Raw genomic sequence first — 69286 nt, forward strand, 5'->3', positions numbered from 1 at the left:
CGCGGGGATTACAAGCGTGCGCCACCACGCCCGGCTGTCAACTGTTTTTTTTAAAATAACTAGTTAGTAGATTTATTTTAGTTTTCTTAGTTTTTTAAGATTAGTTTTGCTGCCTATACACTGAATGAACTTTAAGGCATTAATAGAATTATGGGGTCACATTCTTTTCTCCTCAACATTCTTTCTACACTGTTCCATTGTCTCCTGTCACTTAAAATTCCTGAATGCCTGAGGCCAGCCTTATTTTATCCCTCGGGGTAGATTGTCTGTTTCCATCTGGATGTTTGTAGTAGGGTGCTCTTTTTTTTTTAACCTCTCAAATTTAGGAACTTCATAAGAGCTCTTCTGGTCTCATTGGTCTCTTTATTCAGTTTACTTAAAAGAGTAAATTCTGTTGTTTGCCAATTTAATTTTTTGTTTCAGAAATTAATCTTCGAGCCGGACATGCTGGTGCAGGCTTGTAATCCTAGTACTTGGGAGGCTGAGACTTGAGGATCCGGGTTTGTGGCCAACCTCAGCTGCTTGGTGAGGCCATCTGAAGCTTAGTGAGACCCTGTTTCAAAATAAAGAATAAAAAATCGGTCTGGGGGTGTAGCTCAGAGGTAGAATGCCCCTGGGTTCAATTCCCAGCAGCACCACCACAACAAAAAAAGTTAATCTTCAGCTGAGTTTGGTGCCACATGCCTGTAATCCCAATCTTTGGGAGGCTGAGACAAGAGGATCTCAGGTTTGAGGATAGCCTCAGCAATGTTTTGAGTCTCTCAGCAGCATAGCAAAACTCTGTTTCAAAACAAAAAAATAAAAAGAAAAAAAGAAGCTGGAAAGCCAGGCGCGGTGGCACATGCTTGTAATCCCAGCATTTGGGAGGCTGAGGCAGGTGGATAGCGATTCTTGGACAGCCTCAGCTACCTAGGGAGGCCCTTTGCAACTCAGTGAGGCCCTGTTTCAAAATAAAAAAATAAAAAATAGGGCTGGGAGCCGGGTGGGGTGGCGCACACTTGTAATCCCCACACTTGGGAGGCTGACAGGAGGATTGCGCAGGTTGGAAGCCAGCCTCAGCTGGCTTAAGAGACTCTGTTTCCAAATAAAATAGGTCTGAGAGTGTAGCCCAGAGGTACAAGGTCCCTGGGTTCCATCCCCAGTACCATCATAAATAAATAAATAAATAAATAAATAAATAAATAAATAAAAATAGGGCTGGGGGTGTAGCTCAGAGGTAGAATGCCCCTGGGTTCCATCTTTAAACCAGAAAGGGGTGAGGGAGCTAGAGGCATATACCTCAGAGGTAGAATGCTCCTGGGTTAAATCCCCAGAACCAAAATAAAATAAAAGTGTTCTAAATAGTGACATAGTCAGGCGTGGTGGCCCACACTTGTATTCCTAGTGTTCAGGAGGCTGAGATAGGAGGATCGTGGGTCTACAGCCAGCTTCAGCTACTTAGTGAGACCCTCTGTAACTCAGTGAGACCCTGTTTCAAAATAAAGAATAAAAAATAGGGCTGGGGCCAGGCGTGGTGGCGCACGCTTGTAATCCCCGCGCTTGGGAGGCTGAGACAGAAGGATCGCACAGGTTCAAAGCCAGCCTCAGCTGCTTAGTGAGGCTTTCAGCAACTTAGTGAGACCCTGTTCCCAAATAAAATATAAAAAAGGTCTGGGAGTATAGCCCGGAGGTAGAAAGCCCCTGGGTTCCACCCCCAGTACCACAAAAAAAAAAAAAAAAAAATATATATATATATATATATATATATATATATATATATATATATGGGGGGGTGCTGGGGGTGTAGCTCAGAGGTAGAATGCCCTGGTGGGGGGGGATGTGTACCACCACACCCGGCTTAGCCCAGTATATTTTGTATCATACTTTTGTGGGATTTTAAACTAATATTTTAAGGTAAGCCATCTTTTTGTATTTGAAAAATACCTAACATGAAATGTACCATTGTAACCAATCTTTATTGGACAGGACGGTGTCCTTACAGACTTCACTGCCCGCAGCCATCACCACCACCATCTCCAGAACCTTCTCATACTTCTAATCCAAACACCGTGGCCACCAAACAGTAACTTACTATCCCCCTCCACCCAGTCTTTTTATTTATGTATTTATTTATATTTTATTTTATTTTTGCTGCACTGGGGATAGAACCCAGGGGAATTCTACCTCCAAGCTACATCCCCAGCTCTATTTTTTATTCTTTATTTTTGAAACAGGATCTCACTAAGTTGCCGAGGGCCTCACTAAGTAGCAGAGGCTGTCCAAGAACCGTGATCCTCCGGTCTCAGCCTCCTGAATGCTGGGATCACAAGCGTGCGCCACCACGCCCGGCCAGTCTTTTTATTTATGAGTCTTCAAAATTCCCTAAGCTTTAAGGTTCATAAAACATGGGTTCATCCCCAACTGACAACCGGAGTTCTCGTTACTCCTGAGCGAACTTTGAAACAACTTGCACGGCCAGAGGTGGCTTTAGTGTTAAGCCAAAGGACGGTCAGTAGAGCCGAGAAGATTGCCACCGATGTCCTCATCACCAAATGTGCAAAGGACAGTGACCACCATGACACCAATATCACAAATACACAAGAAGACAAAAGCAGGTTTCCTAAATTACTGAACAACCTATTTATATAACGTTCCTCATGTGCTGTGAGCTTTTATCATTCTAAGGTCCTAGTTTTCTTTTCTTTTTTCTTTTTCTTTCTCCCTCACCCCCATATTCCCCCCTTTTTTCCAGTACTGAGATTTTTATTTATTTTTTATTTATTTATTTATTTTATTTTTTATTTTATTTATTTTTTATTTGAACCCAGTGCCTTGTTTATGTTGGGCAAATGTTCTACCACTGAGATATACCCACAGTCTTTTTATTTATTTTATTTTATTTTATTTTATTTTATTTTGCGGGTCAGGGAATGGAACCCAGGGGCATTTGACCTCCAAGCTACGTACCCTATTTTTTTTTTATTCTTTATTTTGAAACAGGGTCTCACTAAGTTGCAGAGGGCCTCACTAAGTAGCTGAGGCTGTCCATGAATCACGATCCTCCAGTCTCAGCCTCCCAAATGCTGGGATTACAAGCGTGTGCCACCGCACCCAGTTATCTTTTTATTTTTTAATATTTATTTGCTGTGGTTACTAGGGGTTGAACCCAGGGGTATCCTACCTCTGAACTATACCCCAGTCCTATTTTGTTTTTTATTTTATATTTTGGAACAGGGTCTTATTAAGTTGCTAAGGGCCTCGTTAAGTTGATGAGGCTGGTCTTAAACCTGTGATCCTCATGTTTCAGCCTTCTACATACTGGGATTGCAGGCATATGCCACCACGCCTGGCTCAGCTTTTTTATTTTTTGATTTTGAGACCAGGTCTCACTATGTTGCTCAGACTAGCCTTTAACTTCCAACCTCCTGCCTCAACTTCCTGAGTGGCTGGGATTACAGATGTGCACCATCATGCCCAGACTAAGGTCCTGATTTTCTGTAAATTAACCCTATTTATTCCTTAGAATAGTAATATCATTTGATATAAAATTGGTCCTGAAGAGAAAAATAAGAAGTAGTAAATAGCTGTATCAATATGTCTGGCTCAGTAAGACCGAAACCCCAAATTTATTTTTCTAATACATTTAAGTCTGGAGTAGCCAGGTACAGAGGAATGCACTTGTAGTCTCAGCTACTTAGGAAGCTGAGCCCGGAGGATAATGTGAGCCCAGAAACTCAAGACCAGCCTGGGAAACACAGCAAGACTCCATCACACACATGTACACACAGATGTGCTCACGTGCACACCCCAGGTCAAGGTTGGTAGGGGAACCAGAGCTCTTTTATCTTGCTGTCCTACTGTCCTTAGCATGCTACTTCGTGTCCAATAAGGCTGAAGTTCCAGCCATCAAGTCTGATTTGGGTCAGAGGAAAAACAAAGAGTAAAAAAAAAATCATACCTTCTTCCTACAATGATTTGTCATAGAAATTATACCTAATATTTAAATTTACATTTCTTTTGCCAGAACTAGTCACATGGTCTTACCTAGCTGCAAGGGAAGCCAAACAAGGTACTCTTTATTCCAGAAGACCTTGTGCCCAACTACGTGTCAGTCATTCTATATAAAGAAACAGAGAGAATGGATACTGGCATACACAAGCATCTGTTGTATGGTTTTTAAAAAGCTTCATTGTTAGCCAGGCATGGTGGCGCAGGCTTGTAATACCAGCATTCGGGAGGCTGATACCAGAGGATCGCGGTTCAAGGACAGCCTCAGCTACTTAGTGAGGCCCTCTGCAACTCAGTGAGACCCGGATTCAAAATAAAGAATAAAAAATAGAGCTGGGGGTGTAGCTCAGAGGTAGAATGTCCCTGGGTTTCATCCTAAGTACCCCTCCCCAAAAATGATGTCCATCCCTTCTTCCTTGCCTCCATTAAACTTCCTTAAACCTCCAGTGCTGGCACAATGAAGCTGTGTGTGTGTGTGTAGGTCCTCACTAAACTGCTGAGGCTGGCCACAAACATGCAAACCTCCCAAGTACTGAGATTACAAATGTGTGCCACCATGCCTGGCTAAGGGACATCTTAAAGCACAGATTAGATAATTGCTACAAATTTTGTTTAGAGCCAAAGGCTCACTTCCTTACAGTTAGCTCTCTAGCCTGGGCGCCAAAGCTTTCTTCCACTAAAGGTTGAGGGACAGCAGAGTGGGCTTAGCAGATCTGTATGGAAGGAGCAAAGGCCATCTTCCCAATCAACTTTGGGATGTCTCAATGGACATATGTATATCCAACCCATACATCTACATCAGCAAGCTTTATTTCTGTGGTTAAGCAAAGCTTAACGGCAAAAAGCAACATATCAGCTTATTAACGAACATCGCTTTTGGACCATGTGTTTTGTTTCCAGGGAAATGTAAACCACAGGGCGTGTTCTCGGACCCCATCATTAGAAAATGTTACCATGGAGGACATTTTACCACATGATAAAAAAAATGAGGAGTGTGATGTTGGAAGCTGTGACAGGTGCTTGGATGGGGGTGTAACCTAGATGACCAGGGGAGATTGTGGGAGGCAAAACCCTCAGCCCTTTTCCTGACTTTATTATTTATTTATTTTTATTTCTTGTGGTACTAGGGATTGAACCCAGAGCATTCTGCCTCCAAGCTACATCCCCAACCCTATTTTTTATTCTTTATTTTGTTATTTATTTATTTATTTATTTATTTACGGATCTGGAGATGGAACCCAGGGGCATTTTACCTCCAAGCTACACCCCCTTCCCTATTTTTTATTCTTTATTTTTAAACCGGTCTCGAGTTGCAGAGGTCCTCACGAAGTAGCTGAGGCTGTCCGCGAACCGCCATCCTCTGGTCTCAGCCTCCCAAATGCTGGGATTACAAGCGTGCACCACCACACCCGGCTTTTTATTCTTTATTTTGAAACAAGAACTCACCAAGTTGCAAAGGGCCTCACTGAAGAGCTAAGGCTGACCACAAACCTGTGATTCTCCTGTCTCAGCCTTCCAAGTACCGGGATTACAAGTGTGCAGCACCACACCTGGCTCTTCCTGACTTTGTAATGGAATACATAAATAAATCTCCAGGCTTGTCATATGCATATATTTGTCATCAAACTGTTTTTCTAAATGTATCACATTTAAGTTTGATAGTCAAATATTATTTAACAATTTCTGAAACTCTGTCCAGATTAGAATATGACTGTTTCATGAAGTGGTTTTATTTATTTATTTATTTATTTATTTATTTATTTATTTATTTATTTATTTGTGGTACTGGGGTTCCTGGAAGCCCTTCTACCTCCGGGCTACACTCCCAGACCTATTTTTACATTTTTTAAAATTTGGAAACAGGGTCTCCTAAGCCAGCGCGTGTGACTGGCTTCGAACCTACGCGATCCTCCTGTCTCTGCCTCCCAAGCGCGGGGATTACAAGCGTGCGCCACCACGCCCGGCTCCTGAAGTGGTTTTAAATGGTTGTCAGCCTGCTTCATCCTTTGCCCTTGTTCTAACCACGCTGGGATTTGGACTCTATCCTGCTCTGACTCAGTGGTGGGGTAGGAGGACACTGACACTCTTGAGAGGGGACCTGCTTGTTGATCCAGGAGCATGGCTCATGGGGTGCTATTCCTCCCAAATCCAGCCTCCGGGTAAGAAACTAATTACTTCTCCTGTTCTTTCAGTTTGACCTCGTAAGGAAAGGAACACTGCAGCTGTAACCAGCCAGCCGTAACAGAGCACAGAGCAGGTGCCTGCAGCCCTGCAACTCCTCCTAGAAGTAGAAAAGTCTACTGCACATAAACACACAGTCCACATCATGCAAACCTCAGGAAGGACAGATTTTTTTTTTTTCAGGTCTGGGGATGGAACCCAGAGGCATTTGACCTCTGAGCTGCACCCCCTGCCCAATTTTTTATTCTTTATTTTGAAACAGGGTCTCACTGAGTTGCAGAGGGCCTCACTAAGTAGCTGAGGCTGTCTGCGAACCGTGATCCTCAGCTCTCAGCCTCCTGAATGCTGGGATTACAAGCGTGCGCCACCACGCCCGGCTTGGACAGATTTTTAGTAGAGTAGCCCTTAACATTGTTTGCAGTAGATTGCATTAAAAGTAAGGAAGTTGATATTTATATGAGCGTCATTTTTCTTAGAAATTAAAAGTATATGCAACCTGAAAAAAAAAGGTAAGGAAGGGCTGGGAGTGTGGTTCTGTGGTAGAGCACTTCAGTAGCATGTATGAGTCCCCACTACTATGAGAAAAAAAATGAATAAACAGCAAGGACAGTTGAAAGGCAGGAAGGGCTTTTTCCTCTTGGCACCAGGAGGAGCTTCCTCCTAGCCTCGCTTCCTGCCTGGCTCACTCCTTTCTCAGCAAGTTGTGGGAGAGCTCCGTTCTGGGGTCTGGAGAAGGACTGGGGAATGTCAGGGCATAGATGAGTCCCCACAGTGGTCTGGAGGGAAAGGGAGGCTCCTCTGCATTTCCCTTTCCTGCAGGTCTGGGTTGGTTTTTCATGATGTCATCCATTCATCATTGTGAGCTGATGGCCGCCCAGGGCTTGGCCGGCTTCCCAAGGCCAGAAGGGAAGAGAAAGAGCCCAGGACAAATGTGCAGTAGGCCCCTGAGCATGTATAGAAATGTTGACATCAGTTCCACCTAGAAAGACTTGGTGGAAATCGAAGAAGACAGTTAAAGTCACAAGATCTTATCCAACCTTCCCTTCCCTGAATTCCTGGGAAGAATTCAGGGGCCTCTTGCCTGTGGACGGGGAACCGAACCCTGGCGTGGGCCTGGGTGTGGAGGAGGGACTGCTCTGTCAGATGGTCCACTCGCCAGAATTCAACCTGTTTCCTGACTCAGTGGTGTTTGAAAGCAACTTTGTCCAGGTACTCTTAGGTGGCTCAGAACAGCACTCCTTGATTCTTCTAAACCTGTACCCAAGAAGTCACTGGGACAGTGGAGTGGATTGAGAACGGAGGCGAGGAGGCGCTAGCGCTAGCGGGCCTGGAGGGCAAGGCGGCTCCACTGAGCAGGGCTTTGCGGGGCACCAGGCAGGGCTGCTCCTGCAGGCGTGGACACCTGGGGAGACTGAGGCACCCTGTGCAGGACTTGGCACTTGGACCCCCAGCTTACTCCATCGTCCAGGCTGCCACCCAGTGCCAGATGAACGAGGTAGGAAGAGGAGATGAGCGCCTGCGAGGGTCCGGGACAGAGATGCTAATGGGTGAAAGAATAGGAACCGGGGCCGGAGAGACCTGGGCTCAGATGCCAGTCCTCTCTTTCCTCCTGTGGAGATGCTGTTGTGCACACAACCTGCACACGCTGAATCCATTTCCTCTAGTGCAAGAGGAGAGTTAATACAAATACAGCAAGCAAAGTGCTTGGTCTAACAGGCACTCTACACATTTCTGTTCTTGCCTGGGCTCCCCTCAGGAGGATTTCCTTTGGTTAGGAGGTAGTCACATAAATGAGAGATCAGGAGGTTGTCACATAAATGAGATAGGTTCCAGGGGACTCCTGCCTTACACATGTCTTGTGGACAGTTGTAAATAGTATGTCCTAGCCAGGCATAGTGGCACACTTGTAATCCCAGCATTTGGGAGGCTGAGACAGAAGGATTGCGGTTCGAGGCCAGCCTTAGCTACTTAGACTCTTTGCAACTCAGTGAGACCCTGTTTCAAAATAAAAGAATAAAAAATAGGATGGGGAGTATAGCTTGGAGGTAGAATGTCCCCAGGTTCCATCCCCAGTACCACACAAATACACACACACACACACACACACACACACACACACACACAATAATAGTAACAATATGTTCTTTAAACACTATTCTAATTTTTTTAACCAGTATGGGTTAAAACACTCGTTCTCCCCAAGCAGGGATTTTGTGCCCCACTGCCAGGGACAGTTAGCAATGTCTGGAGACATTTGGGGTTGTCACAATTTGAGTGGGCAGCCGGGCGTGGTGGCGCACGCTTGTAATCCCCGTGCTTGGGAGGCAGAGACAGGAGGATCACGCAGGTTCGAAGCCAGCCACGTGCGCTGGCTTAGGAGACCCTGTTTCCAAATAAAAATTTAAAAATAGGTCTGGGAGTGTAGCCCGGAGGTAGAAGGACTTCCAGGAACCCCAGTACCACCAAAAACAAAAAACAAAAAACAATTTGAGTGGGCATTTGCAATTAGCACCTAGAGGGTAGCAGCTAAACAGTCTCCAACACACCGTTCAGTCTCCCTCAGTAACAGAATTACCTTAGCAGTGCCGAGTTGAGAAACCCTGGGCTGAATCATACTGCCACTTCTGCCAAATACTCTGGGTGCTGCGTTGCAGGTCAAAAAGGGCAGAAACTGGATAAACATCTACAAAGCCCCCAACACCATGGCCCTTGGGGTGACCTCCTCCGTGCCCTGCCTGCCCCTTCCCAACATCCTCCTCATGGCCAGGGTCAAATGGCATCAAGGGCAGAGCCAGACATGGAACAGACCATCTATGTCCCCAAACATCATCCTGAAGAGGTAAGAGACACAGAATGAGAGACGAGGGGTGAGCCGGGGACCCAAGGTGGGGGCTCTTTGGTGACTAAACTCAAGGCGGGGAGAAAGCAAGAAGTCATTGGTGGTACATTTCTTTAGATAGCATTAATTCAAGACAGGTGGTGTGCCAGGGATGGTGGCGCATGCCTATAATCTCAATACTTGGGAGGATGAGACAGGAGGATCTCAGGTTCATGGCCAGCTTCAGCAACTTAGTGAGACCCTCGACAACTTAGCGAGACTCCATTTCAAATATGAAAATTTAAGCCGGGCATGGTGGCGCATGCTTGTAATCCCAGCATTCAGGAGGCTGAGACCGGAGGATTGCAGTTTGCGGACAGCCTCAGCTACTTAGTGAGGCCCTCTGCATCTTAGTGAGACCCTGTTTCAAAATAAAGAATAAAAAATTAGGGCAGGGGGTATAGCTAGGAGGTCAAATACCCCTGGGTTTCATCCCCAACCCCCCCAAAAAAAAGAAAAAAGAAGAAAAGAAATTTTGAACCGGGTATAGTGGCACATGCTTGTAATCCCAGTACTTGGGAGGTTGACACAGGAGAATCGCAGGTTCAAGGATAGCCTCAGCAAGTAGTGAGACTCTCAACAACCTAGAAAGACTCTATTTCAAAATAAAAATAAAATAGGGCTGGGGGTATAGCTCAGAGGTAGAATGCCCCTAGGTTCAATCCCCAGTACCACGAAAAATTAAGAATTGAAAAATAGAATTTTAGAAGGGTTGGTGGTATAGCTAAGAGGTAGAATGCCCCTAGGTTCAATCCCCAGTACCACAAAAAATTAAGAATTGAAAAATAAAATTTTAGAAGGGTTGGTGGTATAGCTAAGAGGTAGAATGCCACCGGCTTAAATCCCCCTTGGAAGAAAAGAAGGAAGGGAGGGAGGGATGGATGGATGGAGGGAGGGGACTGGGTCCCATTTAGAATTGTGACATATGTTCACATCATGTTTGTCTGGGATAAAACAGCCCTTCTTGGTGTTTAAACCTATTTAAGCAAACTATAGGCTGTCTCATGAATCTCTGGATGTTTCCAGGAGTCCAGGAAACCTCTTTGTTTCTCTGTAATACCTCATGACAGATATTTTGTGATGTTCTTGGTGTAGAAATAGCAAGTACAGTCCAGATCTAACTTATCCCTGGCCAGCTCCATGAACTTCAGCTCCTAAGGGAAGAGTCATGGAGGCATTAAGGTCAATGAATGGACAAACCGGACAGTGGGCCAGTCCCTTCTGGGCTGTCAGGAAGGAAATTGCACAACCCCATGACCTCAGCCATGGGTCACTGCTAGGCTGTGTCTTGCTAGTAGGTTCCAGGAAACTTCAGCATGAGAATCATGGCAGGAAGGTGAAGGTTAAAATGCAGATTACAGCCGGGCGTGATGGCGCACGCTTGTAATCCCCACGCTTGGGAGGCGGAGACAGGATAGCGTAGGTTCGAAGCCAGCCGCGCTGGCTTAAGAGACCCTGTTTCCAAATTAAAAAGTATTAAAAATAGGTCTGGGAGTGTAGCCTGGAGGTAGAAGGGTTTCCAGGAACTCCAGTACACACACACACACACACACACACACACACACACACACACACACACCACAATGCAGATTACAGGGCCATGGTCCAGATCTACCAAATCTGAACCTTTGGAGATGTCTTCAGCCATCTGCATTTTATGTAAGCTCCACTGGTCTATCTGGTCTCCCCAAAATCTGAGCACCACCATGCTAAACACCATCTCTACCCCTAAAAGCCTCCGTCCACAAGGAGGCCTCCCTTGTTTCAATGAAGACAGGGTGGTGTCAGAAGCACTGGGGTTGTCAGTGTCTTTCCTCATGCCTTCAGGATTCTCCCTCTGAAGTTCGTGGAGCTCCAGGTCTGTGACCACCTTCAGCGCATCCTGCGATTGAGGACAGTCACTGAGAAGATCTACTACTTAAAGCTTCACCCAGACCATCCTGATACTGTCTTCCACTTCTGGATCCGACTGGTTCGAATTCTGCAGACGGGCCTATCCATCACCACCAAAGACCCTAGGATTCTTGTCACTCACTGCCTGGTACCCAAGAACTGCTGCAGCCCATCTGGAGATGCTAAGGTAGGGAGCATCATTTTAGCCTCCAGAGTTCACACTGGCTGGTTGGTGAGCACCCCAGGAAGGCAATCTCAGTGGCATTCTCCACTATAAATATTCAATGGTGAATTTTAGGTTTATAAACAAAACATTTTCAAATAAAATGTACATTTTCAGTAAATGTACACAGCTATGCAACCATTAACTATCACTACAATCTAGTCTTAGAACTTTTTTTTTGTAGTGCTGGGGATTGAACCCAGGGGCATTCCCAGCCCTATTTTTTATTCTTTATTTTGAAACAGGGTCTTACTAAGTTGTGGAATGCCTCACTAAGTAGCCAAGGCTGGCCGTGAACCTGCGATCCTCCTCTCAGTCTCCCAAGTACTGGGATTACAAACGTGCGCCACCATGCCTGGCTTGTCTTAGAACATTTCTAACTTCAAAAGTCCTTCTTGCCAATCTGTAGACATTCCTGTTCCTACTCCCAGCTCCAGGCAACCGTTGATCTGTTTTCAGTCTCTATAAAATAATTTGCCTTAGACATTTCATACACGTGGAGTCCTGCACTGTACATTCTTGCGTCTGGTTTCACTTTGCACAGTGTTTTTTAGGTTAGTCTGTAGATAACACAGGACCAGCTCTGGGGCAGAGCTGCTGACTATTAGTAGTTCATTCCCTTTAATGGCTAAGTAGTATTCATTGTATAGATATACCACATTTTGTTTATCCATACATCAGCTGATGGATATTTTGTTTGTTTCATTTGGGGCTATAGTGGGTAATGCTGCTATGGACATGTATGTATAAGCTGTTGTCAGATTTTTATTGTCTTGGGTAGATTCCAAGGAATGATATCTCTGGGTTATATGGAAAGTTTATGTTTAATTTTTAAAGACACTAGAAAACTCTTTTCCAAAGTGGTCATTTTCCATTTCTGCCAACAATGCATGAAGGTTTCAGTTTCTTTACATCCTTACTAACACTACCATTATGTTTTTAAATCATAGTCATTCTAGCAGTTGTGTGGTGGTTAATGACTAATGGTGCTGAGCAGCTGTGTGTGTGTGAAGGAGGTGGTACTGGGGATCCGACCCAGGGGTGTTCTGTCTGTGAGCTACATCCCTAGCCCCATTTTATTTTGAAACAGAAACTTGCTAAGTTCAAAGCCCTGCTGGCTTTGAACCTGTAATTCTCCTGTTTTAGTCTCCCAAGTACTGGGATGACAGGCATATGTCTGGCTGACTGACGCTGAGCAAATTTTCATAGGCTTTTTAGTTACTTATATACCATCTTTGGTGAAATGTCTATTGAAATATTTAGCTCATTTTTAAACTGGGTTTTTTCTTCTTTCTGTGGCGTCTAATACTTTTTTGAATATCCTGAATGCAAGTCCTTTTTCAGGTATATGACCCACAAATATCTTTTTCCAGTTTGGCCTGGATTTTCTCTTCTCTTTCTCTCTTGCATGTAGATATGCAATTGTTCCAGCACCATTTGTTGAAAATAACCCCCCCCCACACACACACTGAATCGCCTAGGCATCTTTGTTGGAAGTCAATTGGCTATAAATTTAAAGATTTATTTTTGGATTCTCACTTCTATTCCATTGATCTGTTTGCTTACTTTTGTGCCAATACCACAAATTATTGATTGCTATGTTTTATAGTAAGTTTTGAAATCAAGTGATGTATATCTTCCAGTTCTGTTCTTTTTCAGTTTTTTTTTCCACTTTCCATATGAATCTTTTTGCATTTCCATATAAATTTTAGGATCAATGTGTAAATTTCTGCAAAAAAAATTCTTGCTATAATTTTGATGCCATCTTGACAATATTGAATTTCCCAATATATAATTTTGTTAAATGCTTTTCTGCATTTGTGAGGATAATATGTGGCTGTCCTTTATTCTGTTAATGTAGTCTATTGCATTATTTGATGGAGCGGGACGTGGTGGCAACACGCTTGTCATCCCAGCGTTCAGGAGGCTAAGACAGGAGGATCCAGGTTCGCAGCCAGCCTTAGCTACTTAGTGAGGCCCTCCACAACTTAGAGAGACTCTATTTCAAAATAAAGAATAAAAAATAAAAATTAATTTTTAAAAAAGTACTGGGGATTAGGAGCATTCTGCATCCAAGCCCTTTTTTATATTTTATTTTTCATTTTTCATTTTCAATTTTATTTTTCACTTTTTAAATAGGATCTTGCCAACTTGCTGAGATTGTCCTTGAACCTGTGATCCTTCTGTTTCAACCTCCCAAGTACTGGGATTACAGGCATGCACTACATGCTCAGTTACGCTATTTTTTTTGTTGTTGTACTAGGGATTGAACCAAGGGAATTCTACCTCCAAGTTACATCCCCAGCCCAACTTTTTTTTTCTTGCCATACTGGGCATTCTACCTCCGAGGTACACCCCCAACCCTTTTTATTCTTTATTTTGAAACAAGGTCTAAGTTTCAGAGGGTCTCAGGAAGTAGCGAAGCTGGCTACGAAAGTGTGATCCTCCTATCTCAACTTCCCAAGTACTAAGATTACAAATGTGCACCACCACGCCCAGCTTACATTGATTTTATTTATATTAAAGCAATCTTATATTTTGTCAATACTTTTTTTTTTTTTTGCTGTACTGGGGATGGAACCCAGGGGCATTCTACCTTCAAGCTATACCCCCAGCCCTATTTTTTATTCTTTATTTTTAAGTAGAGTCTCACTAAGTTGTGGAGGGCCTTGCTAAGTAGGTGAGGCTGGCTGTGAGCCGGAATCCTCCTGTCTCAATCTCTCAAATGCTGGGATTACAAGTGTGCACCACCATGCCTGGCTCCATGAATAAATTCTACTTGTTCATATTGTGTTACTGGGTTTGGTTTGCTGAGGGCTTTTTGTTTTTTCCTTTTTTTGTGGTACTGGGGATGGAACCCAGGGGCATTCTACCTCCGAGCTGTATCCCCAGCCCTATTTTTTAATCTTTTATTTTTAAAACAGGGCATCACTGCTGATGATTTTTACATCTACATTAATGGGAGATATTGGCCTGTGGTTTTCTTGTGATATTTTTGCCCTGACTTTGTATCAAGTTAACTTTAGTGAAGAGATTATGATTTCTTCTTCTTCTTCTTCTTCTTCTTCTTCTTCTTCTTCTTCTTCTTCTTCTTCTTCTTCTTCTTCTTCTTCTTCTCCTCCTCCTCCTCCTCCTCCTCCTCCTCCTCCTCCTCCTCCTTCTTCTTTTTGCGGGTCTGGGGGTGAAACCCAGGGGCATTCGACCTCTGAGCTACACCCCCTGCCCTATTTTTTATTCTTTATTTTGAAACCGGGCCTCACTAAGTTGCAGAGGGCCTCACTAAGTAGCTGAGGTTGTCTGCCAACCTCGATCCTCCGGTCTCAGCCTCCCAAATGCGATTACAAGCGTTTGCCACCATGCTTGGCTATGATTTCTTCTTTAAATATTTGATAGATTTCACTGGTGAAGCCACCTGGGTTTTTTGCCCCAGGCCTTTGAGCATGAAGACTATAAGCCTGACTGGAGAAACAACATAAGCCCATAAAAGCAGAGATTTTATCTTTTTTTTTTTTTTTTTTTTTACAGTACTGGGGGTTGAATTTAGGAGAATTCTACCTCCAAGCTATATCCTAAACCTTATTATTTATTCTTCATTTTGAAACAGGGTTTCACTAAGTTGCAGAGGGCCTCACTAAGTAGCTGAGGCTGGCCGAGAACCTGCAATCCTCCTGTCTCAGCCTCCCAAGTGCTAAGATTACAAGTGTGTGCCACCACGCTCGGATTATCTGTATTCTTTACTGCTGTATTTCTAGTGCCTGGCACATAGTCAGCCTTCAGTAAATATTGAATGAATGATTGCAGGCAGCATGTACAACTGGCACACTTTTGGGATATCGTAGTAAACAGGAGGGAACATTATTCAACTGTAAAAAGCAGCTCCATGTTGGCTTTTTCTTTGGGAAATTAATTTGTAAAGCATTCATAAGATTCTTATAATAATTATGAGTTTCTTCTATTTAATTATAAAACCAAGTATCATACATTTTACAACATGTATATGAATAGGCTCTTCAATAAACTATATTGAAGCTACTGATGGGAACAGATTATCTACTAAATTATGTCATGAAGTAGTCAATGAAAATATTACCTTTAGGCACCGTGGGCTATTTATACCAACACAGAATTATGAACATATACAAACTCAGAATTGCCTCTGGGAGCCACGGCGTGGCTCCCAATGGGAGAATTTGAGTTTTAACCCTTTAGAGTCTGGACTGTTACTAAGAGAATGCAGAGATCTTAAGGCTTTAACCACCATTTTACTGTTTGTTCTCCACATAGTTAGTACAGCAGAAACTCCAAGCCTCCCAGCCCAGCGAGAGCCTCATGCAGCTGATGGCCAAGGCTGAGAATGAGGCTCTCTCTCAGATCTTTGCTGACCTGCACCAGCGGGACCACTTCAGGTACATGGCACTCATGAGACCAGCCTCTGGTGTCCCTTTCTGCAGCCCAGATGGTCTGGGCTGAGAGACCCAGAGACAGAGTTCCTGGAGTAATGGGTACAGGGAGGAGCATGAAACCCTACCCTGCAGAGCTGAGTCTGTATCCTTGACTCAGGCAGCCTTTTCTTGGTTTCCCTTGCCTGACTCTCCGACATACAGCAAGTATGGTAGGCTTGATTCCGGGAGAGGAACTGTATAAAACATGAAAAGTATCTCTTTGACACTGAGAATAAATTAGTGACAAAGGGGAAAAATTAAACCTACTTGCAAATATAGATCTTAATCCCATAGAGAGGTAACCAAAACACTGTTTAAGCCCTATCAGCTGGGTGTGTGGCCACACCCCTGTTAATCCCAGTACTTGGGAGGCGAGGATTGCAGGTTCGAGGCCAACCTCAGCAATTTAGCCAGGCCCTCAGCAATATAGTGAAACTCTTGTTTCAAAATAAAAAATAATAGGCCAGGCGTGGTGGCGCACGCTTGTAATCCCAGCATTCGGGAGGCTGAGACTGGAGGATTGTGGTTCATAGACAGCCTCAGCTACTTAGTGAGGCCCTCTGCAACTCAGTGAGACCCTGTTTCAAAATAAAGAATAAAAAATAGGGCAGGGGGTGTAGCTCGGAGGTCGAATGTCCCTGGGTTTCATCCCCAGACCTGCAAAACATAAAAAATTAATTAAAATTAAAAATTAAAAATAAGCCAGACATGATAGCGAATGCCTGTAATTCCAGTACTTGAGATACTGAGACAGGAGGACCACAGTTTTGAGGCCAGCCTCAGCAATTTAGCAAAGCTTTCAACAACTTAGTGAGATTCTGTTTCCATGTAAATTAAAATAGGGATGGGGGTGTAGTTCAGAGGTAGAATGCCCCTGAGTTCAATCCCCAGAAGCACATATATACATACATACATACATACATACATACATACATACAGTATCATACTCACCTGGCTACTACTTAGTCTTTATGGAATTTCAATGGTTATTTTCTGTGTGTGTGTGTGTGTGTGTGTGTGTGTGTGTGTGTGTTGCTGGGATTGAACCCAGAGGCATTCTACCACTGAGTTATACCCCAGCCCTATTTTAATTCTTATTTGGAAATAGGAAACAGGATCCTGCTAGGCTAACGAGAGTCTCACTATTTATATATGAGGCTGTCCTCAAACCTGTGATCCATGCCAGGCACACCTTGTAATCCTAGCATTCGGGAGGCAGAAACTGGAGGATCACGGTTTGCAGACAGCCTCAGCTACTTAGCAAGGCCCTTCACAACTCAGTGAGACTCTGTTTCAAAATAAAGAATAAAAAATAGGGCTGGGGTGTAGCTTGGACGTAGAATGCCCCTAGGTTCCATCTTCAGTACTAAAAAAAAAAAACAAAAAACCTACGATCCTCCTGTCTGAGCCTCCCAAGTTCTGGGATTATAGGAGTGTACCACCACACCCAGCTCTCTGGTTGTTTTCTTTTCATGTGTGTGTGTGTGTGTGTGTGTGTGTGTGTGTGTTACTAGGGATGGAATTCAGGGGCTTTCTGTCTCCAGGCTATACTCCCAGACCTATTTTATACTTCATTTGGAAACAGGGTCTCACTAAGTTGCTGAGAGCCTCACTAAATAGCTGAGGCTGGCTTCGAGCCTGCACGATCCTCCTGTCTCAGCCTCCCAAGTCCTGGGATTACAAGTGTGTACCACCACGCCTGGCTGTCTGGTTGTTTTCTAAATGTGTAGTCTTTTCTGGAGAGCTCTATGCTAATGGCCTATCTTCTCCATATTGAGGGCCAGAAATGTTCCTTTATGTATGGATGAGTTAGCAATGAGTCTTAGTCTAAAAGACAGGAGTTGACCAGAGGGTTCCATGACCAGAGAGCAGAGGTAAAGTGGGGCCCAGGGTCATCTGTGCCTTAAAAGAGGGAGAATAGAAATAGAAGTAAATATCACCAGAAGAGAAAAATGAAGTGTCAGGGAGAAGGGATTTGGGGCACAACAGGAACGAGTTAGACCAGCAGCCCAGATGCAGCGTAAATCACCTTTCTGAGTGCTAGTCATAAACGGAAAGGCAGGCAAGCTCAGAGGAAGCAATCTCTTATTGTGTGTTAGTGCCCACATAGACCTGGGCCCCAACTGCACTCTAAGTACATTGCTTAACTTTTCTGGTCTCTATTTTTAGAACTATAAAATGGAAATAATGCCAATTTCACCCAGATATTGCTAGGATTAAACGAATTTATACCACATCATATCTTTAGCATGCTTCTCTGCAGATTTAGAGGTGGTAATATAAATGAGTTCTTAATACATACTACTTATATTGTTAACTCTAACTTGGGTTTGGGGTAGAAAAGTATTAACGCAAGAAAAAGACTTAAGAGTTGCCCAGTGTTAAAGAATATATACTTGAAGCCAGGAGTGGTGGCACAGGCCTATAATCCCAGTACTTGGGAGGCTGAGACAGGAGGATTGCAGATTCAAGGTCAGCCTCAGCAGCTTTGGGAGACTTTCAACAATTTAGTGAGATCCTGTTTTAAAAAGTGGAGAAGGGGCTAGGGGTATAACTTTGAGGTCGAATGCCCCTGGGTTCAATCCCCAGTACCAGAATATATAGTGGAGATCATCACTGTATTTATCACACAGAGATCTAGAATTAGAAAATTTCTGGATGACACATTTTGAGCTATTGAATGTTGGATTCTAATAGAGCAATGTGTGTGTGTGTGTGTGTGTGTGTGTGTGTGTGTGTGTGTGTCTGTGTGGTACTGGAGATGAAACCCAGGGGTATTGTACCTCCAAGATATACCCCTAGCTCTATTTTTTATTCTTTATTTTGAAACAGGGTCTCACTGAGTTGCAAAGGACCTCACTAAGTAGTAGCTGAAGAACTGCGATCCTCCTATCTCAGCCTCCCAAATGCTGGGATTACAAGCGCAAGCCACCATGTCTGGCTATAGAGCAAGATATTTTGGAGCAACATTTGTACTGTTTCCAATAATTAAATCACTTGCTTTTAATTACTATTTAAAAGACTTTTTTGCCTTTACATCTCATTGGCCACAATTCAATCCCATGGCCACACCCTGTCGCATGGGAAGCTGGGAAATTCTCTCTCTTCTAGCCACATGCCCAAACAGAATTAGATCCTTTGTCCCCAAGGGAGAAAGGAGGAAATATTATTGGGCAGCTGGGCATGGTGGCACACACTTGCAATTCCAGTACTTGGGAGGCTGACACAGGAGGATCACAGGTTCTCAGCCAGCCCCAGCAACTCAGCGAGGCCCTCTGTAACTTAGTGAGATGCTGTTTCAAAATAAAAAATTAAATAGGGTGGAGCTCAGAGGTAGAAAACCTCTGCCTTCAATCCCCATAACCAAAAAATAAAAAAATAATAAAGTCAAGAGTGACTGGGGACCTCCTGCAGCCTCTGGCTCAGGCAGCCTTTGATATTTCTGGAAGGTCAGAGGAGGCTAAGTCCTGAGGGAGACACAGGCAATAGGCAGAGAAAGGGTAGAGGAGAGTCAGGCAGGATAAGGAAAGACAGGGGCGGGGGGCAGGGAACAGAAGAGAAAGATGTCTGGTGGGTTTTGGGGCAGGGCAGGAAGACCAGCGGGGAGCGAGCAGGTGGTACATGGAAGAGAGTGGGCAGAGGCCGGGCCAGGCAGGGCCTGGGGGCTGCGCAAGGAATTCAGACTCCAAGTGTAGTGGGAGCCTTGACAGCACTTTAAGTAGGGAAGTAACAGGATCCAATTTAAATTTGAAAAGGTCACACTAGCTACTGCAGTGACAGCTGATTTGTCGGAAGCTGGAGAGCCCAGCCCGGACGCCATGGCAGCCTAGTCAGGATAAACCAGGTCGGAGGGATGCGAGAAAAGGAAAGGCAGGACTTGTTTCCTGTTTCCCTTTTTTCTCTCTGCGCAGACATTTAGTTCCTTTCCTTCACCGTCCCAGCAGGAAGCCCCAATGGTTTTTTTCTCCTCATTCAGGCAGGCTCCAGCCTGGCTGCGGTTAGTTATCAGTGTCTGCACATCGGCCAATAGCTTGTAACTTCTCAGTAAATAAAATAAGTGGCTGAGGCGCAGGGCTCCACAGATGAGTCCCACCCTCCACAGATGAGTCTCACCCTGTCCTCCTCAGCGAAGGCAGCACCCGGGGCTCTGTTCCCTCCACCACCACCCCCCCAACACCCTCTTCCCTTTTTTCCTTCTGGAAATTTAGTACGCGTCACACCCATCTAATATAGCCACAGCTGGCCTTCTTCATATTTATATCTGTCTCTAAAGCTCTTGCATCAGGAGATACCCAACTGGGAATAGGGTTTGAAATACAAGTTCAGTGTTCTCATTTTTACTTTTAACCTTCATTTCCTTGATCTCGAAATGGCTGGAGTTCCAGGAGCAGCAAAAAGGTGGACAAGCACAAGGCCGGCTCAGGTAAGGGCCCGCGGGCGTGGCCGCAGGGAGAGCTGTCTGGAGTGCTGCGTCGCCATCCGGTCCCCTGTGGCTCCTCCTGAACTTGTCAGGGCCGCCAGGGTTGCCCTCATCTTGTCAGGCCACAGTATAATCCCTCTGGGCTCTTTGGACACCATGGTCAATTTGACACCGAGTCCTACCAGTTTTTTTCTTTTTTTTTTTTTTTTTTTGGCGGGTCTGGGGATGGAACCCAGAGGCATTAGACCTCCGAACTACACCCCCTGCCCTATTTTTTATTCTTTATTTTGAAACAGGGTCTCACTAAGTTGTGAAGGGCCTCACTAAGTAGCTGAGGCTGTCTGTGAACTGCGATCCTCCAGTCTCAGCCTCCCAAATGCTGGAATTACAAGCGTGCGCCACCACACACGGCTTGCGATGTTTTTTATATTCTTTTTTCTTCTTAGTACTGGGGATCAAACCCAGGGTCTTTCTACCTCCGAGCTACGCCCCTGATCCCAGTCCTTTTTGTATTTTGTTTTGAAATAGGGTCTTGCTAGGTTGCTGAGAATCTCCTTACTGAGAGACTCCTTGCTGAGGCTGTCTTTGAACCTGTGATCCTCCTACCTCAGCCTCCCAAGTGCTCGGATTCTGGGGCTGCGACACCACACCTCGCATTCTATTCAGTACTTCACGTCACTCCCGCAGACCCTGTGCTCTTTACCTGGATCCTGCAGTAATCTCCCACTTGGTTTTTGGTTTGTTTGTTTGTTTTTGTTTTTTGTGGTATTGGAGATGGAACCCAGGGGCATTCTAGCTCCGAGCTACACTCTCAGCCCTATTTTTTAGTCTTTACTTTGAAACAGGGTGTCACTGAGTTGCGGAGGGCCTCACTAAGTAGCTGAGGCTGTCCGCAAACCGCGATCCTCCTGGCTCGGCCTCCCGAATGCTGGGATTACAAGCGTGCGCCACTACGCCGGGCCAATCTCCCACTTGTTTGTTCATTCATTTACTTGTTTAAAGGCATGCTCAGAATACTTTCTTTCTTTTCTTTTCTATTCTTTTTTGTTTATGTTTTTTTTTTTTTTTTGTAATACTAGGGATGGAACCCGAGGGGCATCCTACCTCCGAGCTACACCCCCAGCCCTATTTTTTTTTATTATTTTTTAATTTTGAAACAGGGTCTCACTGAGTTGCAAAGGGCCTCACTAAGTAGCTGAGGCTGGCCATGAACTGTGATCCTCCTGTCTCAGCCTCCCAAATGCTGGGATTACAAGTGAGCGTGCGTCACCACGCCTGGTTTCTGAATGCTAAGTGCCACTCACTGTTGTAGCTTTTGGGCTCACCATGTGTAAACCCACCATGGCCCCTTAAGGCATTTATAATGGAGTGGACCCAGGAGGCAAATACCAAAATTATAAAATCTCTCCTGCCAAAGGAGCACAAAGAAAGCAGTTTAGAGCTGGGTATGGTGGTGAGCCCTTGTAATCCCAGTATTTAGGAGGCTGAGACAGGAGGATTACAGGTTAGAAGCCAGCCCCAGCAACTTAGAGAGGCTGTCTGCAATTTAGTAAGACCCTGTTTCAAAATAAAGTCGGGCGTGGTGGTGCAGGTTTGTAATCCCAGTGCTTGGGAGGCTGAGACAAGAGGATCATACAGGTTTGAAGCCAGCTTCAACTACTTAGTGAGGCTCTCAGCAACTTAGTGAGACCCTGTTTCCAAATAAAATATAAAAATAGGTCTGGGAGTATAGCCTGGAGGTGGGTAGCTCAGAGGTAGAATGACCTTAGGTTCAACCCCTAGCAGGAAAGAAAGGAAGGAAGGAAGGAAGGAAGGAAGGAAGGAAGTTGAAAGAAAGAAAAGAAAGAGAGAGAGAAAGAAAGAGGAAAGACAGAGAGAAAGGAGTTTGTCATCCTCACTGGCCCAGTGGGAGGGTGGGAGATGAGTCAGAGCAGATGATGAATTGATGTGAGCTGGCCAAGCAGAGGCTGGCATTTCAGGAAAAAGAGGCCATCTGCATGAGGGAGCATGGCGTGTTCTGGAAGCAGCGGTCAATTTTCCATTTCCTGGTTCTAGTTTACCCCAAATCCATCCAGTCTGGCAAGCACGGTCCTGCAGTGACCCCCACATCTTCCAGGTCGCCTGACCCCTCAGTCCCCCACTCTCCAGCCCGTCTGCTCCAGCTGGACCTCAGCTGTGCTCGGGTCTGGTCTGTCGTGCACCTCCCCTCACTCCCTTCCCCTCCTGGACCACGCTCAGTCCTACTTGGAAACCCTACACCTCACAAGGCTTTCCTGCCCAGCCTCCCTTTCCTTGTCCTAACTTCTACCTTACTCTCTAGTTGTCTCTAGGCTTAAGGCTGATTTCTCTTTTCTTTTTCTTTTTCTTTCTTTCTTTCTTTTTTTTTTCTTTTGGTGGTACTGAGGGTGGAACCCAGGTGCTTTCTACCTCCAGGCTATACTCCCAGACCTATTTTATATTTTATTTGGAAACAGGGTCTCACTAAGTTGCTAAGAGCCTCACTAAGTAGCTGAGGCTGGCTTCAAAGCTGTGTGATCCTCATGTCTCAGCCTCCTGAATGCTGGGATTACAAGCGTGAGCCACCACACCCAGCTTCTGGTTTCTTTTCTTTTCTTTTCTTTTCTTTTCTTTTCTTTTCTCCTCTTTTCTTTTCTTTTGCATAAGCCCCAAATTGGATTTTTTTAAAAATGTGACATGCCCTACACCACAAAAAAAATTAAAGTACAGTGTAGGGTAACACATAGTGGCCACACAGGAAATTTCTACAGTCACCCATCCTGACTGGGGAGCGGAGTTGCTACTGCCCCAAGTCCTCCCAGCCCATGGCTGCTTCCTCGTGTTCTCTGACTGAATACGTGATTGTGATTCTGTTTTTATACAGATATTCAAGCACATACACGCATACATACACACCCAAATATGCCCTCATGAGGTTGGAGAATGAAGAAAACAGACACAGAGTATGTTTCTAACTTATTTCTCAGACTAGAGAGAATACCTAGAATTTTCAGGGTCACAGGATACCTGACCATAGGAACCACCATGTTCAGAATGTCCCACCAGGCATGGTGGTGCACACCTGTAATCCCAGTGCTTGGAAAGCTGAGACAGGAGGATTGCAAGTTCACAGCTAGCCTCAGCATCCCAGGAAGACTCTCAGCAACCTAGTGAGACCCTGTTTTAAAGAAAAAGAAAAAAGAAAAGAAAAAGAGTTGGGGGTATAGATCAGGGGTAGAACGCCCCTGAGTTCAGTCCCCAGCACCACACCCACAAACACACACGAATGTTCCCAGGCCGATTCCAATGAACCCTCTTAGGATGCCCTCTGTACCGTCTTTTCTCATTGACCAGGTAGTGGATGGGCAGTTTGAAAGGACAGTTACATCCCAACCCTTTGGAAATGTGGGATGCAAAAAGAGAGAATACTGAAGTTGGAAAACTCAGACCCAAAGCTCACCTGCATGCCTGGACTTTCATCACCAGGCGCCATGGCCTGTCATTGCTATGGCTTTCCAAAATTCAGTGCACAAACAGACCCTGTGAGTCTTTTTAAAATGCAAACTCAAGGGCCGGCGTGGTGGCGCACGCTTCTAATCCCAGCACTTAGGAGGCTGAGACAGGAGGATCACACAGGTTCAAAGCCAGCCTCAGCTACTTAGTGAGGCTCTCAGCTACTTAGTGAGACCCTGTTTCCAAATAAAGTGTAAAATAAGTCCTGGAGTATAGCCCGGAGGTAGAAAAGCCCCTGGGTTCCCCCCCATACACACACACAAAAATGCAGACTCAACCCAGGCATGGTGGTGCATGCTTGTAATCCCAGCATTTGAGAGGCTGAGACAGGAGGATCTCAGTTCCCAGACAGCCTCAGCTACTTAGTGAGGCCCTTTGCAATTCAGTGAGACCCTGTTTCAAAATAAAGAATTAAAAAATAGGGCTGGGGGTGTGGCTCAGAGATAGAATGCCCCTGGGTTCCATCTCCAGTACCAAAAAGAGAGAGAGAGAGAGAGAGAGAGAGAGAGAGAGAGAGAGAGAGAGAGAGAGATATTCATTCTAGAGATGGTACATTTCTAATATGCTCCCAAGGCAGTGCAGAGGTTTGGGTCACCCTTTGAGTAGCAAGGCCAAGGGACCACAAGCAGGCGCCAGCTTTGCTCCTCTGGGTTGAAGGCGTTTGCCGGTTCACCAAACCAGCCTCTTAGGGAAATGTATATGTATTCAGTTAACCCGTCTCAACCACGGTGGTTCTTTTCTCTTACTGGGACTGTCTTTGCTCACATGATATAGCACTCAGAAACTGGATTCTGGCCGGGTATGGTGGCGCACACTTGTAATCCCAGCATTTGGGAGGCTGAGACTGGAGGATCATGGTTTGAGGACAGCTCAGCTACTTAGTGAGGCCCTCCCAACATAGTGAGACCTTGTTTCAAAATAAAGAATAAAAATAGGGCTGGGGCTGTAGCTCGGAGGTAGAATTCCCTGGGTTCTATCCCAAATACCACAAAAAAAAAAGAAGAAAGAAAGAAAAGAAAAGGAAAAAAACAAAAGCAAAAACAAAGAAAGAAAGATCAAGCCAGGCTGCCTGGCTTTGAAGTCTGTCTCTGCCTCCACACACTGTGACTGTTGGTAAGTCACTCAACCTCTCTGGGCCTCAATTCCTCATCCATTGAGGGGGCTCACGGAGCACTGGCCTCAGCAAGTTGCCGTGAGGTTAAAAGGAGCAGGAGTGTACGTAATTTTCAGGAGCAGTGCCTGGCGCATGATGACCGGCCCCAGCTGTTGGCTGTGAGCTGGAGCCGCTCTGTGACCCAGGGTGCATTCCTTTTCTTGACCTAGAGAGAGATTCTTCCGGAGAAGATGCCATCCCTTGCACCAGCGACCTCAGCTGGAGGGATTCGCTCACTTATGGAGAATGGGAAAGAGAGAACCCCTCTGGGCCGCAGCCACTCTCGCTCCTCAGCACGCTGGCCGCCTCCACCTGGCCCCAGCTGGCCCCGCTCACAGGTAGGGAGTGGACTCCACCCAGCCGCCTCTGTGGGCCAGCCCAGGAGCCCAACCTCAGGGCTGCAGCAGGCTTTGAGAAAGTTCCAGAGGACTGTGGGGTGGTGGACTGGGGCGGGATGCTGGCCACGGTGGCCTCACCCCTCCTTCCTCCTGCCCTGTATTCTCTGCCTCCAGTAGGGCTGCCAGACCCTCCTCAAGTTCTTGCAAGTGGCCCCGAAGGGACAGACAGGAGTCAAACAAGGATGCGGTAGTTGGAGCTCTCTCTCCTTGCTGCATGGGGAGGCAGGAGGCTCCCCCGGGGAGTTAGGGTTATGGTTCCTGTGCACCCTTTTCTCCAATCTCCTTTCCTAGAGCTCTTGGCGGCTTTCTTACTGCTGGGGTTGGTGTTCAGAGAGGGAGAAGGAGCTAGACTGCAGGGTTGGGAGGGCGAACTTCAGTGGGGCCCAGCCCTTCTCTCTCCATGCTCAAAGCTCCTCCATCATTCAGCATCTGCCATTCACTCACTAAGCATTCACGAATGAGCTTGTCTGACATGAGCTCAGTCATGAGCTCTTCTCTTCCTAGAGAAGGTGGGGTGATTTATGTTTTCTGAGGTTAAATATTATCAGTGAACCACTAATTCCTACAAGAGCTCATCATTAATCATTGACAATTTAAAGAATTAACCTAAGGCCAGGCGTGGTGGTGCACGCTTGTAATCCCAGCATTTGGGAGGATGAGACAGGGGGATTGCTCTTCCTGGACAGCCTCAGCTACTTAGTGAGGTCCTTTGCAACTCAGTGAGACCCTGTTTCAAAATAAAAAATAGAGCCGGGCATGGTGGCGCACACTTGTAATCCCCGTGCTTGGGAGGCTGAGACAGGAGGATCGCACAGGTTCAAAGCCAGCCTCAGCTACTTAGTGAGGCTCTCAGCAACTCAGTGAGACCCTGTTTCCAAATAAAATCTAAAAAAAAAATAGGTCTGGGAGTATAGCCCGGAGGTAGAAAGCCCTTGGGTTCCACCCCAGTACCATCAGAATAAATAAATAAATAAATAAATAAATAAATAATAGGGCTGGGGGTATAGCTTGGAGGTAGAATGTCCCTGGGTTCAATCCCCAGTACTGTAGTAGTAGTAATAATAATAATAATAATAATAATAATAATAATAATAATAATAAATAACCTATACAGTAGTTCCCCTCCTTATCTGTAGCTTCACTCTCTAAGGTTTCAGTTTTCAGTTACCTAGTCAAGTGAAACCCAAAATATTGAATGGAAAATTCCATATTTGGAGATGAGAGGAGATAGACTGTTAGAGAGAACACAACCCCTTTCCTGAAGCTATCATTTTGTTACTATAATTATCCTGTTTAGTTTTTAGTTGTTGTTACTCTCTTGCCTTGCTTAATCTATAAATGAAACTTTATCATTGGTATGTGTCTATGGGGAAACATAGTATCTATGGGTTTGGTGCTCTCTGTAGTTTCAGGCATCTCTGGGGCTCTTGGAACAAAGCCCTTGCAGGGAAGGGGAGACAACTGCATTTGTGGCTACAGAACATTTCAGGTCAGTGATGCTATCAAAAATGTTTCTCTCCTGCACTCAGGAAATTCCATTTGAGCCACCCTTTCACAGCGGGGTGAGTCTACGCAGCCCTGCCTACACAACACTGCCGGGCAGAAGCCAGCTCCAGGGACTCTGCATGGACGGAGGGAGGGACAAGCTGCAAGATGGGAAAGCTAGAGTCACCAAGCGCAGCGACAGCAGAGCCTTTCCTCCTTCCATCCATGCCCACCGCCGCATCCTCACCTCTGCACACGAGCACAGCCCAACCCAGCCCACTCCCCGGCCAAGAGCCGGGGATGAGGACTTCCAGGGAGAGGCCAGAGAGAACCAAACGGAGCCCACGAGGAAGGTGGCAGGAGGGAGCCGGCAGAGAGGAGAGAGACAAAGAAAAGTAACAGAAGGAAGCAGAAGAGGCTTGGGACAGGACATGAAGGGCAGGAGAAGCACATCGCTGAGAGATGCCTCACCAAGCTTCTATTTATCTCATTTAAAACTTGGAAGTAAAGCCATAAACCAAAACAGTGTGTTTTCTTCTCTGCCCAGACCAGTGTGCAAAGCCATAAACCAAAACAGTGTGTTTTCTTCTCTGCCCAGACCAGTGTGCGAGGGCCTCTCCTTCCATTTCCCTTCCCCCAGTGGTTGCTGGTCCGTCTCCTCCGAGTCCAGCTCTCTGCCTTCTTCCTTAACGCTTCCCTGACTTGGCCTCGCTAGCTCAGCGCTGGTTGGGACTTGGATTTGAAGCTGAGGAATGTTTCTTTTTTTTTTTTTTTTCTTTTTTTTGGTGGTACTGGGGTTCCTGGAAGCCCTTCTACCTCCGGGCTACACTCCCAGACCTATTTTTACATTTCTTATTTGGAAACAGGGTCTCTTAAGCCAGTGAGGCTGGCTCCGAACCAGCGCAATCCTCCTGTCTCCGCCTCCCAAGCGCGGGGATTACAAGCGTGCGCCACCACGCCCGGCTAGGAATGTTTCTTACATGAGGTTGTGATTCAGGGTTGGAAGGCATAAGAGGAAATCTCTCTTCAGTTTTCAAACTTTCTAGATTGGCTAGTGTCTCAATCCTGAAAACACTGGTACAATTTCTTTTGCGTGTGACACTCCCTTGAAATGTTGACAGACTACATGAGTGCTTATTACATTAGTGATTCCAGAGAGAGGAGATGCAGGCTCAAAGTACTGGTAAATCAGAGGTTCACAAGCAATAGATCAGGAGAGTCACTGAGAAGTGTCTGTCAGGTGGTTGTACACTGGCCTTTTTTTAAAATTGCACAGTATTTCATATTCAATAAAATCCAGAGTATGCATGTTCCAAATAACTGGGCCAACTTCTAACTAGAAAGTGTCTTGAATATTTTTTTCTGGTTTAGATATTCTGAAAGAGCCAGGTGTGGTGGCACACGCTTGTATTTCCAGCATTTGGGAGGCTGAGACCGGATGATTTGCGGTTCGTGAATAGCCTCAACTAGTGAGGCCCTCCGCAACTTAGTGAGACCCTGTTTCAAAAAAAAGAACAAAAAATAGGGCAGGGAGTATAGCTTGGGGGTCAAATGCCCCTGGGTTCCATCCCCAGACACACACACACACACACACACACACACACACACACACACACTCACACATATTCTGGGAGGCCAGGTATAGTGGCACACTCTTGTAATCCTACCATTTGGAAGGCTAAGATAGGAGGATCATAGTTGCGGACAGCCTTGGCTACTACTTAGGGAGGCCCTTTGCAACTCAGTGAGACCCTGTTTCAAAATAAAGAATAAAAGGTAGACGTGGTGGTGCACGCTTGTAATCCCAGTATTCAGGAGGCTGAGACTGGAGGATTGTGGACAGCCTCAGCTACTTAGTGAGGCCCTCCATAACTTAGTGAGACCCTGTTTCAAAATAAAGAAGAAAAAATAGAGCAGGGGTTATAGCTCAGAGGTCCAGTGCCCCTGGGTTCCATCCCCAGACCCACAAAAAATAAAAATAAAAAATAGGGCTGGGGGGTGTAGCTCAGAGGTAGAATGCCCCTGGGTTCCATCCCCAGTACCAAAAAAAAAAAAAAAAAAAAAAAATCTGTGAGGGCCAGGTTCTGTGGCACACACCTGTAATCCCAGCAACACAGGAGGCTGAGGCAGGAGGACTGAAATTTCGAGGCCACCCTGAGCAACTTTAGCAAGAACCTATTTCAAATTTTAAAAGAATGGGGCTGGGGATGCAACTCAAGTGAGAGTGCCTCTGAGTTCCATCCTCAGTAACACACACACACACACACACACCCCAAAAACAAAAACTTAGGTTGTCACTGTTTTCACTGAAGAGGTTTTTAGACTGAAATAGTTGTAGGGCTAAAAAATAGGTTCTGCCCAGCAGTGGTGGTGCACGCTTGTAATCCCAGTGCTTGGGAGGCTGAGACAGGAGGGTTCAAAGCCAGCCTCAGCTACTTAGTGAGGCTCTCAGAAACTTAGTGATACCCTATTTCTAAATAAAAATATAAAATAGGTCTGGGAATATAGCCCGGAGGTAGAAAGCCCCTGGGTTTCATTCCCAGTACCACAAAAAAAAAAAAAAAAACCCTCTAGAATTATCATCACTCCAAGCATGACGTATGTCTTAACTCTTGGTGTTTTCAGTGTTTCTGCACTCTGGCACTATTCTTTGAACGCCGTCCTCCACCCTCCTCAGCCACTGACTCATCGGGTTAGATTTTGTCATTAATAACTACACTCCACCCCATACCACACCCTCCAGCTGTACTACCTCCGATCTTTCCCCTCGAGTCTGATAATCCTTTGACCCCCACCAACCCTGCAGTCTGCTGCTTTCACCACGTCCTTTGTATGTACTTTCACTCTCAAGTTCTCTCTGTCCTGCCCCACTCATACTGGGGATCAAATCCAGGGCTAGTCTACTATTGAGCTACACCCACCCTCCGCTTCCCCCTTCTTTTTGCCTTTTTTTTTTTTTTTCCGGTACTGGGGATGGAATCCATGGGCATTCTTCCTCCAAGCTATACCCCAGCCTTATTTTTAGTCTTTTTTACATTTATTTATTTATTATTTATTTATTTATTTATTTATTTATGTATGTATTGTGGTACCAGGGATGGAACCCAGGGGCATTCTTCTTCCAAGCTATACCCCAGCACTATTTTTTATTATTTACTTTGAAACAGGGTCTCACCGAGTAGCAAAGGGCCTCCCCAAGTAGCTGAAGCTGTCTGCAAACCGCAGTCCTCCTGTCTCAGCCTCCCAAATGCTGGGATTATAGATGTGCACCATCAAGCCTGGATTTTATTCTTTACTTTGAAATAGGGTCTCACTGAGTTGCAAAGGGCCTCACTAAGTAGCTGAGGCTGTCCGCGAACCTTGATCCTCTGATAAAGTGAGCCTAGGCCTTGGCTTCGGTACCACCACGATGTCACCTTAGGTGACCCCAAGACACTAGTGTTCATCACCATGTACCTTGCTAGTGACACGTAACTGCCTGTTTGGCTTCTGTAACTCCCGCTTGTCTTACACCTGCAGAGCAACAATAGCCATTACGAATGTTCTATCCTTAAAACAATCAAAAGGTGGACAGCACAAGGGACAGACATGGATTGTTGAGCTCCCGCACGATGCTGTTCCTGATTTCCTGATTTCTGTGCTTTCCGCTTGACTTGCACACCCACTGAAAAAACTGCTCATTTTTCATTTTGCAGGAACCTAAACTCTTCACTCCTGAGCTTATGATTTTTTTTCAGCACTAGGAATGGAACCCTGGGTCATTCAACCTCCGAGCTACACCCCCTGCCCTATTTTTTATTCTTTATTTTGAAACCGGGTCTCATTGAGTTGCAGAGGGCCTCACTAAGTAGCTGAGGCTGTCCGCGAACCATGATCCTCTGGTCTCAGCCTCCCAAATGCTGGGATTACAAACTTGCACCACTACACCCGGCTTCTTCCACTTTTAAGACAGGGTTTCACTAAATCGTGACAGAATGCTGGCCTCTACCTTGTAATCCTCCTGCCTCAAGCCCCCGAGTATTGGGATTATTAGTGTGCGCCAGCACGCCTGGCTTCTTAGGTCCTCACTTCATGCCCCTGTAGCCTAGATGCTGTGATCAGTCTTGTTCTCACTCATTCAAATACAACCTCAACATCTTTGTGTCTCTTTCACTTTCTTCTACTCATTTAGCTAAATCCTGCTCTCAACCAAGTCCATGCCTTCCCTGTACCATGAAATTTGGAGGAAAGAATACAACATAACTAACTGGTCTCCAAGCCATCATTGAAAGCCTCAAGAGAGTCCTCAATGCTGCCTGGAAATCATCCCCCATCTCCCTGGTCTGTGCGCTCTACTAAGTGGCTACTCCACACCTCAAGCCCCAGTGCCTTCTGACGACCCATCTTCCCATTTCACTGAGAGCCTACTAGCAATCGAAAGAATGCCAGACCTTCACCAACATATCTACCGCCTACCTAGAAATAGGCTTAGAGAGCCTGGCTTCTTCCCTTGATACCATGGGAAAAAGGTCTCCACTCTAAGCAAAATCTTTCTTTTTGTACTAGATTCCGTCCCCTCTCACCTACCAAAGGATGCTGCTCCAGAAACTCTCCCTTCTTTGTCCTCCATCATCCATTTGACCCTCATGCTAGATCCTTTGCATCAGCACCAAACACAGTGTTATTTCTCCTGAACATATCCTCATTTCTTCCATTTAAAAAACAGAGCAAAAGCTGGGTGTGGCAGAGACAGGAGGACAGAAGGTTCATGGCTAGCCTTAGCTACTTAGTGAGGCCCTCTGCAAATCAGTGAGACCTTGTTTCCAAATAAAGAATTAAAAAAATGGGGCTGAGGGTATATAGCTCAGAGGTAGAATGCCCCTGGGTTCAACCTCCAGCACTGCAAAAATAAATAAATAGACAAACAAATAAATAAATAAAACAAAAAAACAGAACAAAGCTGGGTGTGGTGGCACAGGCTTGTAATTCCAGTACTTGGGAGGCTAAGACAGGAGGATCCCAGGTTCGAGACCAGCTTCAGCAACCTAATGATGCTCTCTGCAACTCAGTGAGACCCTGTTTCAAAATAAAAAATTAAATAGGGCAGGAGGTGTAGCTCAGAGGTAGAATGCTTCTAGGTTCAATCGGCAGTACAAGAAAGAAAAAAAAAAACAAAATTAAAGTTTTCTCTTGGCCCATTTACTTCCTCTGTTTTATTCCCCCCCCATTTCTTTCTAGTAAAATCCTTAAAAAGTTTTCCAATTTTTTTTATCTCCTATTCTCACTGGACCCCCTCTAATCGGGTTTTTGTATTCACTACTGCTCTAAATCTGTCAAAGATCCCCACACTGCTAAAGCTGTGGCCAACTGCTTCTCGCCTCACTCTCAGAAATATGATTCTTAAAGCTGGGCGTGGTGGCTAACGCTTGTAATCCCTGCGTTGGGAGGCGGAGACAGGAGGATCGCACATGTTCGAAGTCAGCCTCAGCAACTTAGTGAGACCCTGTTTCCAAATAAAGAGTAAAATAGGTCTGGGAGTATAGCCTGAAGGTAGAAAAGCCCCTGGGTTTCACCCCCAGTACCACCACCACCAAAAAAAAAAAAAAAAAGATCCTTATAGGAATGCTCCTTCCTTCTAGAAACACCTTCTTTCCTTGTCTTCTAGGACATTCTCTTGGCTTCCCCCTCCTCCATTAACTTTCCACTCAGTTCCTTTGCTGGTCCATTTTCAACAGTCTTTAGCCATCTTTGAACATCAAAATTTCCAGGACTCAGAGCTTGGGTCTCTTTCTATTAAAAACTCCATAGACTATCAGTTAATCCCAGTTATATAGGTCTAGTCCACATCACTATGAGCTCCAGAAATAATGCCCACCTATTTGACATTTTAATTTGAATGTCTTATAAGCATCTCAACATTTTCAAACTGATCTTCCAATATTATCTGGCAAAAATGGCTCTCCCCAAAGTTTATTTCTATCATAGTAAACTGCAGCTTCATTTTTCTTGTTCCTTTTTTTTTTTTTTTTTTTTTTTTTTTGCGGTACTGGAGATTGAACCCTAGGGCATTCTACCTCCAATCTACACCCCCAGCCCTATTTTTTTTTTTTCAGTACTGGGGATGGAACCCAGGGGAATTCGACCTACAAGCTATACCTCTGACCCTATTTTTTTTAATTCTTTATTTTGAAACAGGGTCTCAGTTGTGGAGGGTCTCACTAAGTAGCTGAAGCTGTATGTGAGCCATGATCCTCTGGTCTCAGCCTCCTGAATGTTGGGATTACAAGCGTGCGCAACCATACCTGGCTCCAGCCCTATTTTTAACTCTTCATTTTGAAACAGGGTCTCGCTAAGTTGCAGAGGGCCTCACTAAGTAGCTGAAGCCAAAAACCTGCCATCCTCCTGACTCAGCCTCCCAAGTACTGGGATTACAAGCGCACACCACCCACTCGGCTTAGTTGCTCAAAATCTTGATGTTCTCTTTGGTAACTCTCCAACCCATTTACAATCTGCCAAGAGAGCCTTTCACACTACTTTCAAAATATATTCAGAATCTGAGACTTCTCACTACTTTTACTGCTACCCCTTGGACCAAACCATCATCATCACTTACTTGGACTATTGAAAAAGTAGCCTAATGCCCTCCATTTCTAGTAAATAATGCTATACACATATATGAATTAATCAATACCAGTATCAATAGTTTTCAGTATAATCTGAATCTTTTAAAATCTTAGACAGCCAGGCATGGCGGCACATGCTTGTAATCCCAGTAATTGGGAGGCTGAGACAGAAGGATTGAGAGTTTGTGGCCAGCCTCAGCTAATTAGTGTAGCCCTCTGTAACTTAGTGAAACCCTGTTTCAAAATAAAGAATAACCGAACGTGGTGGCACACGCTTGTAATCCCCATGCTTGGGAGGCTGAGACAGGAGGATCGCACAGGTTCAAAGTCAGCCTCAGCTACTTAGTGAGGCTCTCAGCAACTTAGTGAGACCCTGTTTCCAAATAAAATATAAAATAGGTCTTGGAGTATAGCTCAGAGGTAGAAAGCCTCTGGGTTCCACTCCCAGTAACACACACACACACACACACACACACACACACACACACACACAAAAGAATATATATATATATATATATATATATATATATATATATATATATATATATATATATATATATATATATCTGGGTATGTAGCTCAGAGTTAGAATGCTCATGAGCTCAAACCCCAGTATCACAAACAAGGAAAAACAAAAACCCTTAGATCATGTCCTTTCTTTGCTCAAAACTTTCCTGTGTCTTCTCAACTGTATAGGTCAGGTACAGGTAATGCTAGATCTGTAAGGGATAAATTCCTGTGTATTAATGGTATAATATGACTAATAGAAGCTTTACTTCTTACACACAAAATGTCCAAACGGGTAAGTGGCTCTTTAAAAAAAAATCGGGTCCCTTCCATCCTGCAGCTCTGCCATTTGTAATTCATGGCTTATAGGGTTGATACAGAAAGAAAAAGGGCTTAAGAAATGACACGTGGCAGGCCCATGCAGCCAGTAGTGGAAGTAACATACGCCATGTCTGTTCTCCTTCCTTGGTCACAGCCGTCACAGCGCCTCAGGGCAAACGAGGCTGAGAAATGTGGTCGAGCCAAGACAGTGGCTCTCCACTAGGCTGCAGCTCCTCGAGGGTGAGGATGCCGTCCGCGCCATCAAGGGTTCACTGGCCCCTAGTCAGTACCTGACTCAAGTAGGCATTTCAAAGAGTTTTGAAATAATACCTCCCGAGGCAGCCTGTTTTATAGTTTATCCACATTAGAAGACATGCCTTCCTGAAAGAAAAAACAAAACAACACTTCCAATTTCATTCCACCCACACACGCTAGGAACCTCCCAAAGGAGACCAGCGATTTCCGCTGCGGTCAGCTGAGGCATCCCCGGTCCTGTTTAAACCTGCCATCTGCTCTCCCCCTTTGACCTCCCGCGTCCTCCACCTGCCTGAGAATTTGCCTCTTGCGCTGCCCCCACGTGCCCCTGTTCTTGCTCCTCCTTTAGTTGAATAGTCCACTTGGGACTTCCTTAGTTCCCCTTGAGTCACACCTTCCTAGGAAGCACTTTCTGACACTCCTTTATCTGAAAACCCAAAGCACTTGTTGCCATTCTTTCATCTGGGCACTTAAAAGTACCTCGCTCTGCATCTCACGCTTCCAGGAGCCTGCGACTTGCTTCAATTGGCTTTTAAACTATAGTCTTTACATGCAAAAACTCAGGTTTATATTTTATTTGTATTGAAAATATAGTATTCCTCAGTGAATACTTGCTTTAATTTCATGACACTAAAGTGGATATATATATATATATATATATATATATATATATATATATATATGGCGGTACTGGGAATGGAATCCAGGGCCCTTCTACCTCCAAGCTATACCCCCAGCCCTATTTTTTTATTCTTTATTTTGAAACAGGGGCTCACTGAGTTACAAAGGGCCTCACTAAGTAGCTGAGGCTGTCTGTGAACTGCGATCCTCCTGTCTCACCCTCCCAAGTACTGAGATTACAAGTGTGCGCTACCACAACTGCCCAATAAGTAATCAATCTCTCTCTCTCTCCCTCTCCTTTGTGTTGGAGAGTGTATGTATTACCTACTAGGAGTTGAGTTCTTCTTTTTGTGTGTTTGGGGGGGGGTTACTGGGGCATTACTAGCTCAGGGGCATTTTACTTCCAAGCGACTACTCTAGCCTTATTTTGTTTTTATTTTGAAACAAGGTCTCGCTAGGTTGCGGAGAGTCTCACTACTTGCTGAGGCTGTCCTGGAACCTGCGATCCTCCTGTTTCAGCCTCCCGAGTCTGGGATTAGTTCTGCGCCACCACGCGCCAGCCAGAATATGTATTTTGAATCTGGACTTTAATCACGGACACTCTTTTGTTCCTCATATCTCTTCTGCCTAACGTTACGTCTTCTACCTCAATTCCTGGTAAAAGAAGCTGCTGGGTGAACCAAAAACGGGAGTGATGTGAAAGGACAGGCTGCCAGGGACCGCAGGCGTGCTGGTGCCAGAGCACTGTGTGTGAGAGGGCGTGGTGGGAGAGAAGCTGAAAGATACATTGTAGCCACAGTCAAGAGCTTCCTGCAGATTCGCAGAGCGGCTACAAAGTGGAAGAGTTTGGGATTGTTCACTCCTCGCGGCGATGGATCCAGTCAGATGTGGGGCCTTATGGGCAAGAAGTTAACTAGCGGGGTAATCCTAGACGCCCATGGGAAGCAGAGTCACGCGTAGTGAATGGGGACGTGGCGGCCAAGTGGCCGCCGGAGCCTGGCCATCCGCTCGCGCCCGCGGACGAGAGTTGGGCGGGAATTGGGTCCACGCAACTCGGCGCGCTCCCGGGTACGTGGCGCTTTCCAGCCAATCAGGGCCGTGCGGCTGTAGGACCAATGGCTGCCAGAGGAGGCTATGGGTCAGCGGCGGGCTTGTTGCTGATTGGTCTGGAGGCCGCCGACAGGCCGGATGGGGGCGGGGCACGGAGGGGCTTCCGGTTGGGCGGTGCTTGCACGCGTGAGCGGAGCCGGTGGGAGGACGGCGGCCGCTGGATCCCGCGCTGTGGGCTGCGGAGAGCGGTAGGTACCGGGTGGTCCAGCCCCTTCCCCTCCGGGTCCGTATTGGCTTTCTTTCGGTCCCCTACCTGCTCCCGGCGCCGCATGGTCCTTCATTAGGGGCCTGTGTCTCTGCTGGGGCCGGGGTCGGGGCCTGAGCCTCTTCGCCATCCGAGGCCCGCGGCGCCCTCCCAGGGGTGGACTCCCCGGCCAGCCCGCCCGCACGCTCGAGAAGGGGTCCCGTCCCGTCCAAGTCTGGCTCCCGGCCTTGCGTCCTGCTTGGGACTGTGTGTGCCTGGCTTGCGCGCCCTTGTCCTCGTCCCTGGTCCCCGCCGCTCACGGAATGCTCGGACTAGAGGGTCACTTTTGTTTGCCTTCTGAAGGTCGGAGGGCAGCGGGGTAAGGTGATTTTAGCAGTTCTCTGCCACCACCCACTCACCGGCCTGCTTGGGTCTGCCAGCCCCACCCCGCCGCCACTGCCCGAGAGCGGAGTGCCTCTGCCAAAAAGTGGTGTTCACTGACTTAAATGATGTGGAGCGGGGGGGGGGGATGAAGCCCCCACGCAATATTTTCTATAGCACCTGGGTTGATTTTAAAGAAATACCGACATTTTCGGTCTTAGTATTTGGCTGCATGCTTTATTCAGACATGAAAACAATTTTGAAGATTAGTGAATTGCTTGTTTTATCTTGCTTTGTTGCTTCAAACCTTAGATTGTAGTTCTGGGTTTTGGCATGTTGTGTTTAGAAGTAAACTTAATTCCTTATATTTGTCATGACTAAGAGAAAATTGCAGTTAGGAAAGCATCTTTTGCGTCTAGGCAAAAAGCCCCTAGGTGTCTTTAAGCTAAGGACTTTTGGACCTTTGATTTGAATTCTTATGTGCATAGAGTCCTGGGTGTCTTTAAGCTAAGGACTTTTGGACCTTTGATTTGAATTCTTATGTGCATAAAGTCCCAGAACAGTGTTTTTGAGAATTGAGGTGCGTTCAGTTCCTGGCATGGACCATAAAGTCGTTAATGAGTTGTGAATAAGGTTGCTTCTAGTGTATTTTCGTTCAAGTATTTTATTGAGCTTGGAGGTAGATCTCTGAGAACTTGCTTATTGCCGTGAACTGGAACTCGACTCCAAGATGTATATATGTTTGATCTCTTTCAATATTAAATGGTATTAAATACATTTAATACCATTTAATACCAGTATTAAATGGTCCTCACTGAAGTATTCGTGGAATGGTCCAAATGAAGGATCAGAGATAATCTATAAATTGTACTTGTATAGAGGGGACCTGTTTGCCCAGGCCTATTCTGAGTTTTACAGTGGTTTAGGGTTCTCTTGTACAATTTTTTGAGATTCACAACTAGGAGAACTATGAAATCACAAAAATATATTGAGTATGCCTGAGTGTATGGTACGCAGTATTGCTTTGAAACCAGTGTGGCCTCCTCATGCTTACCTTTACTCATCCAGTTATGTATCCGGAGATACTTACTGATAGAACTTTATATACATTGCACCAGTATGGGAGTTCAGCTTATTGTATTAGCACAGATTTTCTGTAACACATGTGCTGGGGATGTTTGAGGGACAGCAGTATAGCCAGAGATAGCCACTGAATCTAGCCAGAGTCCTAGATTCTCTTTCTATGAATTCTTAAATACGGACATTGCTGATAATGTATTTGTATTAAAGTTAAGACAGCTGAAATAACATTTTTGCCTGTAGGTGGCTTTTAGCCAGATCTAGTAAGTGGAATTGGAGTTGGAGAGCACAGACAGGCAGAAACAATATTGCTGCCAAGTATTGCACAGTCAATAGGGGAGCTAAAGAGACAACTTTAAAGGAGCCTGTGATGATTATTCTGGATTAATACAAGCAAGTTTTTTTGTTTTTTGTTTGTTTTGGTACTGGGGATGGAACTCAGGGGCTTTCTACCTCCAGGCTACACTCCCAGACCTACTTTATATTTGTTTGGAAACAGGGTCTCACTAAGTTGCTCAGTCTCACTAAGTAGCTAAGGCTGGCTTTGAACCTGCACAATCTTCCTGTCTCGGCTTCCTAAGTACTGGGCTTACAAGTGTGTGCCACACGCCCGCCCTTCCTTCCTTCCTTCCTTCCTTTCTGTGTGTGTGTGTGGGGGGGGGTACTGGGGATGGAACCCAGGGGCATTTTACCTCTGAGCTACACCTCCAGTCCTATTTTTTTATTCTTTATTTTGAAACAGGGTCTCACTGAGTTGCAAAGGGCCTCACTAAGTAGCTGAGGCTGTCTGCGAACCGTGATACTCCTAACTCAGCCTCCCAAATGCTAGGATTGCAAGCGTGCACCACCACGCCCAGCTCTTATTCTTTAATTTTGAAACAGGGTCTCACTAAGTTGCAGAGGGTCACACTAAGTAACTGAGACTGGCTGTGAACCTGCTTTCCTCCTACCTCAGCTCCAAAGTACTGGGATTACAAGCGTGCACCATCACACCCAGCTACAAACAAGTTTTCTAAAAGTTTAGAGAAATCAGTACAGATCACCTACAACTAGAATGATTATAATAGTCCTTTTCATCTAGGATCTTAAAATTATTTATAGTCATTTGTCACTGAAGGAAGGTTGAACTAAAATAACTACTAAGTTCTCAATAGTTGGGCATGGCTACACACACTTGTAATTCCAGTACTTGGGAGGCTGAGACAGGAAGATTGAAGGTTTGGGGACAGCCTCAGCAACTTAGTGAGACCTTGTTTCAAAATAAAAACAGGGCTTGGGGTGTAGCTCAGAATTAGAATGCCCATGGGTTCAATTCCCAGTCCCACACACTCACCAAAAGACCCAAACCCATTGCCCAGCCCCCCACACACCAAAAAACCCATGCATGTTACACATACACGGCAAAATCAACAGACACTAAAGCCCTTGTCTCTTATATTTCTCATAGCATTCTTGAGACAGTTAATCATGTATTAAAATTTCATCAACCAAACAGAAATTTTTTTCTTCCAGAACTTATAGAACTTTTTTCTTAAGGACATTATTGATTCTGTATCCAAAAAATATTTCAAGTTTATTCTGGATTGCTTTGGCTATAGAACTAATGGAGTGTAAGTAAAGGTTTTGGTCGTGATCAGATTTTTTCTTCTTCAGCCAAGTTTGCATTTTCAAATACTCAGCTGTCTTTTTTTATTTTTATTTTTATTTTTTGCTGGTCTAGGGATGGAACCCAGGGACATTCAACCTCCTAGCTACACCCCCTTCCCTATTTTTTATTCTTTATTTTGAAACCGGGTCTCACTGAGTTGTTGAGGGCCTCACTAAGTAGCTGAGGCTGTCTGCGAACCGCAATCCTCTAGTCTCAGCCTCTGGAATGCTGGGATCACAGGGGTGCGCCACGACGCCCGGCTTACTCAGCTTTCTTGTAAATGTAGTCCCTCTGTCACACAAGTAATTTAATTAGAACATATTAATGAACTAAAATAAATTCACACTTGTCAGTAAAGAAATGTTAAGTGGTTTGTTAGAGGCAGGCAAAGCGGCGCACCCCTGTTATCCTAATACTTGGGAGGCTGAGACAAGGACCTCAGGTTTGAGGACAGCCTCAGCAATTTAGTGAGGCCCTCCACAACTTATAGTGCTGGAGGTGTAGCTTAGAGTTAGAAGCCCCTCTCCCCCTATTCAGAAACCAGTAAACATACACATACACACACACAATGGTGTGTCTGTATCATGTCTTTTATCAAACTGTAGGGATGGCATTATTACTTGTATGTGATAGTCCATCCATGGTAATTGTACTAAAGTCTTTAAATGAAGAATACCAAGGAGATAACAAGATAACTTTAGTTTCTAGATTTTATAACCTGGTTAAGTAGAGTTAAGTTGCAATCAGGCTGTTACCCATAATTCCAATTGAAATGGACACCCAAGCAATAAGCTGCTGTAACTTAGGGGAGAAATACCTTCTCTGCTGAATATCTAGCTCAGGGAACTGGAATTTTACTACCACACCCATTTCTCCCACTCATTAACATTGAGCAATGGGTCTTTGGTCATCAACCAGAATAATTGTGGTATCCTCTGTGCTAATGTTCCTGAGAAGTTGAATGAATCCAGACATCTAAATTTCCCTGAAAGAATACATACTTTAAGTATTGTGTGATCAGTAGATTTTTACCAGAAATGGCTGAATTTAGAGTTTTCAGGAATCCCCCCCCCCCCCCAGACCTGGGCATTGAACCCAGGAGTATTCTACCTCTGAGCTATATACCTCCAGCCCTATTTTATGTTTTATTTTGAAACAGGCTCCTACTAAGTTTTGGAGGGTCCCACTAAGTAGCTGAGGTTGGCCACAAACCTGTAATCCTCCTATCTCAGCCTCCCAAGTATTGGGATTGCAAGCATGTACCACCCACATCCTGTTTCTGTCATGGAATTTTTTTTTTCAGTATTGGGGATTGAACTCGGGCATTTACCACCGAGCTACACCCTCAACTCTATTTTTTTCCCTCCTAATATTTTATTTATTTTATTTTAATACAGATTTTTTATTGAACATAAATAGTATACATTTAAACTATACTTGGTGCCCTCTCCCCCACCCCCATTTTCCCTTCACCCCTCCCACCAATGATTGTCCAGGGTAACCATGCCATATTCATAATTTTACACATATTCGGATGTAGACTCTCATTAATCAAGTTCAGCCTTCCTCCTCTCCTATCTTTCCATTCAAACTTTGCTGATCAACCCTACTTTTTATTCTTTATTTTGAAACACGGTCTCACTTAGTTGCAAAGAGCCTCACTAAGTAGCTGAGGCTGTCTGCAAACCGCGATCCTCCTGCCTCAGCCTCCCAAATGCTAGGATTGATTACAAGCATGCACCACCACACCCGGCTCAAGGAATTGTTTGTTTGTTTGTTTTTTGGTGGTTCTGGGGATGAACCTTTCTACCTCCGGGCTACACTCCCAGACCTATTTTTTAATATTTTATTTGGAAACGGTCTCCTAAGCCAAAAAAGCTGGCTTTGAACCTGTGCGGTTCTCCTGTCTCCGCCTCCCAAGCGCAGGGATTACAAACTTCACACCCAGCTCAAGGAATTGTTTTGAATGAATAGAATAAGCTGATTCTTATACTTAATGTTGTTAGGAAAATCAGACTTCTGCCATTAATCTTTTCTCCTGTAGATGACGGAAATAACTCGTGAAAACAACTGCAGGGGACCTCTGACACTGCAATGGGAGAGACCTACTGGATAGTTTTCTGTTCTGATCTTTTAGTTTGTGGCTCTTTAACATGGTGTAGCCTGTTTTAAATACAATACCAGCCACAATGTGTAATATTTTTGTTTTTATGATACTGGAGATTGAACCCAGAAGCGTTCTACATCTGAGCTGCATCCCCAGCAGCTCTTATTTTTTTTTAATTTGGAAGTAGGGTCTCATTTAAGTTGCTGAGGGCTTCACTATGTTGCTGAAGCTGGCTTCAAATCCTATGATCCTCCTGTTTCAGCCTTTCAAGTACTGGTATTACAAATGTGTGCCACCATGCTGGGCTTCACAATATACAATTTTATTTATTTATCTGTTTATTTATTTATTGTGATACTGGGGATAGAACCCAGGGGCATTTTATCTCCGAGCTACACCCCTGCCCTATATTTTATTTATTTTGAAACAGGGTCTCACTAAGTTATGGAGGGCCTCACGAAGTAACTGAGGCTGTCCGTGAAATCACAATTCTCCAGTCTCAGCCTCCCGAATGTTGGGATTACAAGCGTGCTCACCACGCCTGGCTAACAATGTACAATTTTAAAATTTCAAGTGAAAATTTAAAACAGATGAGATTTATTTTAATAACATTTATATGATTTAATACATAAAAAGTACTATTAGTTCTAAAGATGTAATGCTCATACCATGTCTTAATTTGAATTAGCCACATTTCAAGTGTTTAGGAGTCACCTGTACACTTTATTTTCAAATACATGTATATCTATATATACACAACACACATACTAACAATATATATGTAAATATATAAAGCAGTAGAGGAGAGATAGAATTTTAGAGAGCCAAATTTATAGGTCTTTTCAGAAATGGGAGATGGGGCGATGCATTTTTCATAACCCTAGGTTTACCTTTTAGATTACATAGTAAAAGTTCATACAGTTTAATTATTCATTTATGTATTCATGGATTCTCCTAATATTTTTTTCTGTTGATGTGTTAAAAGGGGTAAGGAAGCTGGGTGTGGTGGGCCCATGCCTGTAATCCCAGTACTTGGGAGACTGAGACAGGAGGATCGCAGGCTCAAAACCAGGTTCAGCAACTTAGTCTCTCAGCAGCTTACGAGACCTTATTTACAGATAAAAAATAAAAATAGGGCTGGAAGTGTAGGTAGGAGATAGAGTGGCCCTGGGTTCAACTTTACATACCAAAAAGTGTTGGGGGTTTGAGGGTAAGGAAGTGAGAGGGTCATTTAGCTTTCTGGTTTTTTTGGTTTTGATTTGGTTGAAAGAGAAAGATACTTTAGAAACTATCGGCCAGGCGTGGTGGCGCACGCTTGTAATCCCTGCGCTTGGGAGGCTGAGACAGGAGGATCGCGCAGGTTCGAAGCCAGCCGCGCGCTGGCTTAGGAGACCCTGTTTCCAAATAAAAATGTAAAAATAGGTCTGGGAGTGTAGCCCAGAGGTAGAAGGGCTTCCAGGAACCCCAGTACCAGCCAAAAAAAAAAAAAAAAAAAAAAACTTTATCAATGTAGTTACTTTGTACTCTTTCTTTTCATCTTCCCACATAATATTCCTGAATATCTTTTGTCTTAATAGGAATATTCTGTTTCTACTTTCTACTTGAAATTTTTGTTATGTATATGGATTTAGGTGTTTGTTTGTTTGTTTGTGGTACTGGAGATAGAACCCAGGGGCATTCTACCTCTGAGCTACATCCCCTGCCCTATTTTTTATTTATTTATTTATTTATTTTTTTAACAGGCTCTCACTGAGTTGCAAAGGGCCTCACTAAGTAGTAGCTGGGGCTGTCTGCAAACTGAGATCCTCCTGTCTCAGCCTCCCAAATGCTGGGATTATAAGCATAAAAACCACACCTGGCTGGATTTAGGTGGTGGTATTATTATTATTATTATTATTATTATTATTATTATTACTTTGTTGAGGCTTTCTGCCTCTGGGCTATGCTCCCAGACCTATTTTATATTTTATTTGGAAACAGGGTCTCACTAAGTTGCTGAGAGCCTCACTAAGTAGCTGAGGCTGGCTTTGAACCTGTGCGATCCTCCTGTCTCAGCCTCCCAAGTGTGGAGATTACAAGCATGCACCACCACTCAGCTTGATAAATTTAATACAGTTGGGTTTGGGTTTTGTTTTTGTTGCTGTTATGTGACTGTATTCATAAAACAAGAAGCCTTTTGTTAATGATTTTAGTAGCCAGGAGTTGGTATATGTGCATACAAAGAGTTGGGTTTTTTCTTGTCTCTCTTTTATTTAAAGTGCAGATTTTTTTTTTTTTAAATTGCCTACTGCATAGAGCTGTAGACTGGGTAGGATCATTGACTTTTTCCACTAGGTAGTCCTTGATGATCATTTTAGGCAGTTTTATCCGTGGTAAATTAGCCAGATTTTAAGTGACAGTGGGTTTTTAAAAAGCAGAGACAGCAGTGTAGACATCTGTGTGTCTGAAGGAATGGGAGAGAAAGCTTAAAAGAGTAACAGTCTGAAAAACTTTGGGTAGTAGAGACCTGACAAGTGTTGATTTCAGAATGGAGGAGCCTGTAGGCAGCTGGAGATTGTAGGTTTAATTAAGAGAGTGGACTAGAGCTGGGCGTAGTGGCGTAGGCTTGTAATCCCAGCATTCAGAAGGCTGAGACCTGGAGGATCGTGGTTTGCAGACAGCCTCACCTATTTAGAGAGGCCCTCCGCAACTTAGTGAGACCCTGTTCCAAAATAAAGAATAAGAAATAGGGCAGGGGATATAGCTCGGAGGTCAAATGCCCCTGGGTTCCATCCCCAGACCAGCAAAAAAAAAAAAAAAAAAAAAAGTGGAATAGAAGAGGAATGGATGCATGATAAAGCCGTCACTCGGGTTCACTATCTCTGATTCTTCTTGCACCATTGCGTCAAGTCACATATAGTGCAGTTCTCCCAGAGTCATAAAGTGAATCAGTCTGTTGCATTTCTCTATGCTCTGTATCTTGCAACTTGTATATAAGATCTGAAAGTGTTTAAGTATTTGTCCTTATTAAATATTTGGGGTTGCAAGTGTTGTTAGGGAATTATGCTGTATTTTACTCTAAGGATGTAACTGACCACTTAGACATTTTTCCCGGGGAGGGGGCACCAAGTGCTGTGTGCATGTATGTCATTGTTAACATGATTTACATTATGATAGGAGACTATAATACACCAATAAAAGCACATAAAAATAAAAATCAAGAAAAAATTGCTACTGTGAAGGCCTCTTATTGATAGTTGTAAGGAAAATCTTTTGTCACAACGACTCCTAATTTTACTTGATTCTGTGAATCTTTGACATAGATCTTGCTTGAATATATAACCAAGCACCAACAACATACCCTGTTCCCTGCTTCTAAAGTTTTATTTACCTAAAGAATAATTTATTTGTAGTTTGAGGTAGTTTTATTTTACCACCCAACTATACCACTCCTCAGTATTTTTCTGAAGGAATTAGTTACAGTACTGTAGAGATACATGTATGCTCATGCTTCTTGTAGCACAACTCACAGTAGTGCAATTATGAAACCAATTAGAGATCCATCAGTAGATGAATAGATAAAGAAAATGTAGCATATACACATAGTGAGATTCCTCTTGGCTATAATGAAGGAAAAAATTATGTTATTTACAGGAAAATGGATGAAACTAGAAAATATTATGTTAAATGAGATCAAGCCTGTCTCAAAATCCAGGGTTGTACGTTTTCTGTCATATGGTGAAACTAGAGAGAAAATAGGAAGCACCCAGGGACTTTAAATAAGGTGGAGCTGGGCGTGGTGGCGCACGCTGGTAATCCCAGCATTTTGGAGGCTGAGACAGGAGGATCAAAGTCTGATCAGCCACAACTACTTAGTGAGGCCCTTTGCAACTCTGTGAGACCTTGTTTCAAAATAAAGAATAAAAAACAGGGCTAGAGGTGTAACTCAGAGGTAGAATGCCCCTGGGTTCCATCCCTAGTACTGCAAAAATGAAATCAAAATAAGGTGGAAAGAGACCAATAGAATGGGTAAGGGCTGGGGAGGGGGAAAGGGCATGAGGAAGGAAACCGTTCTAATAATAGTATGGCAGTACATGAAGATATTACTACTAATTCCACTAACACATATAGGGAGAGGGGAGGGAGGATGGGGTGGGATAGGGAAGGAAATGCGCCAAGAGCTGTGTGCATGTGTATTTGTGCTGCAGTGAACCTCACTGGTGTGTGATTGCAGTGCTGTATTAAGAGTACAAATAAAAACAAAGTTCTTATCTTTGATTATCTAAGATCTTTACACCTGGAGGGGGGGGGGGCTTGGTGCTGTAGACCAGGGAAGCTGCTGAGTATTTCATTGGTTCCTTATCTGATGTTCATCAGAATGGGAGAAGCACTTAAAGCTATAGGTGCCTGGATTCGGCTTCAGAGATTCTAAACCAGTGGGGGAAACTTACTTAAATGCTTCCTAGGTGCTTTTAATAACCAGTCAGGTTCAGGTTTAAAGACAAGACCACTGATAAAGATGGAAGGAAGATTGGGAGCCAGGGTTTAGATAATAGTCATTTCACTTTTTTTTTTTTTAAGAGACCCTACTTTATAAAGTAGACATTTTAACTATGATTTTTTTGATCAGGCTACAATCAGATGAAACTGCTGAAAATTTTCCACCATAATAATATTGGAGAGTCTGATACTCCTCCATACTTATTTTATGGAATAAGTAGTAATATTTGGGTAATATAAATGACTTGCATAGATTTCTATATCAAATTAATAATTTAACTGGGATGTATTTGGTTTCTTCTTTAACTATTAAGCATATTATTTCCAATATTAACTACCTTTCCTTTTCTTCAGGATCTGATTATCATGGACCTGCGACAGTTTCTTCTGTGCCTGTCCCTGTGCACAGCCTTTGCCTTGAGCAAGCCCACAGAAAAGAAAGACCGTGTACATCATGAGTCTCAGCTCAGTGACAAAGTTCACGATGACGCCCAGAGCTTCGATTATGACCATGACGCCTTCCTGGGTGCTGAGGAAGCCAAGACCTTTGATCAGCTGACACCAGAAGAGAGCAAAGAAAGGCTTGGGTAAGGTGCCGGCTCTTAGGACTGGGTAGGGTAATGCATTTCTTTTTAAATCAGCTAATTTTTTTAAAATTTGGTTCAATCACCACTAAAGCTTTGCTGAACTGTATCTTTTGAAAGCTAACCAAAAAATTGCTGCTGCTAAATTAAGTGCATGCTTTCATACATAACAGGCTGTGCCTCATTCTACAAAGCAAAATCATTTTTGTATAAAAGCACCAAGTACTACAGGACCCAACTTGAATTGTATTATCTCGATCTCAGGACATCCTATAGAGGCTTCTCATTTCTGCTGCTTTATTTTTGGAAAACTCTGACTATTTATTCATTGTTGCCCAAGCCTAGTCTTTGAGTGCCTAATAAACTGCACATAGAGCCCTTGGACTATTATTTTCTATAAAGTTTATGATTTTTTTGAATGTCCTTCAACAAAAGCCAGATAAACCATTCTTACCTTTTAGAATATTAGAGCAATTGGTTAATGGTTTTAATGTCAGAGTTTCAATAATGAATGGGCCATAGTCAGATTCACTAGCTCTTTGAGCAGATAGCTTTTTACCTACAGAGTTGATTTAGTAGAACTCCAACTGATTATTTCTAATACCAGCCTGAGACTGGTATTTGGCTTTTCCAAAGCCTTACCTTTTAAGAAAATTTAGGTCAATTTTGTGAAAAATTTTCTCTTTAGTGAGCACTCTTGGTACAGCTTTCTGAACTGTACTTAAGAGATTTGTTTGGCAAGTGGTACCACAGAACAATTTCCAAAAATATTTTGCCATCGTGGATAGTGCCATGATTATAAGACATTATAGAAATTGCTTTGGGAGATGCCTTAGTATTAATTTATACTTCTGTTGCCTGCTGACTGGAGGATAAATATTTTATTCTTCAACATTGACAGAAGTAATCAAAAGATTTTGCTATATAGAATGAGAAACTCTCCCAAGACATTTGAAAGTAGATATAGAAACCATATGTCAAAAAGTCAGTCTTGTTAGGTTGCTTCCCTAACTTTGAGAACCCATGCTTACTTCCAGTTTTAATCTTATAACTGTGCTAACATTCCAGGCTGAAAATGGAGGTGCATGAAGGTATTTTCAGTCTTTATGTCATGCTTATTAATACTGTACATGTCTGTCGGGCATGGTGGTGCATACTTATTATGTCAGTACTTGGGAGGATGAGATAGGAGGAGTGCAGGTTTGCACCCAGCCTCAGCTACTCAGGCCCTCTGCAACTTAGTGAGACCTTGTTTCAAAATAAAGAAAAAATAGGACTGAGTGCATAGTTCAGAGAGAGACTGCTGTGGGTTCAATCCCCAGTACCCTTCCCCAATTGTACATGTCTATCCCATGTTTGGTCTGTACAGATCTCTTTGCAGAATTACTCTTAAATAGTAATGAAGGACTTTTAGGTTTTGTGTCATTTAGTATAGACATTCTGGCTCTTTGCAAGTATTGAAATAGCTCTGCTAGCAGTTTACAGTAGAGAAAGAGTGTTTTTGTCTTTAGTAACTCAAAAGTTCAATGAATAAGCAGACTATATTTAATTAGAATAAAATAATGAAATACTTTTTGTAGAATGTATGAATGAACTAAGTACTGTTTGCTTCTCCCAAGTTTTGAACATAGTGACAGATATTCCTAGTATATATACTGACATTTTTTTGGAGCAAGAATTCTAGGTGTGTTTTTATTTAAACTTATTTACTGTAGCATTTTTAAACATTATTTTAGTAAATAACTGTACACCAGAGCTTGGAAACCACAGATTCCCCCTTTCTCCATCTGTCTGTAAGGCAAGTAATCATTAGGAGAGAGGTCATTGTTTATACCCATAGTTCCAGCCGGGCGTGGTGGTGCACGCTTGTAATCCCCGCACTTGGGAGGCTGAGACAGGGGGATCACACAGGTTCGAAGCCAGCCTCAGCTACTTAGTGAGGCTCTCAGCAACTTAGTGAGACCCTGTTTCCAAATAAAATATAAAATAGGTCTGGAGTATAGCCCGGAGGTAGAAAAGCCCCTGGGTTCCACCCCCAGTACCACCAAAAAAATAAAAAATGTATACCCATAGTTCCAGAAATTTACTACTACTTTTGAAATCTTCAGTAATATCCAAGACCACAGGAAGCATTTAAAAACAATTTAATATAGAGTTGTTAGTAAATTTTTCTTGCTAGAATTTGAAATGCAAGAATATTTTTGTACATGTATATTATCATTCTCCCTCTTCCCTCCAAAATGTCTAGGTATGGTTACTTTTTTGTATGTATCCTTCACATAAATATTATTTTGTTTTGAGGTGGTAGGCCTTAATATTAAAAGTTCTCACCACTGATATAATTGATATAGAAATTAAGTAGAGAGGCTCATTATTCTTTTGAGGGGTTACAAGCTCAGACCCTTTGGGAGTTTAGTGAAAGTTCAGGGCTCCTCAGAAAAGAACACATTTGCATTCTGAAAATTTCAGGAATATTATATACCCTTCCGCAGCCATTATTGATCCAATTCTTAAAAAGACTAAAAGGTTTGCTTTATGCCACTTAAAATGTAGATAAGCTGGGCACAGTGGCACACTCCTATAATCCCAGTACTTGGGAGGCTGAGATAGGAGGATCACAGGTTTGAAACCAGCCTCAGCAACTTAGTGAGACCTTGTTTCAAAATAAAAAGGGAGTCTGGGGCTGTGGCTTGGAGATAGCATACCCCTACAGTTCCAGCCCAGTACCAAAAAAAAAAAAGTTGAGACGTGTTCATCTCTTCAAAATAATGAAGCCAGATAAGTTCATTGTGTCCATCTGGGAATAAGTGATTATTTGGTAGCATCATAACTGCATTCATAGGGTTCTCCAGTGTCATAGGATACTATACCATTAGCTTCATAAATGTACATAGACTTTTCAAGATCAGAGTTTAGAGCTTCATGCCTTAAATAGGACATGTACTTTGTCATTTATTTATTTATTTCTGCAGAACTGGGGATTGAACTCAGGCATCCTATCTCTGATCTACAACCCCAGCCTTAGTTTTGTATTATTTATTTATTTATTTATTTATTTATTTATTTTTGCCGGTTTGGGGATGGAACCCAGGGGCATTTGACCTCCGAGCCATACGCCCTGCCCTATTTTTTATTCTTTATTTTGAAACAAGGTCTCACTAAGTTGCAGAGGGCTTCACTAAGTAGCTGAGGCTGTCCGCGAACTGCGATCTTCCAGGTCTCAGCCTCCTGAATGCTGGGATTACAAGCGTGCGCCACCACGCCCGGCTTTTTATTCTTTATTTTGAAACAGAGTCTCACTAAGTTGCAGAGGGCCTCACTGAGTAGCTGAGGCTGTCACAAACGTACTCTCCTCCTGTCTCAGCCTCCCAAATATTGGAATTACAGTTGTGTGCCACCATGCCTGGCTTTTAGTGTACTTTTATAACTGTATGCAGGCTGGATGGTCAGTGAAACAGGAATGGCTTTTAAGCCAGTCATGGTGGCATAGGCTTGCAATCCTAGTAGTTGGGAGGCTATGACTGAAGGATGGCAGGTTCAAGGACAGCCTCAGCAATTTAGTGAGGCTCTCAGCAACTTAATGAGACCATTTTCAAAATAGAAAATAAAATTGGTCTCGGGATATAGCTTGGAGGTAGAATGCCTTTGTGTTCAATTCCCAGTTCCACACAAACACAAAAGAGTGGCTTATATATTTGTAGAGAGTTGTTGTGTATATTCGTGCACAGACCATGTGTATGTGTCCCTACTAAAGTAAGAAATACTACCTGTCCCTTTCTAAAATCAAGTTTTCCAACCCCTAGATCAAACCATTTGGCATATTTCCATTGGATAGCATACTTATTAGACATCTTCATTAAGAAAGGCCCACGCTGGGCGGGGTGGCACATGCTTGTAATCCCAGCATTCAGGAGGCGGAGACCAGAGGATCATGTTTCACAGTTTCGCGGACAGCCTCAGCTACTTAGTGAGGCCTTCTGCAACTCAGTGAGACCCTGTTTCAAAAATAAAAGAATAAGGCCGGGCGTGGTGGTGCACAATCTCCACACTTGGGAGGCGGAGACAGGAGGATCACGTAGGTTCGAAGCCAGCCGCCCTGGCTTAAGAGACCCTGTTTCCAAATAAAATATAAAATAGGACTGGGAGTGTAGCCTGGAGGTAGAAGGGCTTCCAGGAACCCCAGTACCACCAATAAATAAATAAAGAAGAAAAGAAGAAAAAGAAAAAAAAAGAAAGGCCCATATTGGTCAGGTGCATTGGCTCATGCCTGTAATCCCAGTACTTGGGAGGTTGAGACAGGAGGATTATAGACTAGCACTTGATAACTTAGTGAAACCCTGTTTCAGAATAAAAAGGACTTGGGGGTATAGCTCAGTGATAGAACACCCCTGGGTTTAACCTCCAGTACCACCAAAAAAAAAAAGTCAATCTTGAGCAATATGCCTTTTTAAAAAAACCTAGATGATCTCCCCTTTTGGCTATTATTATAAATAGCTAGTTTTAAAATGTGTTTGAGGGATAGGAGGGGTTCTTGTACCTTGCTTTTTTTTTCTTGATAGTACAGTGTGGCACTGTTGGTAGCCAATTCTATTTGAACACAACTGGGTTTTATTATAGATAATACAGAAGTTTTCAATGCTGGTGTAATATGTGTTAATATTGTTTAAATTCTATAGATTTAATTTGCAAATAAAGCTGGACGTAGTGGCACAACATGCATGTAATCCCAGCTGCTGGGGAAATTGAGGCAAGTGAATCACAAATTTGAGGCCATCCTGGACAACTTTGAGACTGTCTTAAAAGGATTGTGGATTGTAGCTGGGTAGTAGAGTACTTTCCTCGCATGTGTGAGACTCTGAATTCAACTTCCTGTGCTGTGATAAATAAAGTTGCAAAAGATTGTCATGATGTCCATATAGATAGAGAAGGTATTTAAGAGATGGCTTCTTGTTGCTTTACTTTTCTGTTACATTTTAGAGCTAAAGCTACAAGATTACATATTCTGAAGAAAATGCTTGTTATTTATAGGTTTTAAGTAATAGGCAATTATAGCTAATACCGTATCAATATTGAAATAAGTTTGTCCACAGTGTTGCTAGGACTCTGATTCTAATTACTTTCCCATGTTATATTCATGAAATTAAACACAGATTGGGAAATGACATTGTTTGCTACCAAAAGACAGCCTTTTCCAGGCAAGCGTCGAAGTATGAGATTTTACATGTTAGAAGTCTTGATTTAAGTATCCTATTCTAAACTAGGCTGCTTATTTATGTGACTTTATAGAGATCATCTGAACCTCCAAGTAGGTGATTGCATCTATAGAGAAGAGTTTTCATATCATAAACACATTTTTAAATTCTGAAATTAAGATGTCAGGTATGTAAGGAAGAAACTCATGAGGTGGAGAAGTGGATTAATTAGCTATGTTAATTTGCTTTATGATCTGCATACTAACCCTCTCAGCTTATTAACAGTCTCATAATAAAGGATATACATTCTTACCACATTTATTTAAAGTTTTCTGTTTTCATGGTTATATGCACCCAATTTAGTATATAAAAGCTGCTGGCATTTTTTTTAGATAAGCAGTATTTGTGTTTTTAGAATAATCTTGCCTTGAAATATACGTAATACCAAAACTGCTTTTGCTATCTTTATAGTTTTAGCAAAATATTCTTCTTAAAGCATCTGAATTTTTTAATGTCTGATTTAAATATTTTGAATTTTTTAAAAAACCATTGTAAACCGGGCGTGGTAACACACGCTTGTAATCCCAGCACTTGGGAGGCTGAGACAGGAGGATTGCACAGGTTCAAAGCCAGCCTCAGCTACTTAGTGAGGCTCTCAGCAACTTACTGAGACCCTGTTTCTAAATAAAGTATAAAGTAGGGCTGGGAGGATAGCCCAGCGGTAGAAAAACTCCTGGGTTCCATGCCCAGTACCACCAAAATATATATATATATATATATATATATATATTGTCAGTAGTTTTGATTATTTACCAAGAAATGGAGGTTCTCTTCTAAAATCATGTTGTTTGAAGCAAAGAGCGAGAACCCAAATAGACATGATATCCACTCCTGAATTCTGACTGTAGACTCAAACCTAACCAAAGAGATAGGCTGGGTTTGCTTTTGTAAAAAGTGTACCAGCTGCCGGGCGTGGTGACACATGCTTGTAATCCCCGCGCTTAGGAGGCGGAGACAGGAGGATCACGCTGGTTTGAAGCCAGCCTTGCTGACTTATGAGACCCTGTTTCCAAATAAAAATATATTAAAAAAAAAAATAGGTCTGGGAGTGTAGCCCGGAAGTAGAAGGGTTTCCAGGAACCCCAGTACCACCAAAAAAAAAAAAAAAATGTACTAGCTATGGATTGTGTTTACCTAATTCAGATGGCTCATGACAGACAGGAGTGAGCTACTTAAGAGAAAAATTTTCAGTTTCCTGTTTGGAAGTTTCATTTTGGAGGCAACTTTTTATTTCTTTGTTTTAGTCCTGGACAACAGCAATGGTCACAGTACATGCCTCACTGTGTCCAGAACCTTGTGTTCTTGTAACCTTTTGCTGGATTTCTCTGCATTTTCTACAGAAAGATTGTAAGTAAAATAGATGGCGACAAGGACGGGTTTGTCACTGTGGATGAGCTCAAAGACTGGATTAAATTTGCACAGAAGCGCTGGATTTACGAGGATGTAGAACGACAGTGGAAGGGGCATGACCTCAATGAGGACGGCCTCGTTTCCTGGGAGGAGTATAAAAATGCCACCTACGGCTACGTTTTAGGTAGGTCCCTACTATCTGGGGGAAAAAGCCTTGTGGAGCTGGCACCTTGAAACGTAACTATTTTGTCTTGTAGAATGATTGTAGATAAAATAGACGCGGATAAAGATGGGTTTGTGACGGAGGGGGAGCTGAAATCCTGGATTAAACACGCCCAGAAGAAATACATATATGACAATGTTGAAAACCAATGGCAGGAATTTGATATGAATCAAGACGGCTTAATCTCCTGGGATGAGTACAGAAACGTGACTTATGGCACTTACCTGGGTAAGGGGCAAGATGTCAGCCTGGCCGAGACCGTGGTCCTGAGTCAAAGAAACAAATGGGTCACGCAGAAAAAGAAAGGAGGAAATTGTGCCTATCTTAAAAGAGTTTGATGCTGGTTCCCCTGTGTTTTATTAATTTTCGGTTTTCTGAAGTCTGGCATCTTCTACTTTTTTAGCCTTTCAACTATATTTTACCATTTCTTTCTTTTTGTTATCCCTCATAGAGACAATTTTTGGAGTAGATCTCATTTAAAAGGCTGCAAAGCAAGAAACCTTGAGATGTCTCTTGGTATGGTCCCATTAAAATGGTGGACCTGAAATTCAAACCAAATTAGTTTCTTTGTAACTGGGGAGAATAGGAGGAAAATTAACTCTTTCCTTAATAAAATTCAAATAAAATTGCTTTCCTTGATAAAATTAAACTATTTCAATATATCTGCTTATTGAAGTTAGAATTGAAAATTTCCCATTTGTTTTCTCTGGCACATGAGTTTATCAGCCCGCTTTGCAAATGCTTCAAGGCAGATGAATGTTACTTTGATTGCTTTCTGTTAATTCGGTAGCTTTTCTTGTTTATTTGGGCCACCTACTAGTAATTTTCCTTGACTTACACTTGCTGCTTAACACAAGGTGGCAGTCTTACAGAGTTGATGACTTAGGGTGTTTTGATTCATGATATTCCTCTGTTATACATGGTTACAATTTGAGGCAAGAATGTATAAATGGTACTTTTGCATTTTTATACTGTAGAGTAGGCAAATGGCTGGGTTAAAGGAAGCATTCTCCACCACCGACTAACACATTGAGTGTATAAAAGTCTGTTTCCACCAGAAAGCCAGCTGTCCATGTTAATTACAGGACTGCATACATTTCTGGTGAAGAGACTTTTATTTCTGTGTTGGGCTTGTTCTTGTTCCTAAAACTAAAGTGGAGATTTCTGTCTCAATGCTTGGCATTTAGCCAAGAACCAAACATATCCTTCACTCAATTAATAACATGTATTAAAAAGCCGGCACAGCTGGAGAGGCACCCTGTGTTTCTTGTTCTCTGGCTCAGACCCAACACCCTCCTAACTTATTTAGAATTATAAATGTAAAGCAAAGTGTGGGCTATTGGTGATCTAAACAAAATGGTGTGTTAATAAATCTCAGCTCAGACCCAGACACTCACTTGCTGCCTGGAATGTTGCTTCAACTGTGTATGATTATGTGCATAAAAATCTGTTGAGAGCTCTGTTGCCTCATAGGGCAGATGATTCAACCCAAGGGGTATTTCTACTGCCTGAGATGATGCTTTAGCCAGAGCACTGGCTGGGGAAGCAAAGTCTTTATAAGGCATCTTTCCTCTGTGGGTGGACAGCCCTCAGGCCATAATAAATTGGCTTAGAGAAATGTTGAGGAGTCTTTGTAAAAATGTGTTGTTGAGTCAATTCTGAGTTCAGGTGTAAGTCATCTTAGCTCGCAGCTAAAGTCTCTCTGGTTAAACCCTGTTTCCACAAGAGGAATGTTAACACTGTCTCTACCACAAGTAAAGTACCAAATATTAAGATCCTTCCTGCCTTTACCAAAACTATGTTAATAACCTACTCAAAACTGTGCACGGCCAGCAAGGGCCATAATTTGGTTTTTAGGATATATACAGCACTCCAAGCAGGGATATAGGCAAATCGGTTTCATCTTTAAAAATAAACATTACATCTTTTTTCATTCTTTTATATGTACATATTGCTTTTAGGTACTTGGTTCTAGTCATGATGTTTTATTTATTCCTCAGAGGGGAAAAGGCCTCTTAGCTAAGAATCTACTCTAAAAGTATACATGGACATTTCTCTAATATTCCTTCTGTTATGTAATTGATACTGAAACTTGGTATTTGTTTAGAAGAGACCATGTAGTATCTGAGAAATATAATATTTTCCCTAAATTCTCCATTTCTGTCCTGTTATGAAGCTTAAAGTACACATATGTAATGTCTTAAAAGTCTTAGGATTCAATAATATCTTACTATATTTTTGACAAAGAAGCTCCAAGCTGCTCAGGACTCAAAGCAGTTTTTTTAATTAATTAATTAATTAATTAATTAATTTGCTATATCGAGGATAAAACCCAGGGGCATTCTACCTCCGAGATATACCCCAGCCCTATTTTTTATTCTTTATTTTGAAACAGGGACTCACTGAATTGCAAAGGGCTTCACTAAGTACCTGAGGCTGTCCATGAACTGCAATCCTTCTGTCTCAGATTCCCAAGTACTGAGATTACAAGTGTACACCACCACACTCAGATGTTTTTGGGTGTTTTTTTTTTTTTTTTTTTTGTGGTTCTGGGGGATGGAACCCAGGGGCATTCTACCTCCGAGCTGCACCCCCTGCCCAAGTTTTTATTGTTTATTTTGAAAGAGGGTCTCACTGAGTTGTGGAGGGCCTCACTAAGTAGCTGAGGCTGACCGAGAACCACGATCCTCCGGTCTCAGCCTCCCAAATGCTGGGATTACAAGCATGCACCACCACGCCCAGCTGGTTTTGTATTTTAGATGGCTTAAAATATGAAAAGATTGAACTATAATACCAAAGGTCAGCAATACAGTCTTATTGTTAAAGGGGCCCTATGGGTCTTTTAGAAAAATACTGCCATGCCCCCCCCTTCAGTACTGGAGATTGAACCTAGAAGCATTCTACCTCTGAACCATACTCCCAGCCCTATTGTTTTATACTTTATTTGGGAAAAAAAAAATAAAAAATAAAGGTCTCACTAAGGATTAGGTCTAAGTTGCAGAGGGCCTCACTAATGAGCTGCGGCTGCTGCAGACCTACAATCCTCCTGTCTTAGCCTTCCAAATACTGGGATTACAAACATGTGCCACCACTCCTGGCTTGTCATGTCTTTTTTTATTTAATCAGTATCTTAGCAGGAACAAGAACTTTTTTTTTTTTTTGTGTGTGTGTGTGTGTGTGTGTGATACTGGGGTTCCTGAAAACCCTTCTACCTCCGGTTTACACTCCTAGACCTATTTTATATTTTTTTATTTGGAAACAGGGTCTCCTAAGCCAGCAGGGCTGGCTTTGAACCTGTGCGATCCTCCTGTCTCTGCCTCCCAAGTGTGGGGATTACAAGCATATGCCACCACGCCCGGCAAACAAGAACTTCTTAACTTGTATTTATTTATTTTTTATTTATTTATTTTTTTTTGCGAGGTTGGGGCTGGAACCCAGAGGCATTTGACCTCTGAGCTACAACCCCTGCCCAATTTTTTATTCTTTATTTTGAAACAGGGTCTCAATGAGTTGCGAAGGGCCTCACTAAGTAGCTGAGGCTGTCCGTGAACCGTGATCCTCCAGTCTCAGCCTCCCAAATGCTGGGATTACAAGCATGCGCCACCACGCCTGGCTGTGTTTTACTTTTAAAAATATTTTCACACACAAAAAATTTATTTTCACATACGCTATTTGGTTCATACAGCAACTTAGTGTTTGTTTATAAGTTATGGTACTGGGGATTGAACCCAGGGTATTCTGCCTCTGAGCTACACCCCTAGCCCTATTTTATTTTTTATTTGGAAACAGGGTAAGTTGCAGAGGGCCTCACTAAATTGCTGAGGCTGGCTTGGAACCTGCAAGCCTCCTGTCTCAGCCTCCCAAGCACGAGGCATGCATCACCACACCCAGCTTCTAGATTCTTAAATAGAATCTAGTTGGTGTTTTTGCAGTTCAGTGTCATAACAAGTCCTAATTCAATTTGGTTGTGATCTAATATTTTTAACAGCTCTGTCAAGGTATAAATGACACTGCATATTTGCACAATTAATGAGTTTTGGCTCGTGAATACACCAGTGCAACCATCCCCACCATCAAGATGATGGACATATCACCCTAGAATATCTCACTTACCCTGTGCCCCTGTCCCCCAAGCAACCACTGACTTAATTTCTATAACTTCAGTTTTTAGAGTTTTAAGTGAAGAATGAACAGTACCTGTAATTCTTGGTAGATATCTGGGTTGTCTTGGTGTATGGGGGGGTGACTTTTCAAAGAGGTAATGTTCTATTGCTTGAATCTAGGTGTCAAAAATGAGATGAAGGCTTTTGATATCTAACTTTTTAGTGGGAGTCTAATGTTTAAAAAATATCCATAGCTGACATTTTATTCAATGCCAGCTATATACCAGACATTGTTCTCAGCACTTAGTTTAGATCTTTTTTTTTTTTTTCCATTTAGACCTTATAACAGCCCTATGAGGCAGGGACCATTATTAGCATTTTACAGATGAGGAGACAGAGGCATAGTCGAGGCACTTGCCCAAGGCCACATAGCTAGGAGTAGTAGAATACAAACACAGAGAGCATGACTTTGTAGCCATCGTTGCTTCACAGATATAATTTGGAAATTTAAAATTTAAGCCTTCAAGTAGCCTCAACACCAGTAACTGAAGCATTACATTCAGTAATCCAGGAGTGAGAGTTCCATGTTGAATGACAAACATTTACATTTGACTTTGACACTATAAGTTATAATTTAGCCCCAAACTAAATTTCTTGAAGCTCTGCTGCCTGAGTAATCAAGAGTTATTTTTTCTTTGCTTGGTTTAATTTTACCTGTGTAATCAAAAGCTATTTTTAATTGCTTTATTTTTGTTGCTTGAAAATTGATTCCTCACCCACCCACACATCTTTGTGTTTTCTTTCTGGATCTGACCTAAATTTTTGTTTTCCAGATGATCCAGACCCTGATGATGGATTTAACTATAAACAGATGATGGTTAGAGATGAGCGGAGGTTTAAAATGGCGGACAAAGATGGAGACCTCATTGCCACAAAGGAGGAGTTCACTGCTTTCCTGCACCCTGAAGAGTATGACTACATGAAAGACATAGTAGTGCAGGTGGGTGAGATCAAGGACTCTGAACAGAAACTTAGTTCCCTTATTCCCCTCCCCCTTCTTGGGATTGAACCAGGGGCATTCTACCTCTGAGCTACACCCCAGCCCTATTTTTTATTCTTTTTTTTGAAACAAGGTGTCACTAAATTGCAGAGGCCTCACTAAGCTCAGGTTACTTCTCTTTCTGTTGCTTACACTGTTTCTCCTCCTTAGCTTCTTCTGTGTGTTCAGAAGAATAACCTACTTTTCAAGTATTAGCCAGATTTAAAGTACAAGTGCTCAAGCGCTGTCACAGTTCTTTTCCTTTATAGTTATGCATCACTTCTTTATTATGCTGATCTGGAAAAAAGGATTTAGAAACAATTATGCATAAAATGAGTACTGGGCCCACATGGCAGGGCCAAGCAACTGGAATATGATTCAGTAACTAGATAAAGTTAGTGAAAAACACTTGGACAGGATCCAGAAGCATTTCATTGCCATTAAAAAAAGCAGAAGAGAGCCAGGCACGCTTGGAATCCCCATGCTTGGGAGGCTGAGACAGGAGGATCGCACAGGTTCGAAGCCAGCCTCAGCTACTTAGTGAGGCTCTCAGCAACTTAGTGAGACCCTGTTTCCAAATAAAGTATAAAATAGGTCTGGGTGAATAGCCCGGAGGTAGAAAGCCTCTGGGTTCCACCCCCAGTAACACACACACACACACACCCCAAAAAAAAAGAAAAGAAAAGCAGAGGAGGGATTCCTACCCCTGAGAGCCAAGGAGTTTATTCCATGCTGGTGTGAGGACTGGTTTATTTTCTGGCGACCACTCGTGGGACTACTTAACCACCACTAGAAACCCCAGAATGGTTTTGAGTATTATTTTTATATATTTTTTCTTTTTGTAAAAGTTAATGTAACCTATAAGCTTAATTCAGAACTGATTCCAATCTTTTGGAGCCAGCTCCTCTGGGGCCAAGAAGGAAATAGTTGTTGTTTAAATCAGGCTTTTTTTTTTTACATTGGAATAACTTGGGCGTCAGGCAGTGACCTGACTACAGGGAGTGCAAAGCTGGCTGGGAACACAGATGGGCTCGCTGGCTCCTCATAGATCATGCCATAGCATGGCCTCACCTTATCCCTCCTCAAACAGGGCTTGTTAAATGAAACCCTAAGAAAAAGCAGAATGGCTGCCCTCAGCTCGCTTGGATAAGAGAAACCTTCCCTATGCTTGGACTGAGACCCCAGAGGTGCTATTCTGACTAGATTCTATGAAGGGAGTGGTTGCAAGAGACAAAATTCAGATGGGAGCTGCTGGTCCTCATCTGTAGCTACAGCCTACGATGCCTATGGAGGTGGTGAGCATGGCAGGTTCAGGAGAGGTGCAGAGGAACTGAGGGGGGGGGTGTCCCTCAGGATGGTCTCCTGCTCACCTCTACCTCTTGGCTTTGCCTGACGGTCTCTTAATCTCTTCAAGGATCTGCATGGGCTTGATGGGCATCAAGTTCTTGTCCAGTTCATACACGAGTTGGGGGGGGGGGGCTACCAGTTCTCTGCTTCAGCTCCCTGATGACCTCTTCAGACAGATATGCCCTGAAGGTGGTTGCTATGGCTGCAATCAGGACCCATTTGCCCTACTTGATCTGGGGGATGATTTTTTCATTTCAGAAGGGCAGAGCTCTGGCAGTAGTGTCCTTCAGACTCTCACAGGAGGGCAGCTGATCCTCTGTGAGGTCTGCATACCTGCGGTTCTTGCAGATATTGTAGTAGAAAAGGAGATGGGGCTGCATTGGAGGTGGTGGGATGTCACAGGAGCACCTTCAGATCTGACTGGGCCTCACTGTGCTTGGTAGTTCTGCCTTATTAAAGCCCATCAGACCCCCATAATGCCACTCACTGAGGTGCCGAGTCCTCACCACTGGCAGCCACAACTGGTCAGTGACATCCAGCACTGTCCAGAAGTCTGGACTGCTCTTCTCTGTGCTTAGGTAAAACAGATGGCAAATTGATAGCTGGCATTTCTCAGCACCTGCCTGCCACTCCTCACCTCTTCGTGGACCCTGGCCTCGGAGGCATCCTGCCAACCACTGAAGAGGTTCTCCAGATGCTAGGAGCTCTTGCTGTGCTGGGTCAGCACCAGCTTGTAGGTGGCCATGGCAGCCAGCTGGCGATGCAGCACCGCAGCATGCAGCGAGTGCGCAGTACGGTTCTGGAGCTGCTCCCTTGGCTGCGCCTGAATGCTGGCGCCTCCTTATCTTGGGGTTGAACAGGTTACTCTACCACTGAGCTATATCACCAACTCTTCTTGGTTTTTATTTTGTAATGGGGTCTCACTGAGTTGGGCTCACCAATTTTAGGTTGAAGCAAAAGAAATATCTAATATTCAACCATTTTTCAGATAGGAATACATTAGTTTCCCATGGTTTTAACCATTCAGTTGTACAAGATACTTTCGAGCAGATTCATTCAGAGATTAATAGTCTTTCTTTTCTGTTTAGGAAACAATGGAGGATATAGATAAGAATGCTGATGGTTTCATTGATCTAGAAGAATATATTGGTAAGTCTTACTTCTGGTGGGTTTGTTGTTTTCTTAGAGGCTCAGGCACTTTGAGAAATGTAATCTTCTGTAGAAAGAGTCTGCCCCATGGGTGAGTCTTACAGATCATGAAGCCAACAGTGTGAGGAACCAAGTGAATCATGTTAAGTATCCATAGCAGCACTGTCCAATCAGAATAGAAATATTAGCCACACATATATTTTATTTTTTCTAATAGCTACATTAAAGGGGGAAAACACATAAAATTAATTTAGAGAGTATGTTTTAAGCCAGTGTCGTCGTACATACCTTTTAATCCCAATATTTGAGAAGCTGAGACAGGAGGATCACAGGTCAGCCTCAGTAAGGTATGAGGCCCTCCAAAACTTAGTGAGACACTGTTTCAAAATAAAGGATAAAATAGGGCTAGAGGGGTATAGCTTGGAGGTAGAATACCCCTGGGTTCAATTCCCATATCACAAAAAAAAGAGAAAAGGATACATTTTAATCTAATATTCCAGAATACTTTAACTTCCCTATATCAGTATAAATAATTGAGTTTTTTCCACATAAATAGTATATCCCCAATGCCCTGTGGAATTGATGGTAGACCAGATGCTGAGAGCCCAGGGAGACACTCAGAAACCCAGGAAGAGGAGCTATGAAAGAGATTGAAAGACTCTGGTGGGCAAATAAGCAACTAGTAGTTGCTAATCCTTCTTAGAGCCTTGTCTTTCCACTGTGTAGTGTTTGTTTTCTGTGTGGTTCTCAGATTGGTTTAACCGTTTTCCCTTTTGGTTATCTGTTGATTTGGGAGTGGGGTGCTATACTTTTGAGGCTAATATCTCCCAAGTAAATCTCTGCTTAGAATAATTGTAAAATTTTGCCGGGCGTGGTGGCGCACGCTTATAATCCCCGCTCTTGGGAGGCGGAGACAGGAGGATCGCGCAGGTTCGAAGCCAGCCGCGCTGGCTTAGGAGACCCTGTTTCCAAAACTAAAAAAGTATAAAATAGGTCTGGGAGTGTATCCCGGAGGTAGAAGGGCTTCCAGGAACCCCAGTACCACCAAAAAAAAAAAAAAAGGAATAATTATAAAATTTTCCCATGGCTTTATAAATGACAGCTGTTTCTCTTACCAAGTAGTTGAATAAACTTTTCCACAATCACTGAATGAGACTATTTTAGTGTCCTTCTATTTAAAAGGGTTTTTTTTTTTTTTTTTTTTTTTTTTTGACAGTTCTGGGGATTGAATCCAAAGGCATTCTACCTCCAAGCTATATCCGCAGCCCTATTTTTCATTCTTTATTTTGAAACAGAGTCTCACTAAGTTGTGGAAGGCCTCACTAAGTTGCTAAGCCTGGCCATAAACCTGAGTTCCTCCTGTCTCAGCCTCCCAGGTAGTGGGATCTCAGGCAAGAGCCTCCACCCCCAGCTAGACCACTTACATTTACCTGTGGTACTTATTTATCTTTAGCTTGAAAGGCATACATCTGTTGTCATTAAGTTGCATCGAACAAAGTCACTTCTTTATTTAGATATTGTCTAGTCAGACCTGCTAGAGAAAGAGGAATGAGCAGTGGAAAGAATATAGGCTTTTTCTTAAAATGATTTATTTTTTTAGTGGCTTAGTGGATGTATGGTTCAGTGTGTCTTCTGAGGCCATGTTAACATTTATATGGCTTTTTTTTTTTTTTTTTTTTTTTTTTTTACTGGGAATGGAACCCAGGGGCCCTCTACCTCTGGGCTATACTCCTCGACCTATTTTATATTTTATTTGGAAACAGGGTCTCACTAAGTTGTTGAGATTCTCACTCAGTAGCCGAGGCTGGCTTCTAACCTGTGTGATCCTCCAGCCTCAGCCTCCCAAATAATGGGATTACAAGTGTGTGCCGCCAAGCCTTGCTTTTTATTCTTTATTTTGAAACAGTCTCACTGAGTTGCAAAGGGCCTCACTAGTAGCTGAGGCGGTCTTCGAATTGCAGTCCTCCTGTCTCAGGCTCCCAAATGCTGGGATTACAAATGTGTACCACCATGCTCACTGGGATTTTCTACTTTTAAGTGTTTTATCTTTTCATTCTTGGCTTTTGTCATTTTTTAAACTGAAATACTCCCTTGTACCGCTGAAGGTAAGGAATTAAAGTTTGTCAGTTATGTACCATCACTTAACAAGCATTGAAGCCACATAAAGAGATGCTTCTGTATTCCTCCGCATCATACAAATTTAAGGGCAGAGGGATTATATTGTAAAACTTCCAAAGTTTTCAAGTGTATATGCGTGTGTGTGTGTGTGTGTGTGTGTGTTTCTTTGCAAGCCAGTAGCTATGTGGACATTTGTACTTCTGGGATGTTTGGATTCTCCCCATCATAGTCTTCGAGTTTCTAGAGATGTGCCAGTTTCTGCTCTGTTGAGATAAATCATGAAGAAAGAAATTCTTGCCTGGCATGGTGGCATATGCCTATAATGCCAGTATTTGGGAGGCTGAGACAGGATCACATGTCAAGGACAACCTCAGCAGTGTAATGAGACTCTTAGCAACCTATTGAGACCTTGTTTCAAAACGAAAAATAAAATAGGCCCTGGGGTATAGCTTAATGGTAGAATGCCCCTGGACTCAATCCCCAGAGCCAAACACACAAGAAGGATCTTTGCCTCTTATATGTAGCATTAATAAGAAATTCCAGTTAAGGTGTTTAATTCCTTTTTTAAAATTTATTATAGAGCATTGTAAACGTACAAATGAAACAGGCACAATGGATCCCCAGGCTCTTGTACCTTCACAGTCTTCAGGCTCAGCAGTCCTCTCAGCCACAGCCACTTCTTTACTTCCTTTCATAACTTTGAAGTAAATTCTAATATGATCTCATTTTACCTGTAAACCTTTGTGTATGCAGCTCTGAGATACTTGAGTATTCCTAAAAACTTAAAAGTAATCTCAGTCAGAAATTCATAATTTCTGAGCCAGGTGTGGTGGCACATGCTTGAAATCCCAGCATCTGGGAGGCTGAGACAGGGGGATCACGGTTTATAGACAGCCTCAGCTACTTACTGAGGCCCTTTGCAACTCAAACCCTGTTTCAAAATAAAGAATAAAAAATAGGGATGGGGTGTAGTCGGAAATATACTACCCCTGGGTTCCATCCCCAGTACCACAAAAAAATAAAAATAAAAAAGAGATAAATTCATAATTGCTTAATATTGCCCAGTGGAGTAGGTGTGGGGGGTGTTGGGAATTGGGTGTGTTAGCTACACTTCAGCTCTCTCTCTCTCTCTATATATATATATATATATATATTTTTTTTTTTTTAAACAGTATCACTACTTGCTGAGGCTGTCTTCAAGCCTGTGTAATCTTACTGTCTCAGCCTTCCAAATACTGGGAGTACAGGCCTCCTGGTATACCATGCCTGGCTAATTATTGAGTTTGATGATGGCAAATGGGAGTTTTGTGGACTATTTTCTACTTTTTGTTTTTGTTGGGTTTTTGTGGGGGGGTTGTTTTGTTTATTGGGTTTTGTTTGTTTGTTTGAAACAGGGTCTAAGTTGCTGAGGCTGGCCTCAAATCTGCAATCTTTCTGTCTCAGCCTCTCAAGTACTGGAATTAAAAGCATGCACCACCATGCCTTCTTGCTCCAGTTTCTTAATTCATTTTTTAGTTTACTTCCTGGACAGAAATATATATATATATATATGTGTGTGTGTGTGTGTGTGTGTGTGTGTGTGTGTGTGTGTGTGTGTGTGTGTGTGTGTTCTAATATCTCTTCTCTTTTCTTTCTTTCTTTCTTACCTTTTTCTTTTTTCTCTCTCCCTCCCTTTCTTTTTTCTTTGTTTCTTTTTTTTCTTTCTTCTTTGTTTTTGGTAGTACTTTGAATTGAACCCAGAACCATTCTACCTTTGAGCTACATCCCAGCCCTATTTATTTTTGTTATTTTTACTTTATTTATTTATTTATTTATTTATTTATTTATTTATTTATTTATTTAATGGTGCTGGGGATTGAACCCAGGGGCATTCTACCTCCGATCTACACCCCCAGACCAATTTTTTATTTTGAAGCAGGGTCTTACTGAGTTGAAAGGGCCTCACTAAGTAGCTGAGGCTGTCCATGAACCGCAATCCTCCTGTCTCAGCCTCCTAAATGCTAGAATTACAAGCGTGCACCACCACCCTGACTGTTTATTTTTTAAACAAAGTCTTATTAGGTTGTGAAGGGCTTCACTGAGTTCCTGAGGCTGGCCACAAACCTGCGATCCTCCTCCTCAGCTTCCCAAGTACTGGGATTAGAGGCGAGTGGCATCATGCTCAGCTAATATGTTTTATTTTGAGAGCCTTAAATCGCCTTAGTTATTTGCAAGTATTTTGTACATATAAATTGAAGTAGAATAATTGTTTTCTGTGATAAGGCTCTTGAGTGTTTTTAAGTATCTTCCAGCTTAAGTTACTGTTTATGATTGTTAATAAACATTTAACAGAATAATATTTATTGCAAACATGTTTATATTTAACAAAAATGTATCTCTGCTGCATTTTTAAGTAGTTTATATTCAAGGATGGTGATTACTTGTCAACAGAGTGAAACAGAACTCGGCACCAACTTCAATTTTCATTTTTTTAGATGAAGTTCTGAAAGGTGTCGATGGGATTGGAAGATTTGCTATAGCAGTGTCACTTAGTTCTGGGAGCTCCTTTTGAGTTCTATGTCAAAAATCATTTGATATATTATCAAAAATTATTTTTATTCCATATCTAAAACTTTATTAGATCCAGATCTTTTAGGCTTTTTTTTTTCTTTTTTTTCTTTTTGCGGGTCTGGGGATGGAACCTAGGGGCATTCAACCTCCGAGCTACAGCCCCTGCCCTATTTTTTATTCTTTATTTTGAAACCGAGTCTCACTGAGTTGCAGAGGCCTCACTAAGTAGCTGAGGCTGTCCGCGAACTGCGATCCTCAGGTCTCAGCTGGGTTTTTTTTTTCTTAAAGAACGGAAATGTCTTGATTTCTAAATGTTTGTTCCCCATTTCTTTGTCATCTACTTTCTTGAGCACAACGCTAATGTTTCTTACTGTCTCTTTTTCATCTTCATGGAGCTTTTGCATTAGGTAAGTTTCACAGAGGGTGAGAAAATAGGCCTCTTTTTAATACAGTGGGAGAAGGGTGACTACAAACAAGAACCCTCGTGTTCAGATCTGTGTTCTTACGCAGATGTTTTTAAGAAAAACCATATGCCTAAGTTGAGGCTCTGAAATTTGATTTTCTCCTGATTGTCCACTGGCTTTCCCTCTGTAATCCTTAGTGGGCATTCCGTTTGCTCTTACTCAGGACCACTGGTGTAATGTACGTTATGTAGGGATTGGTGTAGACAGTTTTGCTTATAATGTACACTTCTTAAGTTTTCTCAAAAATTTAAAACTTTTAAAATCAGTGGTCCATTTTAAGTTGCCACCGTGGGATAAAATAAAATGTAGGAAACAACTAGTCTGTCTATCCTGGTACTAGTTAGCCCCTCTTATTTTTGCATTTTTCAAGGTATTGCTTTCTTGTCATTCAAAATTGATAGCTGGAAGTCATCTTGTTGCAAGATGGGTAATTAAGCCTCAGGAAAATACCTTGCATTCTAAGGTTTCTAGCTTTAAGATACCCAGGTAACCTCTCTTAGGTTCCAAACTGATGGATGAAGAAGGACGTTTAGGCCAGATTAGAGTGAGGCAGTCTTTTAGAAAAGATAAATCCTTTTGTATACATTTCTGTACACACAGGTGATATGTACAGCCATGATGGGAATGCCGATGAGCCAGAATGGGTGAAGACAGAACGAGAGCAATTTGTTGAATTTCGAGATAAGAACCGTGATGGGAAGATGGACAAGGAAGAGACCAAAGACTGGATCCTCCCCTCAGACTACGACCATGCAGAGGCAGAAGCCAGGCATCTAGTGTATGAGTCAGACCAAAACAAGGTAAGTCTGGCCAGGCCCAAGCAGCATAGCAGTGATCGAAGTCTATTCCTAAGGGATTGATTAAAAGATGTGTCAAGCCGGGCATGGTGGCACACGCATATAATCCCCGTGCTTGGGAGGCTGAGACAGGAGGATTGCACAGGTTCAAAGCCAGCCTCAGCTACTTAGTGAGGCTCTCAGCAACTCAGTGAGACCCTGTTTCCTAATAAAATATAAAGTAGGTCTGGGAGTATAGCCCAGAGATACAAAGCCTCTGGGTTTCACCCCCAGTACCACCAAAAAAAAAAGTGTCAAGGAGTCGGGAGCAGTGCACACACTTGTAATCCCAGTACTTTAGAGGCTGAGACAGGAGGATCACAGGTTCATGGTCAGCCTCAGCCACTTAGTGAGGCCTTCTGCAACTTAGTGAGATCCTGTTTACAAACTAAGAGTAAAAAATAGGGCTCAGGATATAATTTTAGAGGTGGAATCCCCTGGGTTCAACCCCCAGTACAGGAAGGAAGGAAGGAAGGAAGGAAGGAAGGAAGGAAGGAAGGAAGGTACATAGAACATTTAAGGTCTTAATTAGGGTCTAAATTTGGTGATTGGAAACTCTCAGGGCAGTGCTAGCTGACTGATCTCATTTTAGAAATCTGCCCAGTTCTCATAGTGTTGAAGGAACCTGGGCTGCAGAAAAGAGCCTCTGTGTGTGGCCTGTACCTAGCATGCATCACTGCAGTTTGGATCCCCAGGAAATTTTCTTGCTCTGTTTTTGGCTTTGTTACTTCCTTTGTTCTTTTACCTATTGCAGGCTCATTTTTCCTGGTCAGAGCTGGCTATCTCCTTCTTAAATAGGCTTTTTATAAATGAGGTCCTGCTGGATGTGGTGGCGCACACTTGTAATCCCAGTACTTGGGAAGCTGAGACAGGAGGGTCACAGGTTCGTGGCCAGCCTCAGCTACTTAGTGAGGCCCCGTTCCCCCGCAACTTAGTGTGAGACACTGTTTCAAAATAGAGAATAAAAAATACGGCTGGGGGTATTGTTCGGAGGTAGAATGTCCCTGGGTTCAATTCCCAATACTGTAAAATAAATAAATAAATAAATAAATAAATAAATAAATAAATAAATAAATAAATAAAATGAGGTCTGGAGCCTAATAATATTGTCCTTGATCAGTTACCTGAGGCTTTCAGTTCATCAAGAGTAGAGTTACCAGTAATCCTATTGCCTTTTTCAGAAAATTGAATATTCTGTTTAGAGTAATCTGAAAGTCATTCTAAAGATGTGGATTTTTATTATTCTGAACATCCTTTAATCTTCAGTTTCAAATGCAGAATTTTACCTTCTAAGGTTTGCTCTGTTTTAGTTCTTGCCCAGATTCACTTCGGCAGCTGGGTGCTGGCTTGAGCTGTGTGACAAAAGGAAATGTGAGCAGCATCCCTGGATCTCGATGGTCTCCGGGTGTGTCTGATCTGCTTGGAGGCCGGGCAGGGAGCGCTGCGGCCTGAGCGCGGTGCTGCTGATTTCACTGTTTCTATTGGACCATGACTTGATCCACTTTGTTACTGATCATTTCTTGCCCATGTCTAGCAGATATCTCATGTTTAACTCCAAAGGGAATGGTTGTTCCTTAGGAAACAACCCTGTATCTCTGTCATGGAGTCATTGGGCCATGGTATGTCTATCTGTTTACTTTTAACTTTCTTTATTTGGAGGGGGGTACTTATGATTGAACCTAGAGGCATTCTACCTCCATCCTGCACCCCCGGCCCAATTTTATTTCTTTTTTGGAAGCATGGTCTCATTAGGTTTCGAGTGTTTCCCTGCATTACCAAGGCTGGCTGTGGACCTGTGAGCCTCCTGTCTCAGCCTCCCAAGTACTAGGATTACTGTGTGCCACACGCCCGGCACATTTCTGAATTTGAAATAGTAAATACGTTCTACTTTCTCATTTCAGGATGGCAAGCTTACTAAGGAGGAGATTGTCGACAAATATGATTTATTTGTCGGCAGCCAGGCCACAGATTTCGGGGAGGCCTTGGTACGACACGATGAGTTCTGAGCTGCACACAGAGGAACCCACATTTCTTCAAAAGTAATTTATTTTTACAGCTTCTGGTTTCACATGAAATTGTTTGCGCTACTGAGACTATTATTACAAACTCTTCAAGACATGAAACGGCGTGATGAACTAACAAAAACCATCCCGTCCCCCTTCCTCCTCCTCTCCAAGCAACTGGAGAGAACTGCATGAGGAGCAGCTCTGCTTAGTACACTCATGTTTGTAGATTTCCACTTTGTATACTGTATAACATGGTGTGTTTATTTTTGTATTTGTTCTCTAGTTGGGACAGTGATATGAAGGATCAAGATCCTCACCCACACTTGTAGGCAAAAATTAGCCCTTTCCTCTTTCTCAACTCCTTATCATATAATTGTTATAATTCTCATTAACTAATTTT

At 43.1% G+C, this 69286-nt stretch overlaps 2 protein-coding genes across 3 annotated transcripts; both read left to right on the forward strand.

Moving 5' to 3' along the window:
• Positions 1-7128: 7128 nt before the first annotated feature.
• On the forward strand, positions 7129-35793 carry GARIN1B (golgi associated RAB2 interactor 1B; the record flags this gene model as incomplete). Its single annotated transcript, XM_080701223.1, has 7 exons — positions 7129-7377; positions 8823-9007; positions 10874-11126; positions 15447-15568; positions 19972-20027; positions 24858-25025; positions 35693-35793. 7 exons carry the CDS (start codon positions 7129-7131, stop codon positions 35791-35793), a joined length of 1134 nt encoding a protein of 377 aa, XP_080557349.1.
• Positions 35794-46087: 10294 nt separating this feature from the next.
• CALU (calumenin) lies at positions 46088-68886 on the forward strand (the record flags this gene model as incomplete). 2 transcript variants are annotated; one of them, XM_080702019.1, is made up of 6 exons in its annotated part: positions 46088-46452; positions 53042-53235; positions 58211-58377; positions 60852-60912; positions 66645-66844; positions 68782-68886. In XM_080702019.1, exons 1-6 carry the CDS (start codon positions 46232-46234, stop codon positions 68884-68886), a joined length of 948 nt encoding a protein of 315 aa, XP_080558145.1. In that variant the 5' UTR covers positions 46088-46231. The 2 variants fall into 2 exon arrangements, with proteins under 2 accessions (XP_080558145.1, XP_080558146.1); XM_080702020.1 differs by lacking the exon at positions 53042-53235 and adding an exon at positions 53309-53502.
• Positions 68887-69286: the final 400 nt, after the last annotated feature.

Source organism: Muscardinus avellanarius (assembly GCF_963383645.1).
Source record: "Muscardinus avellanarius genome assembly, chromosome: 9".
In the NCBI taxonomy this organism is placed as follows: domain Eukaryota; kingdom Metazoa; phylum Chordata; class Mammalia; order Rodentia; family Gliridae; genus Muscardinus; species Muscardinus avellanarius.